The 72,089-nt window shown below is 39.6% G+C and overlaps 1 protein-coding gene and 1 pseudogene across 4 annotated transcripts; one reads left to right on the top strand and one right to left on the bottom strand.

The window, feature by feature from the left end:
- LOC138166486 (protein PRRC2A pseudogene) overlaps positions 1 to 6,355 on the bottom strand; it is a 7,575-nt pseudogene extending 1,220 nt beyond the window's left edge.
- Positions 6,356 to 40,718: 34,363 nt separating this feature from the next.
- DIPK1C (divergent protein kinase domain 1C) lies at positions 40,719 to 69,891 on the top strand. Of its 4 annotated transcripts, none has more exons than XM_069094954.1 (4): positions 40,719 to 42,157; positions 51,772 to 52,455; positions 59,543 to 59,665; positions 64,713 to 69,891. In XM_069094954.1, exons 1-4 carry the CDS (start codon positions 41,975 to 41,977, stop codon positions 64,932 to 64,934), a joined length of 1,212 nt encoding a protein of 403 aa, XP_068951055.1. In that variant the 5' UTR covers positions 40,719 to 41,974; the 3' UTR covers positions 64,935 to 69,891. The 4 variants fall into 4 exon arrangements, with proteins under 4 accessions (XP_068951055.1, XP_068951056.1, XP_068951057.1 ...); XM_069094956.1 differs by having other exon boundaries at positions 40,722 to 42,157; positions 59,501 to 59,665; positions 64,760 to 69,891; XM_069094953.1 differs by having other exon boundaries at positions 40,725 to 42,157; positions 59,501 to 59,665.
- The last annotated feature ends 2,198 nt before the right edge of the window (positions 69,892 to 72,089 follow it).

The following is a 72,089-nucleotide window of genomic DNA, read 5'->3' as shown; positions in this document are numbered from 1 at the left end:
GAGAGGGCCGAAGTGGACCAGGCTCTGGTCCTCGATCTACTCGCTGGGATCGTTCTGTGCCTATGGGGCCAGGGGGCAGGGGTGACTCCTTCTTGTCTCCATCACGGGAGGTAGGAGGACGTCTCCTTGGAGGGTCAGAGGGTTCAGAGCCAGATGGACCCTCACCAGGGGCAGTGCTCAGGGGTGAGGGGCCTCCAGGCCGCTTGGGTGCACCCTCCCCTGTCCCCTTTAGACCTCCATCAGGGGAACTTCGCTGGCTGCAGGGACCTGATGAAACCTGAGAGTCACCACTCAGATCTACCCCACTGTCAGACTGGCTCATCTCCGTGCCAGCCACATCTTCAAAAGGGCTGAGGGGCTCCATCCAGGGTTCCACGAAGCCAGGTCGGTAACTCTTTTGGCTGGCAGTAGTATGCAAACGATTCCAGATATGGGGAGCCAGGGCCTCTGTGCCTGCATCTCTGGGCCCTCCCCGTGGATTGGGTCCCTCTGGTTTAGGACCTAGGAATCCAGGGCTATGAGGAGGAGGCAAATTCTCCTCCTGTAGCAGCTCCGGCTTTCGAGGAGGCCGATCGCGTCGTTTGGGAGGGAAAGGAGTAACCCCAGTAGAGTCCCGGGAGGTCCCATTCACCCCCCTCACCAGTGGACCTGGCTCCGCAAAGTGGGGCTCGGTGCCACCTACACCGTTGCTGCTGGCCCTTGGGGGCTCGAATCGTGCTGGGGGCCGAGGAGAGGGGCCCTGAGGGGCTGGGGGAGCCCCTGGCTTGGGCCTTGGGGGGCCCCCTGGGGCAGGTGCACCCCCCCCCACCCCCCGTCGGCTGCTGAGTTGGGCCAAGGCCTGCTGGATACCTGCTGGGTCGCTGTGGATGACTCTGTCCAGGCGGAAGACGGCAGAGCTGCTGGGGGGGCGGGGGGGGAGGCAGGGGAAGTCCCGGGGGACGCTCCCCTGGGAGTCGGCTTCTTCTTGGGTGAGGGCCAGCCCTTTTGTCCCCTCGCTCAGGGCCAGCCCTTCCCCCAGGGACCCCGCTGCCTCCGCCACCACCTGTCTTTCCCCCTGGTCCTGGGCGCCGGTTCTGCTGTTCCATGCCAGGTCGCTGGCTGGAGAAACTCCGTTTGCTCAGGTCTTTGGCTCTCTGACTCAGCTCACCTCGGGGCATGGATGGGACCCCAGGACTTGCCCCAACCCCTCCACCTCCACTGCCAGGGGTTCCCACCACTTTGGGGGTTAGCAGGGTAGGTCCCGGGGCTTCTTTGTCTCCCCGACGATCACTGGCAAAATCACTGCTCTCTGATGCTGTCTCCCACTCCTCGTTGGCTTGGTCTGAGTTCTGGTTTGACAGGTCAGGTGATTTGGCAGCTGCCCTTCGTGGAGGTGGGGGTACCACTGCTGAAGGTTTTCATTTTTAAAATGAGATTAGATTAGGTGACAAAAGGTTACTTGTAAATCTAAAATTTCATGTATTATTACTTTATTCAGTGGGTGCAATTGTTTAATCAGATCTTTATTTTATTTCATAATGGTCAGTATTTGGTGATCTGTTTATATTTTTGACAAGTATCTTAGAACTTCAAGTTACATTTTGGAGAATCAATCAGTGCTGATGCACAGCTGATATCTGTAATCAAGGTACTATAGTCTTACTTAAGTTAACAAATGGCCATACTTGTCAAAACTGGAGAATTCTAATTATTAAATTATTTGATAGTTCCTCATATTGGACTGTACTGTTATGAACAAATAAATAATGTTTTCCTAAATTATTTCCATATCCAAATTATGTCCTAAAATATGTCCATCAAAATAACTAAAGATTATTTTCAGTAGTTTCTCTAATTTCATACTTCTTTAAGTCGAAGCCTGGTTTTTCCTAAATTATGTCAGTGATTATTCTCAAAGGGTCTAAGTCTCAACTTTAGTCTTTAAAATTTTGAAATTTTAGTCTTTGAAGTTTTCTGCAAAAAGAACCCCCACATGTTTTTCTCCAGTGTTCCCATGACCTTAAGGATCTTCTCAATCTTCATATTACCACTGTTCTCCAAGGTCAGATACTTTACTCTCACATAATTGCAGAAAAGTCAAGAAACAAAATATTTCTTTGCTTCTTTCTGAATGACAGATTCTCCAGTTACTTTTCCTTCTCTCATTTAGTCAACTGGGAAGGGAAAATGCATTTGGGGATTTTTTTTCTCTTCCTTTGATTGCTTTAGATTGATAGCTTTCACCCAGTTTAAATATGTGGGGGGAGGAAACAATCTAACCAAGTCAGAATATAAACAGTGTTAAAATACTTGAACAATAAAGGAGACAAAAGCTAGATGTTAGCTCACATGCACCTTTGAATTTGACAGAATAGTTTCAGAGTTTAGATGAAGTATAGAAAGAATCCTAGAGCCTAAAGTTCTATGGTCAGTCATCTCACAAGTAAATTTCAAGAATGAAATTCTGAAGACATAAAGAGAAATGATTTTAATGAGTAAAAAAAAGGGGGAGTTGTCTAAATAGAGTGATATTAATTCAAAGGAAATGTGTCAATCACTTAGATTTTACATATGCGAAAAGGATGGATTGGTTTCTCTGGAGGCCAGTCCTTAAAGCATATACATTCCTTGCCCGGTTTCAGTCCACGGGATCGTGTAGAAATTGTGGAGAACCAATTCCTGGTCATTCACAACTGAGGGGTTTGTACTATGTGAGAATCCAAAGTCTTCCTAGTGACTGTGTAGCCAGAAGTAATGACTCACAGGCTGCTGAGCCAGACTGAGTGAGAAAACAAAAGGGGTGGCCCTCCTATAATGATAATAATAATAAGAATTAAGATTTTTATAGTGCTTACTATGTGACAGGTTCTATGCTAAGCTCTTCACAATTATTATCTCATTTGATCCTTACAACAGCCTGGTGAGGTAGGTGCTATTATTATCCTTTTTTTTTTACAGAGGAGGAAACTGAGGCAAACAAGTTAAGTGACTGCCCAGGGTTACTTAGCCAGAAAATGTCTGAGGCTGAATTTGAACTCAGGTTTTCCTAACTCCAGTTCTGTTACTCTCTTCACCAGCTGCCCCCTTGAGACCATTCTCTTTTTCAATGTTGCTACAAGGGGGAAGCAATACTTAGAACTGGTCCCAAGAATCATGTGGAGAAAGAGTGGCAGACTAGTTTTAAGTCTCTGAGCACAGATGTGTAGCGTCTCTGAGCACAGATGTGTAGCATCTGTGAGCACATGGTCACCTCTGTCTCTTCAGGTGATTCTTTTTTGATCTATTTCTTTCCTGAACATTCTAAGATGAAAGTGTCTGTGTGACCTTATGAGTTTGGGAGATTCAGAGGTCCCATCAGAGGTCTCATTGGCAGTCAGTTGAATAGCAGCAGAAGTCGTAGCGACTGATAACAGTGGAAGTCGTTGAAGATGATTATGGGAAGACAGTCATCCAAGGTGGTGGTAGTCTATGGAAAGCAATGCTGACTATGGACTTTAAAAAGCCATTGATCCTTAAGGTAATCAGAGAGCTAAATCTAAGGGAAACTTCATGAGGACTCTGAAAGGAGAAAGTAACTTCTAGTAATCAAGAGGTATGCATTACCCCCTTTGCCACATGTGTTTTCTACACCTGTGATTCAATATTATTATACTTTTAAGTTTTTGCCCACTCTCTCTATGGATCCTGTGTTTGGGATGTGCATTAGTTTGTAGTAAAGGTTTGGTGCCCTATATTTTTATTGTACAAATGCAATAAATACCTTTGCTAAATGCTAAAAGTTAATTGAAGTCACTGGCTAACAATCAATGGGATTTGATCCTAGTGGAACCTCATGGGTAACTACTAAAAATCTAGTTCCTCAGAATTACCGCTAGTAACTACTACCTCTAATAATAGTCAGCCATCTTCTGGGGACCTCATCCACCAATACAAAGGGAAGTTGGGAAAGTGACCCTCTCAATATATGTATAAGATGCAAATAAGGGCAAATAACAGAGAATCAGTGGGATATAAGATAATATAAGAGAGGCATGGTCCTCTGATATTAAAAATGATGATAATAATAATAGCTAGCACTTATGTAGTGTCTTCTATGTGTCAGGTACTGTGCTAAGTGCTTTACAAATATTTTCTTCTTTGATGCTTACAATAGCCCTGTGAGGTAAGTGCAATTACTATTCTATTTTTACAATTAAGAATAATGTTAGGAGCAGTAAAGTTCAGAATGAACTGAAGCTGATAAGGAATGCCAAGGAAAACAAAAAGTTTAAGGTATATTTGGGTCAAAAGTAAGATCAGTGATGGGATGAGATTCCTGTTCAGGGTGGGTGGGACAATGATAATGAACTACCAAACTTTTATTTTGGTTCTAACTTACCTACTAAAGAGTGTCCTTTAAATTGGAAAGGAGAAAACAAAAATGGTCAACATAGAATTGAAAGCCAAGATAAGTGAAGAGATGGTAAGAGATCATCTGATTGTCCCCAGCAAATTCAAGTTACTAGGTCCAGATGATTTGTATGCCAGGCAACTAAGAAAAACTTGCAGATGTAACCATTGTTATCATTTGTGATCTTAGAAAAATCAGCAGGCAAAAGAAAGTTGCAGGAGGGGTGTGTGTGTGTTCAGAGAAGAGATGTAACCATATATGTGCATAAGAAATTTTTTTTTTGGCAGTAAAGTGAGGATTAGATTGGATTGGGGAGAAAGTGGAGGTAGGAAGATATGTTACTAGGTTTATGAGAACAGGCTAGGCAATTGTAATGAGGGCCTAGACTAGTATATTGGCAGTGGGAATAAAGTAGTGGGAAAAGACTCTTGGGATCACAGATTTAGAGCTGGAAAGGACCTTCACTTAATATCACATCCAACTCCTTTATTTTTTTTTAAAGCAATCGGGGTTAAGTAACTTGCTCAAGGTTACACAGCCAGTTATTTCTGGGTGTGGCACTAAGTATCTGAGCCCGGATTTGATCCCCAGGTCATCCCGACACTGGAGCCAGTGTTCTTACTCGCTGAGCACCTGGCCGCAATCCAGTGTTACACCCATCGAGTCATGATATAATGACACAAACTGTATATATGTTACCATTACTCTGCCAATGGTGGTTCAGAATCTTGGGCAGTCTACCACTGTCCCTCAAATATATAGACAATATTTTCACATGTATAGCATTCTGTATAGCATCAGTCTTATAGCATTTCTTCAATACTTCAAAAGATCTGAGGTTTCATTGATGTGAGTAATCTCTTCACTGAGAAAAATCAAAGCTCCTTCAATATTTTAAGAGATGATTTCATGAGATACTGTGGCTATATCATTTAATCAGCTTATTGTCAAACTTCTAATGATAAACCTCTCTGAACTTAGCAAGTTGGTTCTTGGACAACATACCTTTGCCAGTTCTATTACTAATGACCTTTTGAGTTTGGTAGCTTGTTTCTCCATTATAATGTTAGAAAACCCAAGTTGAACTCAAAGCTATGATAAGATGTCAGAGTGTTCATGTCCTATTCAACTGATCCTATAGAAAGAAGTCAGTGGGAACCTTGGAGAGAATGCTGTCCTCTTGTGAAGGGAAAGGATCCTGGAATGCTTTGTTAAAAGGGAATCAGGTTCAGATCACTAAATCCAGAGTGGAAGAGATGTGCACCATGAAGCATCCAATGGTAGCAAAGTCTTTATGGAAAATGTAGTGTTTATTTAAATTGGCTCTTGTCATCATCCTTGATTACAACTATGTCTTCATATCACCAAGCATACAGAGAAATATTGCAGAATTCAGTCAGTCATCCAGATTTTGCTTGCTTAATATCAAGTATGCTCAAATTTGGAAGAAATGGATGCCTGACTACATTTTTCAATATTTATTTAATATTTGTGACAATTTATTTCTCATTGTTCTTGATTAAAGCTATATCTTCATGTTACTAAGCATCCAGAGAAATACTATAGGATTTAGTCAATCATTCAGATATGTTTTCCACTTAATATCAAATATGTTTAAATTTAGAAGCATTTGGATGACTGACTACATTTTTCAACATTTATTTGGATATTTGGTGTCATAAAGCATTAGCTCATAAAATATCACACATCTAAATAATGAATGTAGGTCAAAGGGTATTCAGAATAAAAGCAAATGATCAACAGTATGTAAAAGATTGCTATAAATCACTCATGCAAATGAAAACAACTCTGGAGTCTCACCTCACAGCAATTAAATTGACTGTCAAATGTCATAAGGACTGCAGGAAGACAAGTACACTAATACACTATGAATGGGGTTGTAAATTGGTATGATTATTCTGGAAATCATTTGGAAATCACTAAATTGTTCATACCCTTTGCCACAGGATTTCCACTACTAGTCATCTATCCAAATAGTTCAGTGAGAAGAAACACACACAAACATATGTATGTTTATCTACATATACATATATACACACGTGTATATATACACACACATATAAAAATATAAAACAAAATGTTTGTTATTATTGTTGTTTGTCCTTCATCTTCAAAGAAGACCAATTTTATCTTGACTTGTACATGAATTGGATTTAAGTGAGGCAAAGTTGGGCAAAGTCTTCATTCTCTCTTCCAAAGTCATTAAAGTCCAGTTGCAGGACAAAAGTCAATGTCTATGGCATGACAGATGATAGCAAACCAGTCTCAGTATAAGAAAGACTTGTGTTTGAGTCCTTTTTCTGACACAAGCAAGTAACAACAAAATATTTATAGCAACACTTTTTGGTAAAAAAGTGAAAAAAACTAGAAACAAAATGGGTGTCCATTGAAGAGAATAACAAATTATAGTATATAAATGTAATGGAATTATAATCATATAAGAAATGGCCATATGAGGAATTTAGAGAAAAGTGGGAACAGTTGTAAGAAGCGATATAGAGTGAAGAATGCTATATATGGCGATGCACTGTAGCCAGCTCTAACATGCTTGTGAAAGAGTCAATTGTTACATTTTCAGTGTGAGAATTTATATCTCAGAAATCAACAATCCCTACAACTCAGAACTTGATTTGTTGTTTTGTTAATTGTCTACACTTAAGAAAATATTAATAATAAAGATTAAACTTAAAAGTGTGTTATGCTGTACATTCCCCCTTTCCTTCTCCCTTCTACCCCCCAGCCTGGTTGGTAAAACATTTACCAGCATACTCCTGTATTGCTCTAAAAACATTGCTTGAGTTCTATAGGATTGCAATGGAAGGTTAAAAAAATGAAGTCATTACCAGACCAGAAGCCTGGTGACTGAAGGATAATAATGATAACAATAATAATAAATGGTAATTCTAAAATGTTTTAAGGTTTACAGTGTTTTATAGCTATTGTCTCATTTGAGCTACACAACACTGCTGTGGCAAAACACACACCCCCATAGCCACATATAAATATATACCCACATACACACATATGCATATTTGTATGTATATATGTACACACATAAATACACAACTATACATATACACATATAAACACACACATGTAAACACACGTACACATATCTATCATAGGAAACTTCTGTGTTGGTTGGTTTTGCTAAATTGTTGTTACAAGAAAGGTTAAGAGAAAATAACTGTAGTATAAAAATATAATTGTAAAGCTTAAAAAATAAAGAATGTGTATAAGTTGAGGGTGCCCCTAGATCACAGTTAGGTCTTCAAGAGAATGGCTATCCTAGGTTCAATATAGTCTGTTGGAACAAACAATTGCCCCAGAAACTTGGGGCTCCCTCTCCCTAAAGACACAAAGGATCAGTGAGAAGAGTGGACACATACATAGTTTTCACCAAAGTGGCCACATAGTTTTAAACAAAAGATATCATTCAATAAGTCCTTAACTCAATCATTCTTAAGGAATAAGCCCCCTTAAGGGACACAAAGTGCAAAGGTCAAAGTTCTCCACCCCTAGGCCACATGATCTCAAAATCATGATCTTCTCAATCAGCATTAAGTACCCAAGGAGAGGTCTTTTCATCTTGACTTGAGGCTGGCTCCCAAATTCCATGGTTCCTCTTCCATGGGTCTAGCTTCTGCCTGAATCTACCCACCTGTCACCTGGATTCAAAGGCAGGCAGCTCTCAGCTCCTCGTCCAGTTCCCATTCCATATTGAAGCCCACAGTGTCCAGTCTACCTCAAGTCCTTCACAGTTTCTGTTTCTGGGAAGACAAAGCTTAACAGAGCCAAAACAACATTCAAGCACATTGCTGGCACCATCATCAATTCACTATCTGCTTGTGAAATCAACAGAGACCCACAAACAAGGTCTGAGAAGTAAACACAAATTACTAGCATAGAAATCAACAAAGACCCACAAACAAGGTCTGAGAGTCCAACACAAATCATAAGTAAAGTCCCAGGACCTCTGAATCCCTCCTGCAGGATTTCTATAAACAGATAACCAGAAAATCCTCTTTCAGGGCTTCTAGTAAGGTCCCAGGTCTTCTGTACAAAATATCACAAACAAAAATCAGCACATACAGAACAAACATAGAGTGCTGGGATACCACAAGTTTTCTCCTTCTCAACCCTGCCACCACAAGAGTTCTCTTCTCAGTTCTGCTCTCTCCCAGCTTGGGCTTCTTCTTATATATGGTCATTAAGCTCCTCCCTATTCCTCCCCTTCCTGTTGCATCAGCAATAGGGGTTCACAAGTTCTGGGGTACACAAAGTTTTGTTTCTTAACAAAAACTTGATGTAATCATGGACAAGGCTTAAAAGAAACTTGAAATAAAACAAGGTGCTAAATAATTAAATAGCTGAAACAGGGTGTTAAGTACTTTTTTGCTTGTCATTACATTGATGAACCTCAGTGGTGAGATTTGGGAGGTACTGAAACATTCTGTTGCCCAAAAATATTTCTCTTGTTGGCCTGTCATAGCCATTGAAATTCCTTTGGGTCAAAGTAATGAAGGCCTTTAAATTAAAATAATAATAATAATAAACATAATTTGTTAAATCTTTAACATCTTTATTTGCATTTATTTATTGGGTTGACAAGCAGAAATTAGGGGCCTGAGAAAAATGGCACATTGGCCAGGTAGGGGAAACAAGGAAGAGGGAATTTTCAGAACACTGGGCCCTGCCCATAGGAAATAAAAAGCACCAATTGGGGCCTATCACTTCTGGGGGCCTTTGGTAGTAAGGAGGCATCATGTGGTCACTGGAGAACTAGATACTTGGGAGTGGGTATCAAAAAAGAGAAAAAAGACTGCTTATATGGGTGGCTAGGTGGTGCAGTGAATAGAGCATGGGCCGTGGAGTCAGGAGGACCTGAGTTCAAATCCGGCCTCAGACACTTGACACACTTACTAGCCATGTGACTTTGGGGAAGTCACTTAACCCCAATTGCCATCCAAAAAGCAAAAAAAAAAAAAAAAGAATGCTTATAGCAAAGGTTTTAACTAGGGGTTCAATGACTCCCAAAGGGTCTGTGGATAAGTTTCAGGATATGTATGAACTTGGATGGGAAATATATGTGTATGTGTGTGTGTGTGTGTGTATATTTACTTTCACTAACCTCTAACTAAAATTGAGTATTTCCTTCAATTATGAATGTAGGTAACAAACCATTATTCTGAGAAGGGGTCCAAAGATTTTGTCAGATAGCCAAAGAGTTCATGATTGGCTTAAAGGATCATGGAAAGTACTTTAATAAAAAAAATAAAATAATTTTAAAAAGATCTACCTCATAGTATTGCCTGGAATTGTTTCTATTGGCAGGAAACAGCATAAAGATGCTAGAATTAGATGCTCTGACTATCCTTTAGCTACTCCCAGTGGATATAGAAATATAGAGAGTGGAGGTGAGAGGCCACATGGGAAGAACCTTTCAGCTTTCTATGCAAGCACTTATATATTAGTCTGGATATTGAAGAAGGGTCCTGTCACAACAATGGAAGAGAACTATTTCCACAACATGGTGGAATCAAAGATTTTGTCAGGCAGATGTGGTTAAGTTATTGAGAATGATCCTGGAAACTGTAAACAGTTTTATTTTTCTGCCAGACATTTGTTTCTCATTGTGTAGATCTAGGCAGGATGAATACAGTGATAAAATGTATTCCTGGCTGCATTTCATAGTCCATGTACAGTTGTTACTTTAGTTTGCATCCTTATTTGTTGCCATTCCAAGAAAAGTTATTGGAACTTAGTTTTATGGATGTAAGGAACTCATCTTTAAATTGGTCCATATTGAGATTTCAGCATAATGCTGAAAGTGTTCCAGTTTTCCCTTTGAGTCTGCATGATATTTATTGGGAGGATTAAATCCTATTTGCATTTTGCACCTGCATATAAAGAATATCATAGCTGCATATTATGTTCTGTGAAAAGAGAGTGTCAGGAGAATTCAAATTCCTTCAGTCAAATAAGCAATGTGTTATTTAAGACATATTCATGTGAGTGAATAAAATCAGAGAAGGTCTTGGAAAGAAAGACACAGAAGTTCACAGAAAATTTGTTTTGCAATTTCCCAAAGAACCACATGGAGGTCTGTTGTTCATATTCTGGCAAGGCTTTGCTCCAAGAACAAATCATTTGTTTCTTTTTTCATGGCTCACATTAACACGAAATATTTGAGCTTCAAAAGAAACAAATTTTCTCTGGAAAACTTCCTATAGAGCAGTTATCACAATAAGAAAAGGCTTTTCCTTCTCCTTATATTATTCCAAGCTAGTCACACAATATCTGTATCAATACATGCCAAGTGCGGTGGAAAATTGAAGCAGTGAATGTTACTACAAAAGATGGACAGCAGAGCTTCATGAACAGACATTTAAACCAAATAGACAATGAAACAGATGTGCTGATTAAAATACTTGCATTATGCAAATGTATAGGGGTTAGTACATTTTGATAGGGATAACCAATGAAAGTAGAAGCGTATACATTACGTGATAGAATAGAAAGAGCTTAAACTGGACTGAGAAGGTATTCCAAAGAAAGAGAGTGGCTCAAAAGAAAAAAGGTTACAGTAAGATTATGAGATGGTGTTGAATAAATATGCTTGGAATTTACCTTAAGTTAAAGATCAGCTTATGGTATTGCATGGGTCAAATAATTGCCAAGCTGAAGGATTTCACTAGTTGGTGTTTATGAGATTTCCTTCTTGAATAATTCCCTCTCTTGGCAACCAAATAAAGTAGGATGTTCACAGTATTATTGGGGTCTCAAAAGTTCTTAATGCTCAGTAGTTGCAAACCTAAAACAGCTTCCAGCAGTGTTGGAATGACATAGAGAGAGTCTCCATCAGTATATATTTTTTTTGTATCCAATATCAAGGCAGAGTCCCAAACAGAGAATCTTTGGCAGATCTTAGCTCTACATACTAATCAAAGGACAAATACCACCCATAAAAATGTTGCATCTTCACATTATTTGTCATCATTGATTTTGATATCTCCCCCAAATAAGGATGACTTTGTGACACTGAGTATAATTCTTTATAACTCACACAAGGAAGAGATGTCACCTTCCTCTCCCTTAGTTTCTGCTCAAGAACCAAACATAGACCAAATCACTGCTTTCAGTGGAGATGCTGGAGGGTAGCGAACACTGGGCTGGTGGGAAGCTTGAGGGTTAGCCTGGCTTGGCCCTTGAGGTAAATCACTAAACCTTCCTCCTAGTTGCTTTAATTTTGTCATCTCTAAAAGTCTGGACGACTAAGACAATCCTGAGAGTGATTTCCATCTCTAAAATTCTGTGATTCTAAGTCAATGATGTAGGATCAAACCTCCAGAATGGAAGCCTCCAATCTATGGAAAAGATCCAGTCCTTACTTCCCTTTCATATGGCCATCATAGTAAGGGGTGATATCCCTGCCTTTTTTGCTTGTGGTTGGAAGAGTACCATGCCTTCTAAAAATCTTTAGCCACAATACCTTTAAGGTTGGAAGCTAAGGATGATGCTTCATGAAAGTCTGTGCTTTTCCTTGCTTTGTTAGTTTTGTGCCTCTGTCTCTGAGGTTTTTGGTGGATAGAGTACTCTGCTTAGAGTCAGGAATAACAATAATAATAAACTTTTATATAGCATTACAGGCTAGGCACTACTGTATTAAGGGCTGTTATTATCTCATTTGATCCTCACAACAACACTACAATATTAGTGCTGTTATTCCCACTTTACAGATGAGGAAACTGAGGCAAACAGGTTAAATGACTTGCTGTCTGCGGCTGGATTTGAAGTTAGATCTTCCTGACTCCAGGTTCCACAATCTATCTGCTGGGCCACCTAGTTGACCAAAGAAGAAAGATTTAAATTCAAATGCTTCCTCAGTAACTAATTAGCTGTATGACCCCAGTCAAGTTACTTAATCTCTCTTAGCCTCAGTTTCCTCATCTATAAAACAGGAATAATACTAACACCTACCTCTTTCTAGGATTGTGAGAGTGAGATAATAGTGAAATACTTATTTCAAATAGAGATAGATTATATATGAATCATATCATATATATATATGATCATATATATATATATGAAATACTTATTTCAAATAGAAATAGAGAAATAGTGAAAAACCGTAAAACACTACATAATGCTGGTATGACAAAATAAAACCTTGGAAAGACAGAGTTTCTGGGTAATTAGCAATCAATTTATTAATGAGACCAGCCAGTAATCAATAAATTATTGGTCAGTTTTTTTTCTCTTGGTAACTAAAGATACTGAGGGAGAACCTGAAACACCTTATTAATTCCTCTGACAAGTGAAGATAAGCCCTGATTGGTGGACATTTAATGGGAAGGTAGACTAAAAGTCTTCAAGATTCATGAGACTCAGCAACCTCAAAGCATCTGCTTAGGCTGGGAAGCCATTTCCATACAGACTTCTCTGGCTAGTTTTCTCCTTCCTGAGATGAGTTGCCCTAAACTCTAAGGGAGGGGATTGAGGACGGGGGCTTCTTCTCCCAGGCAAAGGCTTTCCCAGACTTAAATTTGGAGAGAAATTAGGTCTTCCAGTTGGGTGGTGTTCTGACCAACCTAGGTAACAGCATGTGCCTGGAGGACTAAGAGCAATGACTCAGTCATGTCCTGCAGAGATTAATTGACTTTTTCAAAAGCTGTGTTTTAACAGAAATAGGAAGACAAGGGTAAATAACAAATTAATAATTAGTTATTAAAATAATAGGATAATATTAATTTCTCTTACTAGTTATTACTGTTATTATTTCTCTTAGCTTTCTCTTCTCTTCTTTAAAAAAAAGCTTTTTACTATTAATTTGCTAAATGATAGGGCCCTAATGATGGACCCTTACAAGGCTCTGAATAATCCATTTAACTTGCCCTTTCCTTTGAGGCTCTCTGGTCACTTAACTCCTTTCATTGTCTTGTACTGGGCTGCCATTCCTTAATCCTATCCAGATCTTCTCACAGTCTTTCTGTATATATTATCAATCTTGATCTTGCATCCATTAAATTGTACAGATTCTTAAAATGTGACCCACTTGTATTGACATCACAAATAGCGCAGAATCACTAGGAGTCTGGCCTGCTTCTATTGTTGTTGCAATAAATTTGATATTTGTCCTGAAATAAGGCTTGAGTGACCAAATTCTTTCGAGGCAGACACATGCCCAGTACCCTTGTACTTTTGGGTTTCCAGCAGCCCAAACTATTTCAGTAAATAGCAACAAACAAAATAAATAACAAAGAATGGAAAAGGAAGATTGTAAATGAAGCCGTGAATTTTTAGAGATATTTTGTTGTTGTTTTTCTAAATCTGTCTTAAATTTAACACAATAGTATCAGCAATGCCCTGTTGGTTTTTGACCTTTCTGAATTTCTTTTGCCTATCTCCCGTGTATTTTTTGGTGTTTTACTGACAATTTTTTTTCTTCCTATCTTGCATCACCATCACTACTTCCACATTCCTCCACTCTCTTCTCTTCATGTAAAAGTCTTTCCTTATAACAAATAAATATAGTCAAGCAAAAAAAAAAGTCACACATTGCCCTTGTCTGAAAACACATGTCTCAAGCTATATTTCGTCAATCTTCCAAGACGGGAAGGTGTAATGGGAGTCTTAAGATCTTGCCTGTCCCTTGGCCCCTTGATAAGCTTAAGGGAATCTGAGAACTTTCCCTGATTTGAAAATATACTCTGCCCCCTAATAGGCTGAATGAGGTCACATGGAGCCTGTGGCAGGAGGCTTGTTTTTCTGGAAAGCCCACCTCTAATTACTTTGTGATTGGGCAGTGGGTCAAGAGGGTTGTGACATTCTCTGACCCAGGGGACGGGTATATATACCCTGACGTGAGGTTTTGCTTTGGGGCTCACTTTGGGACGAGTTGTGTGATTTGGCCAGATGAGACTCTGGGCAGCCGTTGAGCCCCCCTAGCTTTGAAAACCCAGATATTGGTGCTTCTCTGTCTGGTAACTGACTAGGTATGGATGTAATGGTCAGACAGCTGGAAGCCCTGTCTGCTGATCTGTTTCTCTGTCTGTATTTTTTTTGTCTGCTTGTGACTTCTGTTTGTATTCTCTGAAGTTCAGGGTGCTGACTTTTTCCCCTAAACTAGGTAAATGATATATGTTTGACTGATTAAAGTAAGATTGTTAACCCATTTTGAGTTGCTTTCCTTTAGAAAAACAAATCTAAGAACCTGTGCTAGCAGTCATGTATGCTAGGGTGCTTGCTGCTACAGAAGGCAAGCTTCATTATTGGTTTATAGGAGTCATGATAGGTCATTCCATTGATCAGAGTTCTTAAGTCTTTCAAAGTTGCTTTCCTTTAAGTTATTGGCATAACTGTGTAAATTGGTCTCCTGGTTCTGTTCACTTTCCTGGTGAATGAGTTCATATAAGTGTTCCCAGATTTCTTGAACCTATCCCCAAGCAATCTGAGTTAATCCTACTGGGGGAAAAACTAGTCATAAGTATTCCTGATGAAGGACCAGAACTACATAGAAATTGAAGTATTGAACACAGAAGTCAAGAGAAATTTAAAAAGGTAAACATGAATAAATGATAATAAAGAAGTCAGAGGCAGGTAGATATAACAGTGGCTAGAGCACTGGGTCTGTAGTCAGAAGAACTTGATTTCAAATCCAACAGTCACTTATTGGCTATGTGACTGTGACTTAACCTTGTTTACCTTAGTTCCTCATCTGTAAAATGAATTGGACACAACTTAAAGGACTCAACAAGGAGGAAGTAAACAAAAATAAACTGTAAATTCTGCTATGGAGTGATATATCTGTCTCCTTTGAACCTGATTATCATTAGAAGTCATAGACGAAATACAATTAGATAGAAAGCATGGAGTTGGTTCTGATAAATTTTTGATCTTAAAAAAAAAGAAATGAAAAGTTAGGTGAAGAACAATGGACTATGTGGGGGAAAAAGGGAGAGGAAGGTTAGGGAAAATTATATCAGGTAATCATGGTATACAAATAAGAGTCTATACAAGCAATGTGGAAGGGGTAGTGCAAAGTGACTGACACTTTGACCTCACTCTCATCTGAACCGGTCAAAGGAGAAAAGAATAAAAACTCACACATACATAGTTGGGTACAGAAATCCATTTCATTTAACAGATAAATAGGAGGGAAAGGGGAGAAGGAAGGGAATTAGAGGGAGAGTAGATCACCAAGGAACAGAAGATCTGGCAGCTTCTACTAAAAATCAGGAGATTTTTGGAATTTTATTCTTGGAGTAAAATTTTAAAAGACAAAAGATAAAGAGATTTACATCCAAAGTAACTTACTCTGCAAAGTTGAGTATAAAACTATAGGAAAATCATGGGTCTTAAATCAAATAGAACATTTTTCAAGCACTCCTAATGGAAAGATCAGAACTCAATTCATTTGAGCCTATGGAAGGATCTGTAAGATAATCTGGTTTTTAATAAGGGAGAACAAATAAAATGAACCTTCAGAATTTTAAAGTCTTTAAAGGATATTGAGGTCTCCTGTCAGATTGGTGAGAGACTTAAAATGCTGAATGAGATAATACATTTTTTAACATGGCCAATGTAGGAATTTGTTTTGCTGGACTACGCATATTTGTTATCTATTCATTCATTCATTTGTCTTTTTTAAATGGGGTGGAGCAGGAGAGATGGACAAATACTTATAAAATAAATAAATAATAATAAAAAACAAAATATGTATCTTAGCACAAAGTGTAACACTCTATAAATAGTAGCTAATTAATAAGTAGTGGCTTAATTTGGGAGAATTGACTTGAAAGTCTCCTTACCCCCTACTAGAATGTAAAATTCTATGAGACCAGGACAAAGTCTTATTGCTTTTTATACAGTAGGTGCTCACTGATAAAGAATGCATGACCCTCACCCTTTTTCCCAAATGAATTTGGGTGCCTACTTCTTGAGGGGGGAGACAACAAGATTCCAATAGGCTAGTAGAAGAGAAGCCCATTATCTCAAGTACCAGTTAAAGCAACTTTAGGAGATAATGAGATTCTAGTAGGCTGATGTAGGAAATACGGAAACTAACTGGGGTCCCTCCAACCCAAGCAAATGGACTGAACAATGGATTAATGATATGCCCAGATATGTGGAAAAATTCTGAACTAGCACCACCCCCTTGCCTATGTGTCCCTGATTACCTCACCTTTCTGTCCCTGATTACCTCATCTGCCCGACCACAGCAGATTTTCCTCTGAAAGAATCCCTAGCTTCTCCTGGCTAGTGGGCATCTCCCTTCAGGAACCATCTCCCTTGGGAGGCCACCTCCCTTTGGGGGAAGAGGGTGGGGGTCTTCTTTTTTTTTTTTTTTTAATAAAGCAATTGGGGTTAAGTAACTTGCTCAAGGTTACACGGCCAGGTGTTTCTGGGTGGGTGCTAAGTGTCTGAGCCCAGATTCGATCCCAGGTCATCCTGACCCTGGGGCCGGTGCTCTTACCCACTGTGCCCCGGAGTCTGTCTCTCTTAAGAAGCCGCCAAGCTGGGGTGTCCCTTAAGGGGAAGCAACCTCCCTTAAGGAGGAGCCTGCTTGGGGGTTTCTCTGTAATAAATACCTTTACTTGATTTGGAGGCAGCCTGAGAAAATTCTTTCGAGATAGTCCTGCCACACACAAAAGTTGCACCTCATCATTTTGGGGTGCCTCTGAACCTCAACCCTCAGTAAATAAATTTGTTGTTTAAAAAATAAAAATAACAAAGGATATTGAGGACATTAAATAATAAAATCAGTGGTCCTAAGGATGGATTGGTTCTTTTCTGAGCATTTTAAGAAGGACAAGAGAAGGGAGAGTGAAAGAGGAATATACTAGTGTTGAAAAGAAGAAGATACAATTTCTTATTTCTCATAATTGGGGTGCAGAGAAAAAGATAGAAACATGAAGGAAGAGATGAAGGAGGTGGCATCACATTAACCTCAAGTGAAACAGACAAAAGAGGGTTGAACATACACAGTTTTGTGTTGAAATACATCAATCTTAATAAGGAAATAATGGGGATTTGGGTTTTGTTAATGGTGGGGTTTAGGTTCTAGAAACCCTTTGAATCTTCCCACTTGATGAGGCATTTGCCTGAGGCCATAAGCCTTTCCTTATCCTAGGCTCAAATCTGTTACTCTTAATCTAGTCTAGTCCTCCATTGTCCAGCTACTTCCCACCCTTGATCCTACCAAAATATCTATACCCAAATCTGTTACCCTTAAAGTAGGCCCTAGTCTAACTCTCCATTGTCATCTCCAGGTAGCCTTTGGCTATTCCCCACCCTTAATCCCATTCCTGGAGTCTGACCTCAGTTTTGGTCAAGATCCTCCTTAGACTCCTCCTCAAGACCCTCCCCTAAGCCCTCCTCTAGACCACCTCTAGATCTTTCCCCCAGTCTTTTTGTATAAAAGATTCATCTTGCCTCCAGGAAGGGGTTCAGATTCAATCTAGAGGAGATTCAGTTTGGCCCACTTGTGTTGACAAGCAGTCACAAATACTTAGGCTCCTTAAGAGTTTACTCATTATGGCGAATCTTTAATAAACTTGGCTTTACTTTGACTGAGAGAAGGGTTGAATCAAATTCATTCAGCAGACCTGGTGTGTTGGTATTTTGGGGTCTTGAGCAACCCTAAACCTCCAAATATTGACTGAAGATTTTTAGCAGGGAGGGGATAGTCTTAAGAAAAACAAACTTCCTGATATTAAAGGGATAATGAAAAGGGGAGAGAAAAAAGAAAAACATATAATTTGAGAGTACCTTAAATTTCCTCTGAGACAACAACTGAGGGTTGTTTGAATACATTTGAGTATGTGGAATTCAATAGAATATTATTGTACTGTAAGGTATGAAGAAATAGATGATTTCAAAGAGTACATGGTAGTGGGAATTGATGCAGAGTGAAATGAGCAGATCCAGGAAAACAATTTGTACACAGACAACAAACATTGTAAAGAGAGACAACTTTGAAAGACTTAAGAACTCTGACCAGCTGTAATGGTAATGGGAAATTAAAGATCTTCCCTGCCCCTTAATAGGCCAAATGTAATCCCAGGGAGCCTGTGGTGGGAGAAGCTTGCTGAAATGGTGAAGCAGAGCCCAGAGGAAGCTGGGAGTCAGAGCAGTTAGCACAATGGAGGAGAGAGAGGACCCAGGAAAGGAGATAGCTATTCTTGTGAGTGTTTGTTTGTGAGAAGGCTAAAAGTATGGTATTTCTCTCTGCTGTGTTATGGTGTATTAACTTCTTTGTTGTCATAATGGATTTGAATCTCTGGTGTTGGAATTTGACTTGCGGGTGTCCAAGAAAATGTTTTACTTCTGTCTTATATATGGAGAGTCTGTTATATTTTTCAATTCAGAACTATGTCTTATATATGGAGAGTCTGTTATTTTGCCATTCAGAACTATGCAGGCATATTCATAGTCGCTGTCGATGCTGTGAATATTGTGTTGATGCTACACCAATCATATCTATAGAGGACCAATGCTGAGACATGTTGCTTATCTCCTAACAGAGGTGATGGACAGAAGGTACAGAGACATAAATTTTGAGATATGGTCCCTGTGTGGATTTGCTCTACCTGACTATGCTTAGATTTGTTACAAGTTTTGTTTTGTTTTGTTTCTTTGTTATATGTTGAGGGCCAACTCTAAATTAGGCAGGTAGAAGCGGCCAGCTCCTTGCAGCTGCTCCCAGGCCAACAGGATGTTGGCTCACCACTCTCCATGATGTGCAAAGAACAGAGCACCCTGAGTTCTTGCTCATCCTGTATGGAACACTAGATAAAGAAAGCACATGATAGCTTCTAAGGTCTGCCTCACATTTTGTGAATATAATGACTGATAGTTACCTTCTTTGTCTCTATGCTCTATAAAAATCTTGTTTAGAGAATCAATAAATGTAGTTTTATCCTGAACTGCCCACCTGGCCTGGTTCATCTCACACCTCTGCTCAAATTTGATGCTAGCATGAAGTGGCCCCCATCAGTGATAAGCTTTTTTTGCCCTTTCTTTTGGTTAATGGGGAAAGATCATTGAAAGAGGAATTAGCAGTAGTGATGTAAAAAAAGGAGGTCTCTGAAATATTTTGAAAAGTACCTGGAAGATAATAGAAGGGCAGAAGAAAAGTCAGAGAAGGATAACTTTGAAAGTAATGTGAAGAATTTATTTTGGATTTTTTTTAAAAAAGCAAATAATATGAAATAGAGATTCATGATTCCATATAGCATTCTCATTTTAAGTTCTGCTGTTTACATAGAAATGCTCATTTTTTTCCCCTTTGGTATTTAATATAAGAATTTTTAAAAAATGAAAAAACTTCCAATGAATAGGAAAAGAATAAGCATCTCTATAGTGTCTACCAGTGCTAGATGTTACACTAAGTACTTCTACAAATATATCACTTGATTCTCATAAAAACCCTGCCAAGTAGATGATATTATTGTTCTCATTTTACACTTGGAGAAACTGAGACAGGGGGTGACTTGCACAGGGTTACACAGTTAGGAAGTGTCTGAGGTCACATTTGAACTCAGGTCTTCCTGATTCCAGACTCCTCATGCTCCATTTACTTCACCACCTCTTGCCTTTTTTCATCTCTTGCCTTTAAGTTCAAAGAAAAGCTCCTCTGTTTTCAACCTGTAAAGTCCTTTACAATCTGGCTCCAACTTACCTTTCCAATGTAATTACATTATTTTCCTTTCCATCTGCTATAATTCAATTAAACTGTCCTTCTTCATGTTCCTCACTCATGATAACCCATCTCCTGGTCTTATTGGCCTTTCTCCCATGTCTAGAACACACTTCCTTCTCAGTTCTATCTCTTAGAATCCCTTGTTATCTTCAAAAGTCCATTCAAAGGAAACCTTCTACAGGAAGTTCCCTTTCCCAGCTGCTTTTCTCCTCATACATGATTTACCTAGTATTTATTTTGTGTGAGATATAGCCCCATTTTCTCAAGGCTATGTACACCTTTCCTCAAAGTTCAAGGGTACCCTGGGGGGCTTGAGTTTCTTTTCTCTACTGCATGTCAAAACTATAAAGGCTGAGCTTTACTCATTTGTCAGGTAGACAGAGACTAGCATTCCCAGCACCATTTAACTGTATAATATCATATTAAGTTTTACAAGAGGATATTTACTTCAAAGATATAAGGATAATCATATGAACATTTCCCACTACACTTCTGAGATGTAATCTCCCTCTATTACCTCAGAGAGAGAGAGGAGTTGGAAATTCAGCTTGAAATTTAGCTAGTACCTTCATAGCAGTAGTCCCACCAAGTTCATGTCTACATGCAGCACAACTGCTAGATGAGAATATCTTAATCACTGAGGTCTAATGGGCTGGGGGCCTACAAGTCAGCCCCATAGGTCTCTCTCTGCTTCTTGGAGCTTTAACAGCTGTGAAGCCTGGCCTGAACCCTAACTCCCAGATTTCTGTCACTTGTTTACCTTACTTTTCAAATTTTTCAAAGTCAACATCGTCTCTCATCAAGTAGCCCTAAATTAAGTAGTAACTAAAATCTCCCAGAAGTGAATGAAAGGGACCATAGTTGAAGCCAATGTCTTTTTGAAAGTCTCTGGAATCAATCGAAAAGTCTCCTCTTCAGCTCATGGTAAACTGACTGTAGTCAGTAAAGAAATGTCTATGTTTGCTCCACAGTCTCCATCACAATTCTCTTGGAAGCAGCTCCCTAACATCCTCCATGGTGGAGGAACCATGTTAGCAAGCTGTAGCAGCAAGCACCCCAAGCGTTCTCAGGGTTTGCAGCCACCACAGGTTCTTGGATCTGCTTTGTTAAAGGAAAGCAACTCAAAATGGGTTAACAAGCTTACTTTAATCAGTCAGACATATATCGTTTACCTTGTTCAGGAGAAAAGGTCAGCACCCTGAACCTCAAAGTATACAGGCATAATTATCAAGACAGAAACATCAAGTAGACAGATTTCCAAACTGTCCAACCATTACATCCATACCCAGTCAACATCTGGGTTTCCACATTCTGGGTTTTTCAAAGCCGGGGGACTCTCAACAACGGCTTCCCAGAATTCAGATCAAATCACAGAACATTTCTCAAAGTGAGTCCCAAAACAAAGCTACACATCAGGGCTTATATAGCCTTCTCCTGGCTCAGAGAATGTAACAACCTTATTGACCCACTGGCCAATCAAAAAGTATCTACTGAAAAACAAGCCTCCCTCCCCAGGCTTCTGGTGCACTTTAGCCTAGGGGCAGGGAAGATCTTTAAAATTTACATTCGCATTACACAAGCTGATTGATAGGTTCTGCACACACACCAGATCTCCATAGCATGCTCTGTGTGTATATATGCATTTACACTTAGTATTGAAGCACATTAAAACCTTTTTCTAAGTTCAAATTAAAATATTTAGGAACATATATATCTTTCTCCTGTCTAAAGTCCTTTCCTTTCCAGACTAACCAGAAGGAAGGAAACTTTGTCAATGTTTAATCAAGCTTCTAGGGAAACAATGCCCTGCATTAAAATCCTTTTCCTGATTTCTGAGTCTAAAAGGTCAAGAATGAAAGCTAAATCCCATCCCTCCCCCATACCTCCCAGCTAGTTAAGATCATTGCCCTTCTTTTCCCCTGAAGGGATTAGAATAATGATCCACCTAGGAGCAGAACCTTTTTTAGACATTTCCTGAAGTGATTAGAGCATTGATCAGAGGGAGGAGGTCTCTTTAATTACTTCAGGTCTCCAGAGACCAGCTTAGGGTAGAAGCCCTGTTCTGTTAAGTAAATCGTTAATCCTGAGCTGTGTGACTGTTTTCTCTTTGTGAAATTTTCCTATATTTAAGAATACTATAAATGTGACTTTAAAATGTGGTGTTAGAGAGATACCCAAGGGTATGAGGGGACTATGCAAATTCGTCCTTTCTCTTTCTCTAAGGTAGAAATAGTTATATTTAGATTAATGTTGTCTTAATAAAATTGCTTCTGAGTTCTGCCTAAAATGCAGAGTTCAGCATTAATATTTTTCTTCAGTATTATGTAATGGGTGAGGGAGTGGGAATTTTTCTTAGCTCAGGAAACTTAGAATGTAATTACAGAAAATAAAAGACAGATAAGGAGAGGTTAAACACATCTTTCCCTATGTCCCCTTACGAAAGATGTGAAAAAGTTTCTCCTTGATTGAACTGGAAAGGGGAACACCACTGGCTGGACAACGAATGACTTTGCCCCTGAATGCCCTTAAAAGGCTGAGTTTACCAGCTCTGCAGTCTGATGAGGTATGGGCTCTGGGAGCCCCCTCGAGCTCTCCTTGAGTCCTTGAGGTACAGGCTCTTGAACTCTGATTAAATAGTCTCATTATGATGAGACATTTGCATGAGGCAATAAGCCTTACATTGTGGCTGAGCCCAAGCCTCTGTTACTAGACTTCCCACCCTTGAGCCTATCAAAATATCATACACCCTTGAACTGGCCTAGCCCACTATTGTCTGTAGTCTCCAGGTAGCTTCCCACCCTTAATCACTCATTGACCTCATTAACTCCTCATGAAGACCCTCCCCAAACTCCTCCCCTAGACCACCCCTAGATTCCTCCCACAACCTTCTGTATATAAGACCCCATCCTTTCTTCATGTTGGTGAGAGTGCCATAGGATGACCTAGCAGAGACTTACCCTGTGTCCAATACAAGTGAACTTTTAATAAACTTTACTTTTCTTTGGCTGAGAGAAGACTTGAGTAGAATTCATTGGGCAGGACCTGGTGTGTTGTTATTTTGGGGTCTCCAGAGCAACACTAACCCTCTTTATGGGTAACCTCTTCAAGTCACTCTAAATGGGAGCTAATAATTGAACAAGAATCTAGTCCTTTAGAGAATGTCAGTATTTATGTCTTATGTAGGTAAGAAGGGATTTCTCTCTTTTCCTTCCTTTCCTTCATAATGCTTATGTTAAGGTTTGGGGTTTAGGGGTGCTAGAGACCCCAAAATATCAAGATGCTGGGTCCTGCTAAATGAATTTGACTCAAGCCTTATCTCAGCCAAAGAAAAGCCAAGTTTATTAAAGGTTCACCATAATGGGCAGACTCTTAAGGAACCTAAGTATTTGTGACAAAGAACAATCTGACACAGACTGAGTCTGGGCTAGATTGAATCTTAGTCCCTTCATGGAGGCAAGATGGATCTCATATACAGAAAGACTGTGGGAGGGATCTAGGGGTGGTTTATAGGAGGGACTTGGACAGTCTTGAGGAGCAGTCTAAGAAGGACTGAGGTTAGACTCCAGGAGTGGGATAGGAGGGCTAGGCCAGTTTAAAAGTAACCAATTTGGGTATAGATATTTTGGTAGGATCAAGAGTGGGAAGTAGCTGGACAGTGGAGGACTAGGCTAAGAGCTCAATAGAGATTTGGGCCTAGTGATAATGAAAAGCTTATGGCCTCAGGCCAATGCCTCATCAAGTGGGAAGATTTAGGGAGAGTCTAAAGGGCTTCCCTAGAGCCTACACCCCAACCCGTCCAAGTGATTATCACCACTCTACTGATAGAAAACACCATTTCTCAGGGAGGAATGAAGCAGACTCCCTGGATAGATACAGGCACAGAGAGGCAGCGACTAACATCATGAAGTCTTCCTTATGCATGTGCCTTCCTGCCGTTTCCCACAGCCACTTCTGGGCATTTGTGGGAGGAGTGCATCAAAGCTTTATGGAGGGAATACTTTGCCTTTGTATTCAATCTGGTCATTGTGTATTCCATATAACATGAGATGAACTGTGAGGGGAGGAGGAGCTGCCAAACTCTATTTTTCTCAGAGTCACTACTCCCATCCCCTACTCTTGTGTGGATATTACTTATTCTTCTTGTTCATCTTGCATATGATTGCATTGTTGTTGTTCAGGTGTTCTTGATTCTTCATTGGGGTTTTCTTGGCAAAAATACTGGAATAGTTGGACATTTCCCTTCCAACTCGTTTTATGGATGAGGGGGGCAAAAAGGGTCAAATGACTTGCCCAGGGTCACAGCTAGTAAGTGTCTGAGGCTGGATTTGAAATCAGGAAAATAAGTCTTCCTGACCCCAGACTTAGCACTTTATCCACTATGCCATCTAACTGCCCCTAAGTATGATTATTGTTGATCTGTTCAACTAGAATCTTAGCCCTAGCTTTCACACACCAGGATATTTTACCTTTTCCCCTTGGTCCTGTGACTCAACAAACCATAATCACAATATAGCATTCCCCTTACAGGCTGTTTCCTCAATTCGAATTTGCATTACCCTCAGAAGGCAGAGAATACTACTTAATTATCATTAGTTATCAGGATAACTAACCTTCAGGGGCTAGAGTTTCTAGAACTTTTACTCATGAGCCCCTCTTTGTGTGCTCCCTGTTAACCATTAGACAGCAGACATCAATTAGCCTTTAGGACAGGGATTTACTGAAAATGTGTGGTGAGTACACTTGATAAAAAAATTCCTCCAAGTTTAGACTGCATAGTCCTCTGCTACACATAAGGTCCCTGGGACAGTGACCTCAGATTTAAAGAACTGTGGGGTACTAAGGCTTACATATAAAGAACATATGAGGCAAAAAGGTGCTAGTCTTTGAGGTCCCTTTATCCCTCTGTGGACTCTATATGAAATTTGCTGTGTATCTTGCTATCAGTGATAGATGAGTCTTTCTGATGGTGTACAGGCTCTGGGAATCCCCATGAATCTTCCCACTTGATCTGGCCTTTGCCTGAGGCTATAAGCCTTCCATTATCCCTTCTATTCCCAAATCTGTTACCCTTAACTTAATTTAGCCCTCCATTCGAAGAAGGTCATCATAAAATGATAAGGTTTATGCTAGGGGTTCACAAGACCCCAAAATACCACATGCCGAGTCCTGCCAAATGAATTTGACTCAAGCCTTCTCTCAGCCAAAGAAAAGCAAAGTTTATTAAAAGTTCACCATATTGGGTAGACTCTTAAGGAGCCTTGGTATCAGTAAGGCTTGTATTGGATAAGTAGGCCAGAATCATCTGACACAGAGCAAGTCTGTGCTAGAAAATTCTATGGTGCTCTCACAGCACATGGAGGAAAGATGGGGTCTTATTTACAGAAAGGTTGTGGGAGGAATCTAGGGATGGTCTAGGAGAAGAGTTTGGCAAATCAGGCAAATACCTCATCAAATGGGAAGATTCAATCAGAGTTCAAGGGGGTTCCCAGAGCCTGTACCTCATCAAAGGGAGATGTCAGTGTGGCATCTGAGAAGTCTGGAACAATGTAGCAGCAGATCCACCCTCCTACTAGAGATTCCATGCCCTGTGAGGAGCCAGCCCATGTGGAAATGTTGAAATTTAAGTTTAAGGGTTCTCAGGACCCCAAAATACCAACATGCCTGGTCCTGCCAAATTAATTGATTCAAGCCTTCTTTCAGCCAAAGTAAAACAAAGTTTATTAAAGATTAGCCATATTGTGTAGACTCCTAAGTAGCCTAAGGATTTATGATGCTTGTGTTGACAAGCATGGCCAGGTTGAACCTTGATTCTTTGTCAGGCTAGTTAGAATCTGAGCACCTTCATGGAGGCAAGAAGGATCTTAGATACAGAAAGACTGTGGGAGGGATCTAGGGGTGGCCTAGTAGTCTGGGGTGATGGAAGGAGGGGTCAAGGGAAGATATTGAGGAATAGTATAGGGAGGATCCTGATGGGACTTGGGTGACTGGAGGTCAAACTCCAGGAGCCAAGAGAATGGGATTAAGGGTGGGAGTATTTGAAGGCTACCTGGAGATAATAGACAATGTGATAGGGTACAGGCTCTGGGTACCCCCTTGAACTCTCCTTGAATCTTCCCATTTGATGAGGCATTTGCCTGAGCCCATAGGTCTTTCATTGTGGCTCTGCCCAAATCTCTATCCCTCCTTTGTCCAGCAACTTCCCACCCTTGATCCTCCCAAAATATCTATACCCAATCTGTTACACCCTTGAGCTGGCCTAGCCCACCATTGTCTGTAGTCTCCAGGTTGCCTCCAGCAACTTCCTACCTTTAATCACTCATTACTGGAGTCTGACCTCATTGACTTCTCCTGAAGACCCTCACCAAACTCCTCCTCTAGACCACCCCTAGATTCCTCCCACAACCTTTCTGTATATAAGACCCCATCTTGCCTCCATGAGAACGCCAGAGAATGATCTATCCCAGACTCACTCTGTGTCAGATTATTTTGGCCCACTTGTCCAGTACAAGAGTCACAGATACTGAGGCTCCTTAAGATTCTACCCATTGTGGCAAACTTTTAATAAACTTTGACAGAAGCCTTGAGCAACCAGTCTGAGTTGTAATCACTCTTGCTTTAACCTGCTTGGATCTGGATTGCAATGTAGGGTGGAGGTCCTGGGGTGTGTGACCAGCTTGTCAAAGCCTGTGGAGGTTTCAGAGAGGGCACCCAACTAATACCTTCAGCAGCTGAGAAAACCCCAGTGTTTGGTACAAAGCTCCCCTGTCTGGTGGCAGAGTCCTACTGTGGCAAAAAGCCCAGGGGTCAAGGGACTGAGGGGTGACATGAGCAGGCAAAGGAAGCAAAATAAACAGCACACCCCAACTTTATGCTCCTATTTTGGTGACAAAAAGGATCAGAGCATGGAAGACAGTGAAGTCAGAACTCCTGCACCAAAAGCTTCAAAGAAAAATATGAGCTGGTACATGCCATAAAGGACCTTAAGAAGTAAATAAGAGAAGTGGAGGAAAAATTGGGAAGAGAAATGAGAACTATGCAAGAAAATTATGAAATGAGAGTCAACAGCCTGACTGAGGAAAATAACACCTTAAAAAATACACTAACTCAAATGACAAAAGAGGGTCAAAAAGGTAATGAGAAGAATGCCTTAAAAAGCTGAATTTGCCAGATGGAAAAAAGAATCTCAAAAGCTCACTGAAGAGAATCATTCCTTCAGAATTAGATTGGAGCAAATGGAAGCTAGTGACTTTAGGAGAGATCAAGATGCTGTTAAACAGATCCAAACAAATGAAAGAATAGAAGGCAATGTGTAATATCTCATTGGAAAAACCACTGACCTAAAAAATAGATCCAGGAGAGATAATTTAAAAATTATTGAACTACCTGAAAGCCATGAACAAACAAAAAACCTAGAAATCATCCTCCAAGAAATTCTCAAGGAAAACTGCCCTGATGTTTTAGAACCAGAGGGCAAAATAGAGGTTGAAAGAATCCACCTATCACCTCCTGAAAAAGATCCCAAAAAGAAAACTTCCTAGGAATATTATAGCCAGATCAAGGAGAGAATATTACAAGCAGCCAGGAAGAAACAATTTGAATATTGTGGAAACACAATCAGGATAACACAGGATCTGCCAGCTTCTACACTGAGGGATCTAAGGGCTTGGAATATGATATTCCAGAGAGCAAAGGAGTTGGGATTAAAACCAAGAATCACCTACCCAGAAAAACTGAGTATCATGTTTTAGGGGAAAATATTGTAATTCAGTGGAATAGAGGACTTCCAAGCATTCTTGATGAAAAAACCAGAATAGAAAATTTGACATTTAGATACAAGAAGCAAGAGAAGTATGAGAAGGTAAACAGGGAAAAGAAATCATAAGAAACTTCTCAAAGTTGAACTATTTACATTCCTACATGGAAAAATGATAATTATAACTGATGAAACTTTTCTCAGTATGAAAATAGTTGAAAGGAATAGAAATATATATATATATGTATATGTATATATATGTCTATACAGGAGGGTATATGGGCATACAAATATATATGTGAATGTGTGTATATATGTTTACAAGTATACATAGATAGAGGGCACAGGACCAATTTAATAGGAAGGGATGATACTTAAAAGTTGAAATTAAGAGGTGAGAGAGGAATATAATGTGAGGAGATGGGGATAGACAGAATGGGGTAAACTATCTCATATAGAAGAGGCAAGGGAAAATAGTTAAAATGGAGGGGAAGAACAGGAAGGTAAAAAGGCAAAACCTTATTCTCATTGAATTTGTCTTGGGGAGGGAATGACATACACACTAAATAGGGTATCTCACCCTACTGGAGAATAGGCGGGAAGGGGATTAGAGGGGCTATGATGGAAGGGAGGGCAGACTGGGGGGGGGAGGGAAGTTGCAAGCACCCACTTTTGAAAAGGGACAGGATCAAAGTAGAGAATAGAATAAGGGGGAGGTGGGATAGGAAGGAGGGAAATATAGTCAGTCTTTTACAATATATCTACTATGGTAATGTTTTGCATAGCTACACAAGTACAACCTATTTTTTTAAATTGCTTATCTTCCCAATAAGGGTGGGTGACAAGGGAGGAAGGGAATGAATCTGGAATTCAAAGTTTTAAAACCAAATCTTTAAAATATACATATTTTAAACATTTGGTTTATATATATATATATATATAATATAAATATATATATACATATATATATACTATTATTAATACTGTTTTACATCTAATTGGGAAATAAGATATACAGGCACTGGGGCATAGAGATCCACCATGCCCTACTGGAAAAGTTGAAGGGGGTATGGGGGAAGATATGGGGAAGAGAAGATTGGAGATATCCACAGGATATCCTGTGGGACTGCTATTTTGGGGCATTGGATGGGGGAAAAACAGGGAAAAATTTGTAACTCAAAACTTGGCAGAAATGAATGATGTAAACCAGAAGTTAATAAAGCATTTGAAAAAAAAAAAAGAAAGAAGGCTTGAATTCATTCTCTTGAGCACCCCTAACCCTAGACCACAACATTTTATGGTTCCCTAACCTCATCTCACCTTGACCTTGCAATGCCTTTGCTACTGAGGAGTTTTCATCTCAAAGTTGCTTCTCAGTTGCCTCCTGATTTCTGTGGCTACTTTTATGGGCTCTGGTGGACTCTGGTTGTTTATGGGAACTCTGATGTCCAGATATCCTAAATTCACTGGATTGCCTGGTAGGGGAAGGAGAGACAAAGAAGCTCTCTTCTCCCAAAGTGATTTCCTTTCAGGGGCTTAACTGGAGCTTCTCTAGCGCTTGATTAGGGGTTACCAAACTACAATGAAAATTTATTTTAAGATGTAAAAAAACTAAATTTTAGCTAAATGGTAATATATTACGTATATAAAATATAACTAAAACTTATATAGTATTATGCTCTAGGCACTGTGCTAAGTTCTTTACAATTATCATTTGGTTTGATCCTCACAACAACCATGAGACATAGATGCTATTATTATCCTCATTTTACAGATGAGGAAATTGAGGCAAACAGAGATTTTTGCCCAGATTTTTTCAGTTGTTTGTGAACTCAAGTCTTCCTGACTCTGGGCAGCTAGATACAGTGGATAGAGTGCTGATAGAGCACAGTGGATAGAGTGCTGAGCCCAGAGTCAGAAAGAGTCCTTCCTGAGTTCAAATCTGGCCTCAGACACTTATTAAGCTTGACAAGTCACTTAACCATTTGCCTCAGTTTCCTCATCTGTCAAAATTAGCTAGAGAAGGAAATGTCAAACCACTCCAGTATCCTTGCTAAGAAAACCTCAAATGGGGTCATGAAGTCAGATATGATTGAAAAACAACTTCCTGACCCTAGGCCCAATGTTCTATCTACCACACAACCTAGCTATAAAAAAAACTTGACCAAACTTTCAGATACTGAACACTGACAGTAGATTGGTCTGCAAAACTTCAAACAGGCTTGCTGTTTTATACCTAGATCCAATCACAAGATATTTTCTATGTGAACACATATCTTTATCTAATGATCAAAGCACCTTAATGATTGATTCAGTCTTGTTGTCTGGGCCTTCTAGGATTACATTAATTAAAGTGGGTAGGTAAACCCTCACTTTTACAACAGGAACATAATAATATGTGCATCCCTGTGACCTATATACTGTGCTGTATATGGTAGATATGATTCTTGATTGACAGAGTAGTAACACTGTGTATCACATGTGGGGAGAAGGGACTTCTTTAAATTGTTGGAAGATTTCAAGATTGGTATTCAAGAGAGATGAGCTCAGACTTACAACGTTACAAGGAGCCCTCAGGGATACAGATTTGTGGAGAACTGGCTTTAACCATGTTCCATGATCTCCTGTGCTTGCTAATGATGGAGTGATGGGACCTGAACCCTGAATTTTCCCATACATTTCAGCAATTCATTCCTTGGATTTTCCCACACAACCCAGTCCCTAGAGTCTCACCCCAAGACATGTGGCCCAGCCCAGTCCACTTAGATATTCAATAGTCCTTTTAATATTCCTTTTGCTATGGCTCTCCCACCCACCCCAGACCACTTAATTCATTTCATTGTTGCATCTGAACCACCCCAAGTTATTTACCACTCCTTAATCCCATCAAAATCTTCTCACAGTATTTTGTGTGTGTGTGTGTGTGTGTGTGTGTGTGTGTGAAAGTATCATTCTCAACTTCATTGAACTGCAGATCCCCTAAAGATCTCACTAGTTCCTGTTGGTGTTACAATAAACCTTGATACTTTGACTGGAAGAAGGCTTGAGTGCTTGAATTCTTTCCAGGCAGATTTCCCTGTATCCTGACATTTTGGGGTTCCCAGTAATCCCAAACCGGATCACTACCGTACTACTAAAAAGCAGGTTCTCCAAGATCTGATCATCCCCTCTCTCCTTGGTGAGGTGTTGTATCTTTTAAAAAAAATTTTCTCAAACATATTTTCACATTAGTTATATTGTAAAGAAGAATTAGAACCAAAGGGAAAAAGCATGAGAAGGAAGAAATGGGAAAAAAAAGAGAGAAAATAGTATGCTTTGATCTGCATTCAAGCTCCACAGTTCTTTCTCTGGATGTGGATAACATTTTCCATCATGAGTCTTTTGGAATTACCTTAGACCCTTGTACTGTTCGGAAGAGTTAAGTCTATCAAAGTTGGTCATAGCACAATGTTGCTGGTTACTGTATACAATGTTCTTCTGGTTCTGCTCACTTCACTCAGCTTCAGTTCATCTAAGTCTTTGCAGATTTTTCTTGGGTCCACCTGCTCATCATTTCTTAATGAACAATAGTATTGCATTACATTCATATGAGGTGTTTTATCTTGCTCCCAGCTAAAGGGCTCCTTTACTCTTTTGTATTCTTTGGTCTGTGCTAATCTGTGTAATTTTCCAAATCTCTGATTATTTTGATAAAGAGACTTTGATAAAGGCTATTTGTGATGGTCTATCATGAAGTTAAGCTCTTACTAATAAGCTAAATATTCCCCTCCTTCCATGCCCCCTCAAAAAGGGATCAGGGAAGGTGAAAAGGAATGCATCCTGGATCCCAAATTTTAGATATTTAGAATTTTAGATAGTTAGATAGTTTATATAGTCACTTTAGGAAGCAGTTGGAGGGCAGAAGCAAAGGTTGGTATCTGCAACAAAACTGTGAGTGGACAAGTGGTGACGTCTAGAGATGACCCTGGCTCCCAGGTCCTCCTTCAAAATGGAAATCGATAGTACTACCCTCTAGGTGAGTAAAATCACACTGAGGGAAAGACTGCTCACTCCTCCTGGGAATGAAGATGGAAGACATGGGTTTAGGCATCTGATCTCTTATCTTTTTTTATATACCTATAGACTACATAAAGATAATTTGGGGTTTGAGATAAACATATGGACTACATAAATACTACCCTAGGTCTAGAAGGAGTTATACATATACATGGGTATCTAGGTGGCATGGTGGATAAAGTGCCTGGACTCAGGAAGACTTATCTTCCTGAGTTTAAATCTGGCCTAAGACATTTATCAGCTGTGTGACCCTGGACAAGTCATTTAACCTTGTCGGCCTCAGTTTCCTCATGTGTAAAATGAGTTGGAGAAGGAAATGGCAAACCACTCTAGTACTTTGCCAAGAAAACCCTAATGGGTCACAAAGAGTCAGACAGAACTGAACAATAGGACATAAACTTGCACAGGAATTAAAAAAAATGTATGTATTTAGTTTTATTCCTTTTGCTACATGTAAAATATATGAGACTGTGGTAGTTGTCTAAGGATAAAGATAGCTCAGTTGTCTATGGAATCAAGAGATATCCTATCTCCAAGATAGCCTGTGTTCTCTGTAGGGGAGCAGGAAGTGGGTTGTAGCTCCCTTCTTCACTCTTCTCCAAAAGGAATATTGGGCTTACATATAATTATTTATATATAATATAACGAGATATCAATATGACACATGCTTAGCACTGTGCATGGCACGTAGTAAGCAATATATAAATGTTTATTCCTTTTCCCCTTCTTTTTTTTCCTTGAAAACCCAACATCTGTGTTCTTTGTTGCCACATTTCCATCAGTCCTGCACAATTTGGACACTCAATCCCTTGTTCTGCTTGTATACATGGTCATGACTATTTACTCAGGTACTGGGGAGGAAGACCAGCAGAAAAGAACTACAACATGTGCAAAGATCAGTAAATGTGAAATAAATTGAGGAGGGAGAGAGCATCAATAATTATGGAGGTATCAAGAAAGACTTTGCTACAAGGCCAATGGAAACCCTGAAGAATGATCAGGATCTAGAGAAGCAGAGGTGAGAAGGGAGTATGTTCTAGGTCTATGCAATAGGCAGGGCAAAAACATCAAGAGGAAAAATGGAGTGGTATGTGTGAGGAACAGAGAGAAGTCCAGTTTGGTTGGACCATAGAGTTAAGAAAGGGAGCAACATATAATGAAGTTGAAAAGAAAGGAAGGGGACAGTGGGCTTTAAAAGTTAAACAGAAGCATTTATATTTTATTTGAGGGGCAACAGGAAGGCACTGGAGCATACTGAATAGGTAGTGACATGGCCAGAACTACACTTGATGAAAATCACTTTGGCAGCTGTGTGGAAGGTGGATAGTAGAGTCACAAGGCAAGGAGACCTATCAGGAGGCTATGGTCTAAGTGAGAGTTGACAAGGCTTTGAACTAAGGTGGTAGCTCCTGAGTAGTTGAGAAGTCAGATGTTAGAGATGTCATATAGAAACAACAAATTTTCCTCCTTGATTGCCTATGTTGAGCAAGAGAGAATGAGAAGTTGAGGATAATGCTGAAGTTACAAACTTGAGAAACTGGGAAGAGTGGTGGTACCTTTGAAGGACATAAAGAAAGCAGTCAGTCATTATACATTTATGAATTGCCTACTGTGTGCCAGGCACTGTACTAAGAAAGGCAAAAAAAAAGTTCCTGCTCTTAAGGAACTTACAGTCTAGTGGAAAAGACAACATGCAAACAACTATGTACAAATAAGCTATATAAAAAGTAAATTGAAGATAATATTAAAGGGAAGGTGCCAGAATTAAAGGAGATAAAAAAAGACTTTTTACAGAAGGTACACTTGTGGCTGGAACTTCAAAGGAGCCAGGAGATGGAAATGATAAAGGAAAGAGTTATAGGTACAAGAGACAGCCAAGAAAATGCCCAGAGTTGAGAGATGGAAGTATCTTGTGCAAGGTGTAGCAAGGAGGCATTTTGGATCACTGGGTAGGGACTAAGGTATAAGAAAACTGAAAAAGTAGAAAGGGGCTAGATTATGAAGGAAGATTTAAATGCCAAACATAAGATTTCACATTTAATCCGGAAGGCAAGAGAGGTCACTGGAATTTTTGAATAGGGGTGTGGCATGGTTAGACTTGTATTTTTGGCTAAAAGGATGAATTAGAATAGGGAGGGACTAGAAAGAGGATGACCCACCAGAAGACTATTGCAGTAATATAGGAAGGAGTTGACGAGGGCCTGCACTTAAGTGGTGGCAGCATCAGAGGAGAGAAGGAAGCCCATGTAAGAGATATTGCAAAGCTAAAATCTACACATTTTGGAAACAGACTGACTAGAGGAAGTGAGAGACAGCAAGTAATAGAGGACATCTGGGTATTGAGCTAAAACTGGGGGGATCACTGTGCCCTAGACAGTAAAAGGAAAGTTAGAAAGAAGGAAGAATGTGGGAGGAAAGATAATGAGTTCAGTTCTGGATATGTTGAGTTAAAGACATTTGAGATGACCAATAATCAGTTGTAAATGCAAGTCTGGAGGTTACTTACAGGGAAGTTAAAGCTAGATAAGCAGATCTGCCTAGACATGATAGTTGAATCTAGGGGAGCTGATGAAATCACCAAGTGAAATAGTATAGAGGAAGAAGAAGACCCAGAATAGACTTTTGGGGGTTACCCACAGTTAACTGGGTGTAACCTGGAAGGAGATCCAGCAAAGGAGACTGAAAAGGAGTTGTCAGACAGGTAAGAAGAGGACCGTGAGAGAGGAGTGTCATGAAATCATAGAGGGAAGAGAGTATGAAGAAGACAGTGATTAACAGTATCAAAAGCTGTAGAGGGGTCAAGTTTAGAATAGGGGAAAGTTTAGGAGAGATTCATTATCTTTCTGTCTTAGACATGTTGAATTTGAGATGTTGCCTCTATATACAGTTTGAAATGTACCATAGGCAGTCAGCCATGTGGAACTGAAGCTCAGAGGAGAGAATGAGTCATTTGCAAAGAGATGATAATGAAACCCATGGAAGCTGATGAGACCACCAAGTGAGAAAGTACATAGAGAGTAGAGAACTGGGCTCAGGACAGTCTTGGGGAACACACACATTTAGGGGTGAGTGATATGAATGATATTCCTAGGAGACTAGGGAACATAATAGACTGTGGGTCATTGTCAGACCCTGATTAACTGGAATGAATTTCTCAATCAACTTGATAGGATTAGAGGGCATTAAAGGGCATCAGCTGTTGGATAGTACATAGAGAACTTCTAGTTTTGGCTAAGAAAATCAGCCTTATCCACTTGTAGCAGCAAGCACCCTAGCATACATAGAATGGCTGCTAGCACAGGTTCTTTGATCTACTTTTCTAAAGGAAAGCAACTCAGAAAGGGTTAACAATCTTACTTTAATCAAACATATATTATTTACCTAGTTCAGGGGGAAAAGTCAGCACTCTTCAGAGAAAATACAAACAGAAGTTAAAAGCAGACCAAAAAATACAGACATAGAAAATAACACAATTCAACAAACCAACAGACAGGGCTTCTAGCTGTCTGACCATCACATGCCTACATAGTTACCAGAGAGAGAAACACCAACATCTGGATTTTCCAAGTTGGGGGGGAGGGGGGCTCAATGACTACCCACAGTCTTAGCTGGCCAAATCACACAACTCTTCCCATAAGTGAGCCCCAAAGCAAAATCTCACCCTAGGGATATATATGTATACACACACACACACACACACACACACACACACACACATATCCTTTCTCCCCTAAGCAAGCTTCTCTTGTTGGGTGGCAAGTAAGACCCATTAAGGGGCAGGGCATATCTTCAAATTCCTTTACCATTATACCACCCACTTCCCCAATCTACTCCCCAACTTGGTCTAGATAAAAAGCAAGCTAGGCTCATCTTCTCTGATAGTCAGGGAAAGAGGATCAAGCTCTAAAGAATACTCTTCTTTGAGGGTAGCTCTGCCTTGAGGTTTGCAGGTTTTGGGTTTCCCAGACCTTGCTATCTTCTGGGAGACATAGGTTGTCAAATGAGTGGCTGTGGACCTTGGATGATATCCAATGGGAAGCATGATCCAGGAGCTGTCCAAGAAGGTAAACAAACCTCTGCTGGACATGAAGGCAGCAGCCTTCATCTCCTTCATGAAACATGTAGCACCCAAATAGGAGAGCCTATTTCTGATTAAAGTGTAAACAGAACTTTATCTAGGTAAGTTCTGGCCCTAAAAAATATTAGGCTCATGCCCTTGACCTGATGAGAAGTCTCCTGGGTGAAGACAGATTCTTTTGTCTCAGATCAAGTTAAGTTCTCAGTGGGAGGAATGGAAGACTTTTGGCCCACCTCCTCATTAATATGTATGTATACACACACACACACACACACACACACACACACACACCTGCATTGATGGTTCACCAATCAGGATTGATCTCTTCCTGTCAGGGATAGATATGTTTTCCAAAAATTTTAAGCATTTGGTGCTCTCCATAATCTTTTGTCTTTGGTTACCCAGAGACACCACTGACCATCAATTAATTTGCTAATTTAATTAACAACTTGATTATTAATTACCCTGAAACTCTGATTCTTGGGCTTTTTCAATCTTAGTACTGTTTGTGGAAGAAACTCTTGCAGGTGTCCAGTAGGTAATTTTTCTCTTATAAAAAAGAGAAATGACTTTCATTCTTTTAGCTTTGAAAGGGAAGACTGTTAATTTTATCTTCCTGACCATCTTACCCTTTTCAGATCCCTGGCCTGGATCTGGATCTCATTGGATTTCATTAGGTTGGGTGCTCCTTGACATTAGATTGTAAGCTCCTTGAGGGAAGGAGATTTTTCCTCTTTTGTATCTCCACTGTGCCAGCACAGTGTCTGGCACATAGTCAGTGTTTATGTTTATCGACTGAATAGGGTAGTCCCTCAGAACAGTGACTGTTGGGAACAATCACTGTCACTCCTTTCCATTGCTGAGTCCCCAAGAGTAGCTGAAGTTTTTTTTTCTTTCTTTTTTTTTTAAAGCAATCGGGGTTAAGTAACTTGCTCAAGGTTACACGGCCAGTTATTTCTGGGTGTGGTGCTGAGTATCTGAGCCCGGATTTGATCCAGGTCATCCCGATACTGGAGCCGGTGCTCTTACTCACTGAGCCACCTGGCCGCCCCTAAGCAATTGGGGTTAAGTAACTTGCTCAAGGTTACACGGCCAGGTGTTTCTGGGTGGGTGGGAAGTGTCTGAACCTGGGATTCGATCTCCAGGTCTTCTCAACACTGGAGCCAGCGCTCTTACTTGCTGTGCTACCTGGCCGCCCCGAGTAGCTGAAGTTTTGAAGAAATGCCTAATCTCTAGAAACCTCAGGCTAATAGATGTGCCCTGAACATAGTTTTCTACTTTACATTGTTCCTCTGGCCCCTTCCCACATCTCTTCTCATTCTCCTTCTCATCTTCTTTCTTCCAGCCAAATCTTCCTCAGTCTTTGAGGCAGCTTCAAAAAGCCCTTCTCTAAGGTATTTTGACATCTGTTTATCAGCCCATCCCATGGGTATGCTCATTGGCTTGGTAGGACCTCCTGAAAGATCAAGAGAGGTCTGTCAAGGTCTGCTCATTAGCCCATTTGTCAACCAATGGGACTCTGTATTTTGTGAAGACCCTCCTGGTGGGTCAAGGGCAAGGTCTATTAACCAATGAAATTCTGTATTTTTAGTTTGCTTCGTCTGTATTATCTGGGTATCAAACACTATAGACACTATAAACACTACAAACACTTCCCTGGAGAGAAAGGGGTATCTCTGATTGTGAAGATCTGAGGTCCACTTCATTAGAGGGGACCATGGGCCCTTTAATAAAGTACCATTGGCTCAGATCTCTGCCTTGGTTTTTTAAATTATAAGTTGGGCAATTATGGACAGCACACAGAGGGGAAGTGTTTTAGAATTACTGTTCTTGCTATGCCATTTGAGTTAATGAAAATTGAATCTATTGGCTTATTGTTAATAAGAAATGCACCAATAGGGTTCATGAGTCAGAATAGTAGGAAGAAATGCACAACTCAACAGAGTTAGTACTAGAATCCCAAAGGTGTGTTAAAGTTATAAGGAACTCCTAGATGAGGGAACTCCTTTTGCCACATCAGCACACTCTTTCCACTAATAGCTTTTGGAGAGTTGCTTGAGACGCTGAGAGGTTAAGTTACTTGACCAGGGTCTTGCACTCAGTATGTATCAGAGTCTTCTAGACTTCCAGATCAATACTCTAGCTATACTACTCCACATTGACTCTCATTTCTTCATCTTTAAGAAGGGTTAATGATACTTGTCCAACCTACTTCATTACGTTCTGAAAGCAGTTCAAAAAGTATAAAGCTTGTTCAAATGTAAGCTGTATTTATTACTTAAATACTTTTAAGACAAATTGTGCTTTGTCAGAATGTTATTTTAAGAAAAAAGCAGTTGGACAGAACATTTGATTAAGAATACCTTTCAAATATTGTAGCAGTCAGAAAAAAAAATACAGAATCATATTTCCCTCCTGTAATGTCACATAAGCAAGATATTCAGCTTCTTAGTAATGAGTTTAGAACCCCAAAGATATGTTCAAACATATTCCAAATCTTATGATATGTTTGAATTGCTCAACTTAGCCTCAGAAAATCATGAAGATATATTTATGTGTTAAGTGTACTTTCTAAAGCTAAATTCCTGAGGGTGCTGAAAGTTTCCTAGTCTTTCCATAGAAAAACTTATATTCATTTTCCTTTGTGGGTGGTTCAGTTGTTTCATTTAAAAAACAAAAACAAAACACCACAACAGTGTGCCTGATTGTCTTCTATTTTGAAAGATGTAAGCTCAACGGCATGTAATAAGTCATTGGAAACTAGAACGTAGTAGTGACTTGCAACTCTTCTGCTCCATGAAATATAGAGCTGAATTTACATTTTCTCCAAAAGAGAGGAGACTCACCCTTTCAAAGGCAGGTCTTAAAATTTCTATGAATGAAATTGGACATTATGGATGTAAAGATCAATGTATTCAGCCTTACTTAATCATGTCTTCAGTTTTCATTAGTTTCAGGTAAGAGAATAAAAGAAAGTGGTTTTAATTTCTGAAGAAATTATTCCTGAATGGAGAGCTAATAGTATTAACTCCATCTAAGGGGCAGGCACTGGGCCAAAATCCCTCCTGCATCTCTGCCAATACACTTAATCCTGACCTGGAGCAGCTTTCTCTGCCAGGTCCAAAGAGAGGGTGCCAATCACTCTGAATTATGCCAAACCATGCACTGGATTGACTGATAAGCAATGAGCAGAGTTTAACTGAAGATAAGACCAAATTCATTTTCCATGATTATTTAAGCCAAAAATTCAGACGTATGTATTTTTTTTAATTTCAAAGAGAGATTAGGTGTTAATTTTATTCTAGGAATTTGAAGAGTCTTTATGATGTAGCTTGTAAAACATTCTGACATATTCTAAAACAATACTGGAAGAATTGTGATTTTAAAGTATAAAAAACTTTACAAAAATATAATTTATCATGGGTATGTGAAATAACGTTGTCAAGCTCTGTTATTTATGTAAGAGTATCGAAACCTGTGCCTGAAAGCTCTTAAAGAACATTGTCTACTCAGGCTGAATCTTCTACCACTTCAATTTTTCTTGGTTAGAAGGCACTGTGGGAAGTCAAATAAATCAATGAGTGCAGGAATTTTTAAAGTAGTGTTCCATGAAACAGTGTACTGTGATGGTCTCCTTGGCTGCATGGCAAACATTTTGGAACAATGAAATTTGGAATAATGAAAGTTCTTCAGTTGCCCATTTTAACATATCACCTAAGAAAAAAAAATTCACAGAAGATTAATGTGTGGGAGTGAGGAGAAGAGAGTTAGCCACTGGGCATGAAATTCTCCAGTTGGAGAGGTTTAATCAAGGTTTTCAACCCAGTTCATTTGTATAAGTAGCCATGCTTCACTATTAGGAGGAGAGTTAGTAATAGATACATTGCATGTTTCTTTTGCTTTTATTTAATGGTTTCTCCCTAGAGGCCCTCACCTTGTTTAGAAATTACTCATTTTAATTCAATAAATAAATTTTTGAAGAGTCACAACTGTGACTTAAAGGTAAAATAAAATTACACTAGTGATTCTGGTAGATAAAGGAAATATAGACAAGCACTAAACTCTAAGGAGTGTCTTGGCAGTGAAAGTGACATCTCAATCATTGGAAATTTTACAGGTGTCTTATTGCTTATGCCAAAGGAGTGTCTATACAAAGATCTTTGATTTCAGTGTAGGTACTCTGGCATAGCTTTTGAGATCTCCAGATCAAAATGAAGCTCTTCAGGCATTATTGAAATATTTCCAAATATCATTATTCCATTATCATTCTAAATATTTCCACGAAGGAAATACTTCAAGACCGGGCTTTCTCAATTCTGCAGAATAGCCAAAGGACTTTGTCTCCCCTGGATATAACTTTGCAATTCTACAGAAGCTGATGTTGCTGGCAGACCTTTGTGGACCAAAAGGCTAAATATGGTACAGTACAGGCAGTCTGGTGATGAATACTTTAGCTTTGAGGCCCCTTCTGAAGGAAACTGTTTTCTTCACTTCCCTAGTTCCAGGCTTTTTTGGTAACTTTTTCCATCTCTCTGTTATTATTCACCAGTACCACTCAGGGCGGATTGCCCCTTTAAACCCAATCACATTACTTTAGGAAGAGATATTTAGGGAGAGGGAGGGCACATTGGTTAAGGAGAGGCTGGGTCATTTCTAATACTGAGTATTGCGTCTTAGTTTGGGTCAATTCTCCGTCACTGAGGTGCCTGCCTTACAACTGTTGGGATTTTAAAGGGAAAGCACGAGTTTCTATAACAGAGGTGAATATAATTTTAAATAAATGCTACCCCGCCTGTCCCCTGGTAGGCTAAGTGTAATAAATATTACAGCATATACAGCCTCTTAGTTTCAGAAAAATAACCCATAGTGATGCTAGCGCGAGAATGATTACAATATTCTTTTCCGACAGCCCTGGTCCTTCTCCCCACGCAGACTCCCATCCCTGCTCAAAGCGGAGAATCATTCCATTCCTAAAGAACTCTGTTTTCTCCTAGAAGCTCGGAAAGCCTGAGATCACATTTCTCCATATTGGTCAGGGCTGCTACCTCTCGAGAGATACAGCAAGGTTAAAGCAGAGAGATGAGTCCAGGACCCAGAAGTTCCTGCTTTTCTCCTATTCTCCATTGGATCTTAGTGAAAAGTCATGACAGGAAGAGGAGGTAGACGGCATAGGGATGGCGGAGAGTGCGCAGGACTATGAAAAGAAAAACTTGTCTCGTAACTACTGTAGAAGACGTCCCTAATGAAAGCTGTAGTCAAAAGAAAAAACGATGTGGCTTCAATTCCAAAGGAGATTGCGGTCTTTTGGAGGATTGGGGGAAGGGAGGGATGGAAAGAGGAGAGGGAAAGCGTGTATATTGGGAGGAAGGAAGGGGGGAAAAAAGGAGGAATAGGAAAAGAAGGAGAAAGAAAAGAGAGGGAAGGAGAGAGAAGGAATAGAAGAAAGGAAAGATGTAAGAGAGAGAGAGATGGGGAGAGTTTAAAAGAGGGAGGAAAAAGACGGAGAAGGAAAGGGAGGAAGAGAGGGAAAGAGGAAGACAGAAATGGAAGAAGAAAGAGGGGGGGAGAGAGAGAGAGAGAGAATCCTTGTACAAGGGCGGGAGAGTTGGCTGGAAAGTGCAAAGCCGCAGGACTCTCCCTATACCCTGGAGGCTCCAAGGAAGAACAGCATCCAGCCCCAGCCTGCGGAGATGCTACTGCTGCCTCCACTTCTACGGCAGCCGGGTCTCCAAGTGCACCGTGGGTACCCCCAGTCACTTCCTATAGACCAGGCCAATCAGGCACCTCAGGGGCTTGCATTTTGGCAGATGCACCCAACTCTCGCTCCCCTCCTGCTGAGCCCTGGGGCTGCAGCTGGGAAATCGCTGAGCGGGGGCTAGTATCCCTGGCTCCTAATGGCTCTCCCGGAATCTTTGGCCCCCTGGGCACGGTGCCTGGAGACCCGCTAAAGTGGGAAGGAGTGAAAGAGAAGAGGGGAGGCACCGACGGTGCATAATGAAGGTCCCGATGGGCATCCGGAGACTGAGGTGGAAGCTTGGTAGACGCTGCATCCTCTTCTTCGTTCTCTTCTGGACCGTTTGCTGGGTGTTAGTGGCCACACTTTTTCTCCAAGTCCACAGGAGCGTCTTTTCTGAGCGGTGCACAGACGAAAAGAGCCGGAGGATCCTGGCTGGGCTGGTATGTCCTGTCCTGACCCTGTCCTGTCCCTATCTTCCACCTCTCTTCCCCTCTGCACCCATTCACTTTGCCCACTACCTGCCTCCCTCTCCAGGGAGCGCGAGTGCTTTCGGGATGAAATAATTGGGAGAAAGGGCTAGCCACCAGGTGGGGATCTACTGAACGTGAGACCTGGGGAATGAGGGCTTTGGCTTTTTGACTTTGGACTCAGTTCTATCCCTTTCATCTCCAGGAGCGCCTATATCTCACTTTACTCTGACCCATCAAGGGGGAGGAAATAGGATACCACACTCCTCAAAGAGGGCTCTTGTTTCTGATTTTCATAGAGTATATAAGGAACACACATCCCATTCACACATACACATATTGGAAAGCACGTGTGGACACAACTGTCTTTATTTGAATACAGACATAATGTGTACTTGTGTGTGACAAAGGGAGGTTACAAATTCCTCTTTTTCTTTAAGCTTGCCTGCCATCATTTTAAACCTGGATCTGATAAGCCTATTCAAAAGAATTTCCTATCTCTAGTAATTGGCAGTTCCCCCTAATAATTAAGACGCATATTTCAATAATCTTTAAAGTTTGCATATTGCTTTTCATAAAAAATATGAGTTAGCACCCATTTTATAGATAAGGAAACTGAGGTGCATTGAATTGGCCATAGTCACCCATCTAGTAAATGCCAAAGATTTGTGCCCAAGTCTCATGAAAACTTCATTAGTATGCAAGCCAAAATAAGGTGGAGTGCCTAGTCACTTACAATAGTATAGAACAGGCAAAGAAGTTCATAACTTTGAAGTGATATATTTGTAATGAATCTTTTTCCTTCTTGCTTGCTTTCTTTTTCTTTTTAGAAATTCAACCATATTCAGCCTCCATCCACCATTTGTCCTCCCTTCCAACTGCTATTTTTCTCCCACAATCCATTAAATTTGACCTTCAGATGATTTCTCCAGCCAAGTAAGGGGCACACGAAGTACTTCAGACCAATCATCACTATTGGAGGCTTTGTGAGTTTCAGAGAACAAGGGCTAAGAGTCTGATTGCTTTGTAACAAGGCAAAAAGGCTAGAGTAGAATAAAGGGAATGGCCCCGGAAAGCTCTTCCTTCCCAAACCCCTTTTGTTTCCTTTTCTCTTTTTATACAGCAGTTACTGTCAATTAAATAAGATAGAGAGCTTAAGTGCTTAGACTAAACAATTAAAGCATCTTCTAATGGATTAAAAAGATATAGTAGAAAAGGTGACACAATTAGTTAAAACTGGCATCTTCTGGCAGCACAGAAATCCGTAGTTGCCATAAAACAAGATTTCATCTTTGGCTGATCCAAAATGTTAGAACTTTCTTATTCCTTCCATTTTATTCAGAATATTAAGCAAATAAAAGGACAATGAAATGAAGGAATAGACCCTTTAAAAAGAAAGGTAGAGGAGATAGTGACATCTATTGTCTAAGTATTTGTTGAGTGAATATTCGCTTCAGAAAAGTGAATGTGTAAGCATTGACCTTATGAACTATCACTTTTTTCCTTTTTCTGCCCCATAAACTTTAAGAAATAAATTGAAATTTCAGCCCACGAGTGCAATTTTGTTTTCTTCCTCACCAAAATATGGAAACAATTCTTTGGGGATAAAATATTCATAAGAATGTATACATACATACAATTAATGGGGGGAAATGAAGGAAACAAATTATGTATGAAAATGCTCAGATTAAACAAATAACATTCCCAAATTGAGTTAGACCTGATGAACCAGTCATATGTTGATGAAATGCTCATTATTGTTTACATAGTTCTTCCCTTTTGATTTGTAAATTTCTTTGTGCTGAGGTCCTAAGAGTTTCCCCAAACTTTATCCACACTCATTTTCTTATTCCATTCACAATTTTCTCTTCACTTTTACAGACTTTTTTTTTTTTACAGACATTTTTTTTACAGACATTTTTTTCATTCCTTCATTCTTAGCTTTCCTCCCTAGTCAGTTTCTTTACACCACTAAACAAAAAGACTCTGTCTGAAACTGCTTTTGAAAAATAAAAATAAAAAAGTTTGAGATTTTTTTAAGTGTGTGGCTGAGTGGAATGAAGCCTAATGGACATTAAATAATCCATTATGAAAGCAAGTAATTGATAATCATTAATTTTCCAGACTTCCATGTAATAAATGAAGACTAATTATGCTCAGGAGCTCTATCAATTTATCTTAAATGGCAGCCCTATTGGATTTTTTTTTTTAGCTCTGGTCTGACATAGAGCTGAAAAGGTCAGTTCTCTGCCTTCTGAGGTGCTACATATTCCCCACTGCCAATAGGCAGTTCTAAAATACCAGTGTTACCTTCCCCAGAATTTATTTGACACAGATTCAAAGAAGACAGACAGACTTCCTCTCCCCTGAACAGACTTTTAAACCCAAGTTAGTTGGGCAGTACTGTTTGTATTAGTTGGTTCTCATAAGGTATCATTTATTCCTATTACATCCTATTCCACTCTCTCATGCTGTTTTTGCTCATGGGAATACTACACATGTCTTTAGTCAAGATACACATAGATTAGAGTTTCTTTTAAATGGTTTTCAGTTACTGTAAGATGTGATATCCTCCCCTCCGATCATCCAAAAACCCAGAAGAGTTAGGTAGTTATAGCTTCTGTGGACCCCATAGATTGAATCTCTCAGTTTCTTGGCTCCCCAAGCAGTTTTCAATTCAGCTCAGCTTAGCTCTTCCACTTCATAATAAAAGTGGTTGTTATTTTTCTGACTGGCCTCCAGATTCTCATTAGCTTTCCCTCTGAACACAACAGCGCATAAGCAACAGCCCTACTGACTGAGCCCAAAAGAATTATGATAAACGTCTCTTAGTGGGAAATCTCTCCTTGTATGCTGACTGTAACAAGCGCTGCAGGTGCTATTTCTTAGAGGAGCTTGTGGAGGAGAATATGACTGTAGGATTACTAAGCATGGTAGTAGGATAAACAGAGGCCTGTAGGTGTGCCTTAATAGGCAAAAAGAAAAATTAGAGAGTAAATGAAATGGACTAGGGAAGCTCCTTCCCACCCATTATTTAATTCTATTCAGCAAATATTAATTAGCTAGCATAGACAAAGCACACAGGAAATCAGCAAGGTCTTCAGTGAAGAGAGCACTGGATTTGGGGTCAAAGGTCTGGGTTTTGAGTTCAAGCTCTGATCTTGTTTATGTGACCATGAGCAAGTCACCTAATCTCTTACAGCTTCCACTTCCTCATTTGTTAAATAGGAATTATAATGCTTATAGGGCGACTAGGTATAGTGGATAGAGTCCTGGCCCTGGAGTCAGGAAGACTCATCTTCATGAGTTCAAATCTGGCCTCAGACATTTCCTAGCTCTGTGACCCTGGGCAAGTCATATCACCCTGTTTGCATCAGTTTCCTCATCTGTAAAATGAGCTAGAGAAGGAAATGGCAAACCACTCTAGTATCTTTTTCAAGAAAACCCCAAATGGAACCATGAAAAGTCAGATGTGACTGAGCAACAACAACAATGCTTGGGTTAAATGAAATAACACAACAGGCTTTGTGGACCTAAAAGTGATATATATTGTAAGATATGACTAAGGGGACATGAAGATGATTAAGAAACGTTTATGATAACAAAAATAGCTGACATTAATGGAATGCCTTTGGGTTTAAAAAGAGCTTTAAATACATGATCTCATTTGATTTTCACAACAATCCTGTGAGGTAGAAAATTTTTATTTGGAGTTTTAGTCTTGTATGGAACTTAATGTCAAGTGAGACAATACTTCCATGCTGGGGCTAAACAAATCCTGAAGAACAGAGCAACAGTTAGAAGCACTAAGTTTACAGCTTTAAATCCTGGCTCTGCCCTTATTATCTGAGTGACTTTGGGTGAGTTACTGGACCAGTGTCTTTGTCTATAAAATGAGGGGGTTGGACTAGATGAATTCTTTTGTCCCTTCCAGTTGATAATTCAGGGGAATGTAAGTTCTTAGAGGACAGCAATCAGCAATCATTTCATTTTGTCTTTGTGTCTCCACACACAGTGTTTTGCACGTTTGTTTCTGTTGGTCTTTGTGACCTCATTTTGAGGCATTTCTTGGCAAAGATACTGGAGTGGTTTGCCATTTCCTTCTACAGCTCATTTTATAAATGAGGAAACTGAAGCAAACAGGGTTATATGACTTGCCCAGGGTCACACAGCTAGGAAGTGTCTGAGGCCAGATTTGAACTCTGGTCTTCCTGACGCCCTAGCCATTGTGCCACTTAGCTGTTGGTACACTTAATCAATGCTTGTTGTTATTTTTATAAATCTAGAACCCCTGTATAGCTATAAATCAGAATTCCTATTTTTATAAATCTAGAACTTAGTCCCAGCTCTTCTACAAACTCTCTGATGTAACTGGATAAGTCCCTCAACCTCCCTGAGCTTCAGTTTTCTCACTTGTAAAACAACCAAGTTTTCACTAAGTGAGCTCTAAGGTTTCTTCCAGTTCTCAGATTCTAGGCTGTAATTTAGGAACAATTGGAATTGTTCCAAAAGAGAGTGGTCCTCTTTTTTGGGGCTTGTGCTTTTCCAAGTTTCAGTACATCACTCCTTTCTCTTCTGCTTTTCAGTCCACACCCTAACAGCAGGGAATATGTTAGATTCTCCTCCCTTTATCTATAAGGTTTCCAGGACCCTGCTTTTTCTGTCAACTGTGGCTGGAGGCAAAGGTAGGCTAACAAATGTTATGCCATGGTTGATAATTTATAATGCTGGCAGATGCTGGGCCATGGTAATAAGCAAAGCTTAAGAAGAAAAAAGAAAGAAAAAATCCCAGCAAGAATAGCTTTGCTACTGGATTTCTGGTCCTTTTAATAATGAAAACCCCAGCTAATAATGGAGAATATTTCATCCTGCCATTTCATCTGGCATTTTAAAAATTACTTTTTAAAAAATGCTTTCTTTTATACTGTCTACAGAATTAGGAAAACCTAACTTCCCTTTTGCATGGCTGGCTTTTTCTTCAGTCCAGTATAGTCATCTATGTTAGAAATTCATTTTTAATAATGTAGCCTAAACCAATGTTCACTTTTCTTGGGTTCTACTTGCTGGAATAGAGGTACAACAGGTGCTGGGCAATGCATTTCAGGCCTGGGGATTTTGATTGGCATAGAGATGGAATGCTAATCAGGACAGAGCTGCTAGTCCAGATTGACTGGAACTAAGAATGAGTGACAGGAGGTAATATGAAGCAAACCAAGAAAGGTCCATGGAAGCCAGTTCATGGAATACTTCAGATACCAAGCTGAGGAGTCTGTAATTTGCCCTGGAGACAACATTGTACCACTGAAGCTTTTCAAGCAGGGAAATTATGTGGTCGTTCCTATTTTAGGAATATCAGTTTGGCAGCTGTGTGTTAGACTGATTGGAGAGAGGAAAGACTATAAACAGGGAAGCCAATTATGAGTCTATTACCATGGTCTAGGGAATACATAGTAAGCTCTAGAACTAGAGTAGTGGCTATGTGAGTTGGAAGAAGGGCATGAACAAGAGAAATGCAAAAACTGTTGGTGAGACCTGGCAACTACTTGTATAAACAAGGTGAAGGAGAAGTAAGAATCATGCAGCCCAGTAGATAGAGTGCTGGGCCTGGATTCGGGAAGACCTGAGTTCAAATGTGGCTTCAGACACTTAACTGTGTGAACCTGGGCAAGCCACTTAACCTGATTGCCTCAGTTTCCTTAATTGTAAAATGGGAATAATAATATCAGCTACACTCACCCTCCCGGTTGTTGTGAGGATCAAATGAAATAGTACTTGTAAAGTACTTAGCATAATCCTAGAATACAGTAGGTGCTTCATAAATGGTAACTCTTATTATTACTATATTATCTGAAGTTAGATGAGAACTGAGGAAAGACACTTGATTTAGGAGATAAGGGGTTGTTGGTAACTTTTGAAGAGAGCAGTTTCCACAGAAAATAAATTTGGAAGCCAGATTGCAAGGGATTAAGAGGTGAACAGACATTGAGGAAATGGAGGCAATAAGTGTAGATAACTTTTTTTAGGGGTTCGCTATGAAAAGAGAAGAGATATAGGATCATAGTTTTAGGGAGTAAATAGAATTTGAGTTCTCAGGCCCCGGAAGATCTAAACACTCAGGTGGTTATTGACCTAGGAACCCAAACACCTCTCTTCTTCCCTGATGTGTGACAGCTACCTACATTATCACATTACTTGGAGACCCCTCGACACATGATATTTCCCCATCCTATGGTTAATAAACTACCATTTTTTTTCCTCTCCTTATTGCTGTCATTCAGTCGCTGTCGAGATGAAAATTCCTTTCTTGCTCCCATTCCTTGCTCTGATGATGTCTTGTCCCCATTCACCTCAATAGCACTTCTACATTCTTTTTATACTGACTTCTCTGCTCCCTGGAACACCATTCTATTATTATTTAAAAAAAAAACCCAAACCCTTTTGCCTTACGCCACTTTTTCCCCCACTATCCCACTCTCCATGGTGGTTTATCTAAACCTCTCATAGTTCTTAAGAGCTCTCTCTTCTCTCTTTTCTTTGTTATACAATACATAGACATCTTCTGCCACTAGCTCTTCCTTCTCCCTGTCTCCTATGAAGAGGGGATCCTTCTTGCCAATAAAAATTCCTCTATATGCATATGCTGGGGTCATCTGGGTTTCACTCTTGGCCCCTCTTCTCTTCTCATTCTGTATTATTTTGCTTGGTGATCTTAACAGCTCTTATGGATTCAATTATCATCTCTATGCAAATGATTCTCAGAGCTATTTGTCCAGCCCTAACTTCTCTCATCCTCTAATCTTATGTCTCTAATTGCCTATTGGACATCTTGATCTGGACATCTTGTAGACCTCTTAAGCTCAGCATTTTCAAAACTGAACTGATTGTCTTTTCCCTCGGGTCCTTATCCAGCTTTTCAGACCTCCCTATTACTTGTGGAGGGCACCACCATTTCCCCAATTCTCCAGACTTACAGGATAGGTGTGATACTTGACTCCTCACTTTCTCTCTTGATGCTCCTCCCCCCATATTCAGTCTGTTGCTAAGTCCTATTGATTTTACCCTTGTAACATCTTGTATGCATTCCCTTTTCTCTTCTATCACTACCACTACCATGGTTCAGACCTTCATCACACCATGACTGGACTACTGTGATAGCCTGATGGTTGATCTCCCTGACTCATTGTATCAGCAATGCCATATTCACAATGCCTATAGAGATTACAAATATGCTGATATAATTATCCATCACGAAATACGTCAGGTTTGCCATTTGGGGAAATAAACTAGAAAATTTATTAAGATACCAAAAGACTGAGTCCCAAAACCAGAAAGTGAAAGCCATCAGAGTAGTTATGATATTGGCACAGGTAGATAAAGTAGAAAGCACCCACATTTTCAAGCCTTTAAAACAGAACAGGCTACCTCAGGCAAAGGTCCTCCTCTCCCCACTCACAGCAACCACCCAGCGTCCTGGAAGAGCGCTCCCAGCAGCTCCGGCCCCTGGCAGTGCTCAGCCGGAGTCCTAACTCAAAAAAAAAAAAAAAGGCAACTGCCAACCGCAGGACCGTTAGCTCGGCTTTTCACTTTCTCTTGCTCTGCTATGTCAGCACGTCCATGGGGCATGGGAGATCTTTAAATCCCATAACCCTTACACTCATCTTTTCCCACTCTGGTCTATCTGCCACTCAGCTGTTAATTTTATCTTCCTGACCATCTTACCCCTTTCAGATCTCTGATTGGATCTGGATCTCATTAGCTTGGGAACTCCTTGATATTAGATCGTAAGCTCCTTGAGGGCAGAGACTCTTCTCTTTCTTTAGCACAGTGTCTGGAACATAATCAGTGCTTATGTTTATTGACTCACTGAATAGGGTAGTCCTTCAGACCAGTGACTGTTTGGGGATGATCACAATCACTCCTTTTCATTGGTGACTCCCCAAGGGTACCTGGAGTTTTGAAGAAACGCCTGATGTCTAGAATCCTCAGACTAATAGGTGTGCCCTGAACACACAGTGTTCTACCTTACATTGTTGTTCTGGCCCCTTCCCATATCTCTCATTATCCTCTTTCTCACACTCTTTCTTCCAACCAGATCTTTCCCCATCTTTGAGACAGCTTCAAAAAGCTCTTCTCTATGATTAAACCAGCTCACTTTGTTGCTCTTCTTGTCTGAACTCCTACAGTCTCCTTACAGACTATGCACACAATTCTCAGGATGGGCTCAGGATGATAGATTTTCATAGAATCTAAAAGTTAGATGATACCTTAGTTCTAAAAGTCTATAAAGACCATATTTATGCCCATTGGGACTTTAGAACTAAACAGAACCTAGCAACTCCCCTTATTTTATTTTATTTTTTTTTGGAGGGAGGAAGGCAAGGCAATTGGGATTAAGTGACTTGCCCAAGGTCACATGGTTAGTGTGTCAGTTGTCTGAAGATGAATTTGAACTCACGTCCTCCTGATTCCAGGGTGGGTGCTCTATTCACTGTGCCACCTAGCTGCCCCCCTTATTTTATAAATAAAGAAATTGAGGACCATAGAATTTAAGTGATTTGTTCATGGTGTGTCAGGTATGGGGGTAGGTACGGGGACCCCAAAAATCCCCTGCCCAGAAAAATTAAAAGTCAGAGGTATCTTGAGGAAGGAACAGGAAGTTTATTCAGTTCTCATGAGAAGAGGGCGTCCTTTCCACCACTATGAACCAGCAGAATGAGGTGTATTACAAAAGACAGAACAAGAATTTATACCCTAACACAGTCAAGCCCCTCTCCCCATCCATTGTCCCTTCTCCCATTCGCTAGGAGGTGAGCTCTTAGTTTAGGTGCAAAATCTAACACAATGGTGGATAACAAAAGAGCCTGCCACTATCTCCTGTTGGCTGGGAGGCAGGACAGGGAGCCAAGGTATTGTTCATGTTCTTATTTGGTAGCCGCTAAAGCAAGGGAGGGAAAAAAGTCACAAGAAAAAGTGGCGGTCAAAAACTCCTGAAGGGGCCTAATGCTGATAAAACAAGGGTGGAGGTCAAAAGACCCTTGAAGGAAGCCTAATGTTGATGTGGTAGTAGTAAAGAGGGGGGGAAGGGTGAAACCAAAATTCTGGCTTGCTCCCACAAAACTTATGGGCTGAGAAGTTTTCATCTTTCTCATTCAATGATTATACAACTAGCTAGTTGTAAAGTTCCACCTAGAATACCAGCTTTTTTCATTCCCATGGATATAGTTCTTTATTAAAGAACAAGATAAATATGAAAAGGTAAGTCTTCCTTTCATCTCATTACCTGGATTATATATTGTCCCATATTGCCTGTTGTCTTATATGTGTTAGTTTTCTCTCCTCCACTAGATGGGGAGTTCTTCAAGGAACTTAAGTCCCTTGAGGACAGGGACCATCTCTTACTCTCCTTCAGTACCTCCCATAGCACTAGCATAGTACTGAGCACATAGTAAATGTTCGGTAAATGTAGGTTAGCAGATTAATGCTTTAAAAAAATATCTAGGGGGAGAATAGGTAATTGAAGTTCAGAGCAGAACAGGTTTTCCAGAATCATCTTTATTGTGACTAACTTTCCCATTCCTTCACTTCAGTGTCATGACTACCAAGGGGGCATGCTGATGGGAGACCTTTGTGAAGACCTGTGTGTGGCTGGCAAGCTGGTGTACCAGCGTTGCCTTTACTATGAGAGGGGCAAGAAGGTTCTTCAGGCCACTTGGCGTGGCCAGCCTGTTGTCTTAAAATCGAAGAAAGAGACCTTCTCCAGCTTCCAACCTCTTGACTTGTTGGATAAGGAAGTGGAAGGTAGCAAAGACTTCCCTGAGGAAGAGCTCCTCCTAATGGTAGCCATAGAGGTCAAGAGTGCCCTGGGTCTAGAAATCTCCAATAGCACCATGGGGCCTTTGTGGTCAGGGAGAAGGGGGCCTCGCTGGAAGGTCCAGGTGGCCAGCATGTGGTCACTGCTTCAGCAGGAAGAGTATATCTACTTCAGCCTTCTACAAGACTTCAGCCGCCATGTCCTGCAGGTGCTGGGCTCCTGTGGCCACTTCTATGCAGTAGAATACCTTGCTGCTGGACATCCCCGACACAGAACACTTTTTCCCCTGGAGGAGGCCTCTGGCATCCCCCTTGTGAGCGACCAGGGTCAGGCAAAGGCCATTAACAACATTGCGCTCAGCTTCCTGGACATGGTAAAGCATTTTGATAATGACTTCTCCCATCGCCTTCACCTCTGTGATATCAAGCCAGAAAACTTTGCCATAAGGAGTGACTTCACAGTAAGTGCTTCCAGGGAGGGATGAATAAATAAAGCAGAAGAAACCATGGGCTCTAATGACTGATTGTTTGAGTTCTAGAGTTCTGGGTTTAGTAAAAGCCCCATGAATACCTCCCTCCCACTTGATCTGGTAAGAGTTCCATCCTAGAATCTCCTATAGAATCATAACCATCACCCCCATCCTCCACCCCCTCAGTTTTCTATTTTCCAGAATGAATGTTCTTCTGTGACCTCATGACATGATCTCAAGGCCCTGCAACATCTTGGTTGTCCTCTGAACACTCTCCATTTATACAGAATCACAGAGGAAAAGATTCAGGGGGGACATGATAACTGTGTTCTAGTAATTTAATGGCTGTTTCGTGGAAGAAAGATTAGACTTGCTATGTTTGGACTGAGGTGACAAAACCAAGAGCTATGGGTAGAAGTTGCAGAGAGGCAGATTTAGGCTTTCTGTCAGGAAAAACATCCTGACAGATGCCAAAATGGAATGAACTGCCTCAGAAGGCAGTGGGTTCTCTCTCACTGGAGGGAGGACCATTTGTCAGGTTGGACTGCATGACTGCTGAGGTCTCTTCCAAATCTGAATTTCTGTGTTTCTGAGTCTACTAAACAACTTCAGCTGTAGGGCAGTGTCAGCCTAGGAGTGTTTCCATCTCATCTATTACCCAGAGATTTGGGTATTGTGGTGGTGGTGGTTGTCCTTCATTCTGGAAGAGGACCAAAATGTTAGAAGAGGACCACTGTTAGAGGCAAGTTACAGTGTCTGACTGTGACTGATCAGACCAATACAAGCTCAGTACCACAGTACCACTACCACAGGTCAAGCACAAATAGTCCACGTGAACATTTGGGATGGATTCTCTAAATTTGCTCATCTCGTGTTTCTTCTGAGTTAAGATTGTTGGTAGAAAAGGGCTTTCAAACAGGGGAACAGAGAACCCCAAACATCAAGAAGGTCTATATTTCCTAATGGCTAATAAGATTAATTTCTCAAAAAGAGTGAAGACATTTCTGCCATTAATTTAAAATTGCCCTGGGGAGGGGGAGGGTATCTATTTAACTTCTGACCTGAGGCAACTATCTTCAAGAAATGGGGTATTACCAAGAGGATGAGGATAGAATGACCTGAGAGAGGAGGGGTGTCTTATGTGTGTTCCTGCTTGGAGATCCTGCTTCCCTTTCCTCCTCCACATTAATTTAAATCTGCTTCTTCCTATGGTTTCATTCAGGAGCTGTTCTGGTTAGCTTTCATTCTGTGTTCATCACTGCCAGGGAGACAAGCGGTATTTTAGTGTTTGTAGCAAGTGAAAAGCATGCCTTGGGTGAGAATGACTGCCACTGAGACTTACTTTGTTAGAAAACAGATGGATGTGTATTCCCTCCTCTGCTGCAACCTGACCTTAAAGGAGGAGGATGTTATTGAAAAAGGAGACAACAGTCAAAAACCAGTTAGGTATCTCATTGTGAGATGGACCTCTTTATTCCCCACCCAGTCTGAGGACCGGGGGCTGTGGAATTAATCCAGTAATTGTGAGTCCCAATTCAGACTTCAAGCCCCAAAGAAAGCCTGGACTATCCTTATTCTAAACCTAGGTCTTTATCTGCTAAATTACGTTGCTTTTCACTACATTAAAGAGTTATGCAACAAAACAAATTACTTTATGAGATCCAGGGTTCTCGGTCATTACTTATAGTCACAGTGTCTTTGGCCAGTCAACGAATAGGTGCGATGTGTGGTGGGAGTGTTTTATATCTGCATTTTTCTCTCTCCTGTCTCACAGCCCTGTTAAAGTCTCTTAACTAGTGAATTTAAAATCTGACCTAACACCTCCAACATCTAGAACCTTGTGGGAATCTGTTAAAATTTGAAGAACAACTGTATTAACAACAATTATAAATGTAATCTATCAAAAGGATGGTGATATTATTGCTACCTTTTGCTTAATTATGGAAGTAGGGAGCAGGGATTAAATTATTTATGGAACAAACATTTGTGAAATGCTTGCTGAATACAGAGTACTCTACTGGTGCCAAGGAGATACAAAGTTTAGTTAATTGGTGATCCTTGCTTTCAGGGAGCTTATAGTCTAGTATGGGGACAAAATACCAACACAGATGTCTATAATACAGATTGTTACATGAGTACTTTTTTTGTCTGCATCTGTGATTTCATTAATGTAAGGGACTTTGGGTTATGAAACTCCCTCTACCAAAGCAGATCAACAACTGCCCTGCCACTTAGGGTCTTCCAGAACTGTCTGGGGGCACTGAAAGGTTGGGACTTGCCCAGGGTCACAGAGACAGTATGCTTGGCAGGTGGAACTTAGGATCAGAAGGTCATAGATTAATAGCAGGGAAGGACCTCAGAGGTCCAACTCTAATCCAACTCTCTCATTGTACAGATCAGGAAACTGAAGTTCAGAGACTCTGACTGGTCCAGAGTCACACAGAAATGCTTGAATCACACTTAGTCATGTTCTCTGACTCCAAATTTCGTGCTCTTTCTATTGTATCATATTTCCTCTCACCCAGATTGTCCTGACTCCAAGGCTAGTTCTCCATCCATTACGTCAGATTGTCTCTTACTACATGAGAGAGTTAAAAACAAACTGCTCTCTGAAGTCTAATGGGGAAACATATTCTAAACTGGGGGGATCATAGAAGGCTTCATGGAGTTTTTGGAATACTGGGACTTTTAAAAAGGCTCTCCCTTTAGTTTTCTGATTTTAATTTTTATCTGTGTTAAACTTTTAAGGATGGGTAGGAATTCAACAGAAGAGGAGGGAGGCTATTCTAGGCAAATGATACAGTTTGAACAAAAGCATGGAGACATACTACTAAGAATTCATGGAGGGGAATAAGAATAAGATAAGGTTAGAAATAACTATAGGCAATAGGAAACTATTGAATGTTTTTGAGCAGAGAAGTAACAACCAAATCTATGCAGAAGAAATATAATTCTAGCAGAAGAATAAAGGATGGATAGAGGAAGAGCTGGAGCAGAAGCTGGAAGACCTGGAAGGGAGTTATTGCAATTGTAAGTCGATAAAGTGTTGGGAAATAAATAGAACTGGGTAAAAGAAGTGAAAGAGAAAGAAGAAAAAAAATGCCCTAAGATTACATGGGAGACCAGGTGAATGCTGGTATCACAGCAGAAAGAAGAAGAAAAAAGAGCATAGAACAGAACTTTAGGGAAGACCTACTACAACCTGCAGAAAAAGAGGAGAGGTCATGTGAAGAGAACCAGGAAAATATGGATGTAGATGTAGCCAAGGGGATGTGAAAGTACATAGTAGGCAGATCATCAGCATCAAGAGATTCAGAGAAGTCAAGGAAGATAACAAAAGGCTATTGCAAAAGGCTATTGGATTTGATGAGTAGGAGGTTATTGGTAACCTTTGAAGAGCAGTTTCAGTAGAGCAATATCAGAATCCCAAGGGCAAGGAATAGGGTAGATAATAAGGAAATCAAGGCATAGACCATGGATAACATTTTCAAGAAATCTAGCAGTGAAGGAGAAAGAAGACAGGATAATAGCTGAATATGGTAAAAGGACCAAGGGCTTTTGGAGGATTGCCTGTATGTTTGTGGACAGATACAGAGGAGCCAGTAGAGATGGACAGATTGCAGATCTATAAAAAAGAAGAGATGACTGATGGATCAATTCTTGTAGGAGGAAGGAGGAAGTATGGTCAAGATCCCAGGGAGAAGTATTAGTCATGGTGAGAAATAGACCTTACTCTTCTGAGACCAGATGGAAAGAGAATAAAGAAGGTAATGATGCTGAGAAGTTTTGGGGAATGGAGGAGAGTCTCTAAGGGAACTCATGTCCACTGCCTTCTTTTCACTGGTTGCATTCTGAAAGCATGTGGGAGGGAGTTAAGGGTGACATGAGTGAAAGAAAACATTTATAATCACAGTGAGAAATGAGATGGGGAATTGTCTGGATAGTTTAAAATCACCTGAAAAATTCAGGGAAGATAGGAGATAGTGGTAGTGCAATGGCAGGTTTCTGAGGGCGATATGTTTGGGATTGGTGGCACCCTTCAGATCAGATTATATAATTCAGTGCATGCCCTGAAGTGCCTTGTAGTGATAGAAGAGAAGGTGGGGTTGTCGGAATCATAAGGACTTTGTTTTTATTTATACTGCCACACTGTGATCACTTCATTCACAGTTTGGGGAGTAGAGAAAGATGGGAAGGGAGGAAAGGAGAAGAGAAAAGAGAAGAAAAAGAAAAAGAGAAGAGAGATATGGGAGAAGAGGGGAGGAAAACATAGGAGAAAAGGAGAGGAAAGGATCAGAGCAGCAGAAGAAAAGGTGAGGAGGAGAGAGGGGACAGAAAGGAGGAAAAAAGAAAAGGAGAGATGAAAAGAGAGAATGTGAGGAAAATATAAGAGGAAGAGGGTTAGAAGATGGCTAGAGGAGAAACAAAGGAAAGGAGCTCTGTAACCCTTTGTTCCCTGACCCTCAGCCATTGCTTGACTGTGAACCTGACTATTCTGAGGAAACGAGAGGAATGATCCAGCAAGTGGTGTTCCCCTCTGAGCCACCTCTCAAATAGTGACCTGCAAAGAGTTGGTCTTCTAGGTGAGAAAAGGACTGGGTTTTAGCAATTACCAGTTATCCAGTGTCCTAGAAGCCTGCAGCAGCAGCAGCCTTCTAGCCAGGAACCAGTTTAGCAATTCGTAATACTTTCCAATATTGAGTCAGTGGCTTGAAGTCACACTTAGAAACTTTTTCATCACTTTCTGGTCCAAACTGCTATTCGATGAATGCCAACGGTCACTTTCAAACAGATAGTACATTTTTCTGCTCTGAAGGCATATGAGACTATATTTCAGGGAAGATAAAATTATCATCAGATGTCTTTCTGTTCTGATGCCAGTACATTACGGTTTGTAGGAAATTATGTGGGTTAGATAATTTTATGCATAAAAGAGTTTGTGACCATTTCAAAAATTAAGAAATACTGGGTATATAAATATTTTTGTTTTTACTTCATAAGTATCAGGTTATGTTTGCCATAGATGTGAGCTGTTCTCTATCATTATATTATAAGAGGGAAAAAGAAAAAAAAACAATTCTTGGTCTCTTGGGGAAAGCAGAAAGACACAGTTACAAGTAGAGGAAAGAGTCATATATGATAGATAAGGTAAAAATAGGTACATAGTAGAAGAAACTCCAGTTTCTTGTAGAAGCTTGGAAAGGCTGCCAGAAACCCTGGAAAGAAGAGAAGGGGCACTGGGCCACAGTCAAAATGTTCTCTACAGAGAACAGCTTTCATTAGTAACCTCAATCATGTTCACTTTTAATGTACCACTGGGGTAAATTGTGAAATTACATATTTGGCTTGGCTTCACAATGAGATAGAAAAGATTTATTTAAATGGCAGGCTGGCTCTGTTTGTTATGACTGGATGTATAATTAAGCAAAGCCTTGAAATGCCTGAAAAAATTTTCCTATGTTTTTCATTTTCATTATTCCCCACATGCCTCTAAGCAAATCATGCTATGCTGGACAATCTCAGGAAAATTGCCTGGACTGCTGACACCCACTCCTTTTCCCCTTCACCCCACCTCCCACCCTCTATCCCATTAAAAAAAAAAAGAAGTTAGCATCTGAAGTTATGTCACAGGATCAGAATGTATTTAATACAGGATGGGAGTGGGTAAAATGAAGACTTTTTCGAACATTTTTTGAGGCATTACCAGGGGGACAGAGAAAGGCAAATATTTCTGATATGGCCTGCAAAGGCTTGTGGATCACTCTGGGCTGCATCAGATTCATCAAGCTTTCTAATAACTTTCTAAAACAAACTTATAAGCTGCTGTACTTGGGTTGACTCCAGGATTTCCCAGGTTTGAGCTCATCTTCTGTTATTTAATCCAGGTAGTGGGAGAAAAATCTGCATAATTTAGAAGTTATCCTTTTCTGGTTTTGAAGTCCTTTTGATTTGTAGCTAGAAACATAAATCTGAAATTCCAGGGGGCCATCAAGCTGTCATTCAAACAATGGATTTTGTCTTTGTTACTGTGAGAGCATGTTAGTTCCTAACTGTCCCATCCACAACAATTCTGGAACAAGTCATTTTTGCTTTGGCCCTTTCCCTAACATTTCTGTTTGTGCCAGTTTTGTCCAGTGTTTCACAGATAACAAACAGGAGGCACTGGAGGTTTAGGTAATGCACTTTTAGTAGTATGCCTTCTCATCCCTCATTTGCACCATTACACTCACAGTCCTGCCCAAGGAGAAGCCTTTTTATCTGGTGTCCTTATAAGGATAAACTACTGGTACCTTGTCCCAATTTAAAATCCCAGACATTGAAGAGCAGAGGCCCAGAAGTCTGATGTATCACTTGATCAACTAGAACCTTCTTTTTTTTTAATGGGGGGAAAATTATTTGTAAGGCATTTCAGTGTCTTCACTTTCAAAATTGTGTTCTTTGTTGTTGGTTTTTTCATCAGGATAAAAATTGATATCTACAGCAATGCTTCCTAAGCCTAGTCATGAGCAACTTTCCTTTGCAAATGTTTTTTTTTTATTTTTTAAATGACAAACGACGTGAAACTTTATCTATGATACAGTGTTAAGCATAAAAAAGTAAAATTTAAAACTTTGTTCTCTCTCCCCCCCCCCACTCCATATATTTTTGGACCAGTTTATGCCTTAGTGAATAGAAGGAAGGATTTTCTTTAGACTCTTAATTCAGTGACCACTTACAACTTGGCTGACAAGTGTAGTACATTGGAGAGAACACTTGATTTGGAGTTAGAGGACCTAGGTTCAAGTTCCACCTCTGACACTTAGCTTTCTTCATGACCTTAGTCACCAAAATTCTCTAGACCTTAGTTTTCTTATTTGTAAAATAGGTGGGGTTGGACTAGATGCCTTCTGAGGTCACTTCTAGCTCTATATCTATGCTCCTAGGAACTGTGGAGCTTATAGGCAGGTAGTAATAGGAAAATAACTTCAGTGATTTTACTCTCTATTGGCTACATATATGTTATTTTTTGGGGGGGTATGTCTTGTTTTGATTATAGGTGGTGGCTATTGATGTGGACATGGCCTTTTTTGAACCTAAGATGAGGGATATCCTGGAACAAAACTGCACAGGAGATGAAGACTGCAACTTCTTTGACTGTTTTTCAAAGTGTGATCTCAGACTCAACAAATGTGGGGCCCAGCGAGTCAATAACAACCTGCAGGTAAGTAGCCAGCAGTCCTTGCGTGGAAGGTGTGTGGTCCATTGGTTTGGGTGCTGGTCTGGGAATTGAGAAATCAGTATTTTCCCTGGACACGTCTTCCTCTTATTCACCATTTCCAGATATACAAGTTCAAGGGCATTCCCATACTAAATAAAAATAGAAACAAAGGTAGACACGGGTGTTCAACCATCCTTTGTTACCTGTCTCAGAATGTCGAAGCTCGGTGTGATGTGATGAATAGAATATTGGACAGTGAGCTGGAATTGGATTCTAATTGTAGATCAACCACTGACTGTTTATCTAGTTGGCATGAACAAGTCAGATTACTTTTCTGTGCCTCATTTTCCCCAGCAGATAAATGATGGACAGCTAGCAAAATGAATGTAGGTCATGTAAATGACAGTAGTCACCTTGGTATGATTACTACCACCACTGCCACTTACTCACATTTTTGTAGCATTTTACTTTTTACAAAAAGCTTTCCATACAACAGCACTGAGAGAGATGGCACAATATTATTGTCCTCATTTTGTGGATGAGAAAATTGAAGTTTGTTCTACTAGTAGGTCAGGGGAACACTACTGATAATTTTTTAAAAGCTATCACTAAAGCATTAGACAGTCTTTTGTTATTATTGTAGAAGAGATGGAGAGATGTAGGCTTGACAGTAGTGCAGTTAGTTTCAGAGCTGTTTGAAAGCCTAGAATAGACTTGGAAGGCACTCAAGTGAAAGACCATGGGGATCTGTGCTTGGCTTTGTACTATTAAACATTTTTATGACTAACTTAGAGAAAAGCATAGATGATACCCTTATAAATTGGCAGAAGACAGATATCTGGGAAGCATAGCTTCCAATGGTGTTGGAATCAGAATCCAGAAAGATCTTAGCAGGCTAGAACTTTGGGCCAAATCTATTAAGATGAAACACAATAGGAATAAAAACACTTGGATTAAAAAAAATCAATTTCACAGATACCATATGGGATGGGGTGGGGGAGAGATGGTTAGATAGCAGTTTATCTGAGAAAAATCTGAGGTTTCAGTAAAGTTTAAACTCAGCATGAGTTAGCAGAGTTATATGGTAGCCAACAATGCTAATGTAGTTTTATGCCACATTAAGAAAGGACTTGGAAGGTCTTACTATCCTTACCCTTACCCCGAGGCAGACCATATCTGGAGGAGTCTGTACAATTCTGGGTACCACATTTTAGGAAGGATGTTGCCAAGAAGGAGGATAACCAGAATGAGTGAAGGGCCTCATGATCATACCATATGAATATCAGTTGAAGGAATCAGAGATGTTTAGATGTTTAAATTACATTGGAGAAGAGAAAATTTGGAGAGAGGGCATGATAGCTGTCCTTGAAAGGACATTTTTTGAAAGGACATGTTTGAAAGGCTATCAGAAGAGAAATTAGCTTTAGTCTGCCTGTCCCTAAAGAGCATAAGTAGGAGTAACAGGTAGAGGTGACAAAATGGAAAATTTAATAAGAGTAAAAGCTTATTAAAGTAGAATTGCATGCATTAGGAGGTAGTGTGTTTCTCATTGGAGGGCTTCAAGGAAAGGCTAGATAACCTCATAAAGGAGGTTGGGTATGCTAGCTAATCTCCCTGCTGCCTTCTTTCTTACAGATTCTGTGATTCTCTGAGATTCAGAATGATGAAGTGCTATGCCCAGGGCCCCAGAACTAGTGCTATTTTCTTTGGAACTCACCCAGGTTTTCTGTCTCTAAGTCCAACAATCCTTTCCCTACCCCATTTTCTTATGTGGCAATAGGACAAAGCAGTCCAGGAGATCTATAACCTGAAGTTTAAATAAACCATAGAATTCTAATGAATATTATAGGTCTTGGCAGGTAAAGAGGTTAAGGCCATACAACCAGTTAATACTGGGAAGAATGAGAATAACTGACATATATGTAAGAAGATAGTATTTAGAGTTTAGCAAAGGGAAAGAAGTCTATGCTGATACTATGAAAAAGAAGGAACAAAAAGGTCAGCAACAGTAGTATTAATGAGTGAAAGTTGTGACCTCTAATCTCACAGGAGACACTTTTTGCTTTTTGCCCCATTTCTTTGCTTCTTACATAAGGTGGTTTCTGGAAGCTCTGGGTATTGGTTGTGGTCAGAAAGATGTTGGAGGTCTGCAGGTACATCTTACTCATGGATAAAATAAAAAACCTGGAGAATTATTATACAATAACAATAACTCTGTAATGACAAAGTAATTTTTAAAAACTTAAGAATTCTGGTCAGTGCAATGACCAACCATGATTGCAGGGGACTGATGATGCTACATACTGCTCACCTCCTGATAGAAGTGATGGCTCCAGATGCAAAATAAGCCAGATGTTTTTGGACATGGCCAATATGAAAATTTGTTTTGCTTGACTATGCATACTTGTTATAAGGGTTTTGTTTCTCTTTTTTTTTTGCAATGAAGGGAGGGGTGGGAGAGAGAGTGGGGAGGAAGGGAGAGAGAATAATGTTTGTTAATCGAAAAAGAAAAAAAACAAAAGTAATGCTAGAGCAAATGGCATTGCTATCATCCACTCCTTTCAACCCTTCCTTACTCCAAACCTTCCATCAATCCCTTAGAAGCTAATGTTACTCAGACTCAGTCCTGGTGATAAAGGTGGCGTAGGATGGAGGATTAGCTTGACACTGAAGGATCCTCTATCTGGAACTATCCTAGAGTTTCTCAGTAGAGTGTAAGACCTTTGAGGGCAGAGATTATCATGTTTTAAAAATCTTCATGTCTCCATTGTATAGCACAATGCTTTGCAAATAGTAGATGCTTAACAAATATTTGCTGAACTTGAAACTAATCTTACTGTTCTGTGGGGTGATGCTAGAGGGGACCTTGAGACTCCTGAACCTGCCCTAGAATATATACAATATATAATACAAATATATACAGGGAACCTTAAGTGGCTGACTTTGGATCTCCTGAAGATACTATGGGCTGACCTCATTGGTCTAGAGTCAAACGGGGCTGGAACAGAGTTTGGGGACTAAGATGATACTTTCCTGAGCATTTGTCAACTTGTAATTTTATTCTGGAAAAAATGAGACAACAGAAGTGAAAGTTCTTTGTGTTTTGTGGAGTAAAGGTGTCCTAGAAATCCAAGGCATTACTATCACATAATGTAATACCCTTTGTAAAATGCTTGGCAAACCTTGAAAGAGCAGTGATCTATGAATAGAAGGAAAGACTGGTCATTTATTAGGTTTTATAATTCCTCATCTAGTTTTCCCAAAAAGGGAAGAATTAAGAAAAGCATAATCCAACATGGAGCCAGGCACATACAAATATAAGCATTTGATTAACCTATGGAAAACTGGAGAAAGGACTAATAATTTAATAAATATGTAAATATAAATAAATATATGGCTAACAATATGGTGGGAAACAAATTTAAATCTACTTCTCTTACCACAATTAATCCCATCTGGGTCATAGTTAAACTTTCAAAAAAATCAATGATAAAAATACGGAAGAAAGTAGAATGATATAGTTATCTCAGTTGTGGAGAAAAGATGACTTTTTATCTGTTAAAGAAATAGAAGAAAAAAAAGAAATAGAAGAAATTATCTAAGGAAAAGAAAAATGTGTTTCCATAAAAATAAAAGAAAAACTTCTTGCAATGAAAAACAGCATAACAAAAGAAAAACAACAACAAAAAAACTAAACCCCAGTTTTGGAAGATATTTAAGCAGATATAACAGATAAAAATTTAACATCTAATATTTATAAGAATATTTTTAAAATATTCAAAAGCATTGCCAAGGCCCTTTTAGGTAAATGGTAAAAAATATGAATAGTTTATAAAAATGGACATGTGTATTTTAAATGATAAGGTGCTTTGCAAATTGTAAGCATTTAATAAATGTGTAGTTGAATTGGATCTATTTGAAAAATGTTCAACCATATTGATAATGGAAGAAATTAAAACAACCTTCAAATTTTCAAAAATAGCAAAAAATCAATGAAATTTAATGTTGGCGAGATAATAGGGAAATAGTTACACCTATTTATTGCTTTTGGATTTACAAATTGGTGGAGTCTTTTTGGAAAGCAATCTGATAACACAAACAGATATTACATAAAGGAACATATTCTTTTATCCAAATTTTACAATTGAGAACATACCATGAGAAAACTACTTTAAAATTCTGTTTTTCTAAAAAAATATATTTTTCAAAGATCTATATTAACATTATTTGTAATTTCAAAAAATTGGAAATAATTTAAATATTCAACAACAGAGGAATGGCTAAATAAATTGTGCATTAATACAATGAAATCCCATCTTGCAATAAAGACTAATGAGGGATATGGAATATGAAAGAAGTATATGGAATTTGCAAAATCAAGTAAGTAGGATCTGATTAGATAAAAGAAAAAGTGAATCAAAATGAATGGAAAGAAGGAAGTGATGGAAACTCAGAGACAGAAATAGACATTTTGTAACGGATGAGCTCTATGTTGAAATTAATTTGTTCACTGTCAAAGTGTCATGAAGAAAGTTAAATTGATTTTACTGGTATTTAATAATAATAAGTTTATAATAAATCATAAAAAGAAAAGCATGGGCCATTTTTCGAACTGATAATTTAATATTCCATGCATCAGTGAAGACTCAGACCACTGTGTGGTAGTGTCATCAATTATATTTCTGGCACCTCCCCTAACTACCTTTCCCATCTGGTCCTACCTTCTTTCATGGGCTCTCTAAGCTACTTAGGTACATAGCTGTGCCTATGCAATGAGGACCTTTTTTGTTCCTTTCTCTCCTTTATGAAATGCATGAATGAGTAAATTTCCATTTACTCATCCATAAGGAAGGGGGGTCTGAATTTCCTACTTCACGCATATGGAACTGTCTCTGAAGCATGGCATATTCTATTGTGTTTAGAGTTATTTAAGTTGCAAACAGGAAGACCCTCATTAAGATCTCAGGATTCTTATAGATAAATTAGAAAGGGGCTACAAAAATCATATACTACCCTTCAGCCCATGAAGTTAACTTCTCTTTTTCCTTAGGTGATCTGTGACAAAATATTCCGACACTGGTTTCCTTCTAATTTCAGAAGCTCTGCCATCACTTTACAACTCCAGGAGCAGTTACAGAAGGCTGTGCATGAATGTGCAGATCCTGGAATTCCAGAAACGCTCCACCACCAGAGAACATCTCCCAACTTTTTCTCTGAACTATACCGATTGCTACAAGCTACTCAAAGAGAACTTCAGAAATTGGAGAATTAACTTTTTCCAATGACTCTGTGCTGTTTCCACAGCATTTATTTGTTACAAGTTATATATTGGTGTTTTTTTGCTTTTCGTTTGGGTTTTTGTTTTCTACTATGCAAATGAAACATCCAGGAAGATGCTATGGATATTATCATGGCTCTTTGAAGTGTGAAATTGCCTTATGTTATTCAGTCCCAGCTCTGGGCTTTTTGATTTGTACTTCCCTCCATTCTGTCTCTTGCCTGGTTTGATTTACCTAAGCTGTTTGAAGGACAGGGTGATAGATATAAACAATGGCTCTGGGGTCAAAAAGGAAGTATGGAAGAGTGGGCACAAAGATAATTTTGGTTTGGGGGGCACTCAATTGGTAAAGAGCCAAACTCTGTCTCTGAAGAGAATGATAGAAGCCCTTCGGTTTTCTCGGATACCACACAAGAAGGAGCTTTAACTCTGGGCTGTCATTTATAGTAAAAAGTAATAGCACTAAAAATGGTGCAGTGTTTGCCCTCCCTACTCATTCCTCATTGCTCAATGATCAACTAAGTCAGCAAAGCACACAGCCCTGGTTTTTCCTTAATCTTCCTCTTGCTTCCAGCATTTTCTTTTTTTTGGGAAACCTTATTGTTATCATTAGCTTTCATCACTAATGTGGGCTTACTTGTGGTTTTATCATTCCTGACTCTTCCTTTGCAACCATAATACTCTTTTTATCCTTGCAAGGGCAGTTACTTGCCTTTCCTTCTGTCTTCATCCATCCATCCAACAACATTCAAGAGACATTCAACAGACACGCCCTCACTATGTGTCAGACATTGTGCCAGGTGGTAGGGATATTTAAAACATGAAATAACTCCTGACCTTAAAGAGCATACATTTAAAAAATCAGAAATATTTGAAGTTCCTTATGCCATCATCTCAGCCTTGCCTCTTATACCACTCATCAAATCTATTCTTGTGTCTTTAGAATTTCTCTCATGAGAACTTCCTCTTGGGCAAACTTCCCCTGTAAAATATTAGGTCATTGGATCCTAAGTATGCTTTCTCTGAATTTTATGAAATCTGCTATTTCCAAGCCCAGGGCACAGGCTTTTCTCTCCTTTTTCAAACATTCTATAATGGAATGTACACTTGCTCCTACATTTCCTATTGTTTCTTTCCACATTGTTTCCATAACCGGTATCTCCTCGTTGATCAGAATTGGGTTTAAAACAGCATTTCTTCCTGTTCCTTCCTCAGCATTTTGAAGGATGAAATAATTATTAAAGTAAATCACAAACATATCAGCTGCTTTGCTTTTGGCATAAGAGGTGGTGTTGTTGCATAGTGGATAGAGAATTGACCTCAAAGTCAAGAAAACCTGGGTTCATGAGCTACCATTGATGCATACTGACTATGACACTTCTCTCACTGAGCTAAACAAACTTCTAAGACTGTAAGTTGCAGAGAAGGGGCCAACTTGCATGAGCAGAGGCAATCACCTTACCTAGGACTTAGCTATACTAGTAAAATCACAGATCTAGTACCTAGTCTTTTTGGGCAAAGAACGAGTTCCAGCAGAAACTTAGAGAATTGAAATTTTTCATCACAGTAATACTATGCTTTGCTGCCAACTCCTCCCCTAATTCTTCCTTCTCTCCTAATTGTCTACAGTAGATTATCATGCCAGTATTTCTTCTGCTTCTTTCTGCATTACTGCAATGACATATAATTCCCCCCCCGTAGTTCCCAGATTTATTCACCTATATATCGTTTTAACATGTAACATGATACAACATTCTTTTTATCTATACTGCTCGTTTTCAGTAAGATACACCCTTCTATTTTCCAGTGATAAATCCTATGGCTCTTTGTATTAAAATCTTTGTTCATGCTATTTGTTACCCTTACATCGTTCATTTTTACATAGATACCTGAGACCATGGGTTTTATTGGTAGCTCTCTTCTTGTACATTGTTTCTTACAAATTACTGGTCCTCACTTATATTTTTCTTATATGTTCTATGTGCTACTTTATGTGGTAAGAGGCTTGGACAAACAATTTAGGCTTTTTTTTTTTCTCCTTCCCTTTCCTCTGTGTGTGCATACATTTTAACCCTTAATCCCTTGTTAGGTATATTGCATTCCTGGCCAAGAGACTATCATTCTTAAATTTTAAGTGGTCATCCTGAAATCCAAATTCTATCCTCAAATAATATCTTTTTAGCAAAGATGTTCATTTCCAAAATCCATCATTGTTCTTTGAATGTTTTACCTTCAAGCAGTAATAGTGTGCATAGTAAACACATGCCAGAAGTCTTCAGTGTGTTTTTTTTATTTCTTTTTAAACCTATGACTGTGTAATACTTTTTAGGTTCCTTCTGGTTGTATCATTTGACTCCACATCAATCATCATAAATTGGTAGTAATCATTCATAATTTGGACAGCTCTTATCTATTACATTCTGGCCACACACTTGTGGAAGACAATAGACTTGTCTGTTATTTATATTAGATTGAGTAATAGCTATTTCAGAACCTCTTGGAAGGGAGTTACCATAACCTGCTTGTCTCTTTTTTTCTCCGAACTGGATTATAAGATACTTGTTAGGACCTATGAAGCTATATAATCATTTGTAAGAGACAGACAGAGAGAGAGAGAGAGAGAGAGGAAAAAAAAAGTTGTTTTTTGTTTTTTTCCAGAGATGTTCCTGTTTCCTGCCTATGGAACACCCTCATTTCTATTCCTTAATTCCAAATGATCGACAGTCTTTGCTGTTTTCTTTCTCACACATGACATTTTTCTACCTGAGCATTTTCCTTTTGCATGTTCATATTCTTTCTCTTCTTTATTTCCTCCTTGAAATACTTCTTCCTTTCTTTTAAGAAGTACTTCATTTGCCTGGCTAATCTAGAGAGGAGAAATCTGTCCCACCAGGCCTTTAATTTTCTCCTAAAGGACACAAACTAATATGTGCTTTCAACATACACATGCTACTTGGTATTGGCAGAAACAGAAACATAGCACATTCTCTGCAAGTCACTGCAAAAGTCTCTCCATATATATTTGAAAGCAAGATCCACAGATCTTTGTTTTCTTCTTGGTTCCTCCTCTGGTCAATCCTTGTGCCTCCATTTGCTGGGGTAAATTGCTATTTGAGCTGTTTATTGCTCTCAGGACTTAGGGGATGGGGAACTCCTAAACAAGCGTGAATTGATTTAAGATGGGATTCTTGGCTTTTTTAGCGGGGGAGGGGTGTGGAGGGTAATTGGACAATTCAGTCTTCTCAGCTTTCTTTAATTGGTAGTTAGCACATTCTAGCCATGCCCCAATGCAATCAAAAGCCAAATGTCTAATTAGATCAGTTTGTCTTGTTCCACCTTGCCTCTGATTTCTGGGTATCTCCTTGTGTAGTTTCTATGTCCCTGTGTGTGCTTGTCAGGGTGAGGAGAGAAGCAACATAACTAAATATATTTAGTATGTGAAAACACACAAGTAAAAAACACAGGATTACGCTACAAGATAATTATAAATTAAGAACCTCAGTTCAAAAGTAAGTTATAGGTACACAAAACAGGTTAGCATTCATTCATGGCCCTTTGTCCAATTCTTTATATATATGTATGTATTTATACATACATAAATGTATACATGAATATATATAATATATATGTGTATATTTTTATAAGTCTCTTGCTTATGTGAGATGAACCAACAGGTAATGACAAACATGTTCATACCTATACATTTTCTAGCTGGCAATGTCATTTGAATATTTTCACAAAGGAAATCTAGCACTTAGAGTTTTAAAAAAATCCTAAATAGCAAACATATCCTCATATTCCTTATAGAAGGAATCATCATACCTTCAAACCACATGTGAAATCAATTGAAATAGTTGTAATTTAGCTGACCCTACCACATTTCCTCTACTTCTCTGATTAATCCTCATACTATTGTATTGAATTTTCTCACCATTCTGATCAGTCTGATCACGACATGTTTTAGCTTGTCAATGTCCTTCCTTAAAATGTTGTGCATAGAACTGAACACAATACTTAAGATGTGTTCTAGCCAGGGCAATGGGAAATTATTTTTTGTGCTTTTTTTGGGAGAGCAATTGGGGTTAAGTGACTTGCCCAAGGTCACATAGCTAGTAAGTGTTAAGTGTCTGAGGTCGGATTTGAACTTGGGTCCTCCAGAGCCCATGCTCTATTCACTATGCCACCTAGCTGCCCTGGTGGGAAAATATTTGACTGAAGATGAAAGAGATCTCAGTTCAAAACCAGATGCTTCCCTTAAGTCCAGAAGAAGAAATATAGCATAATGGAAAGAGCACTGGATTTGGAGAGAATTTGGGCTCGGATCCTGATTCTTGTGGTTTGGTCATTCACTTCTCTGGTCTCGGTTTCCTTACGCTTTAAAATGAAGGAAGTGAATGAGAGATCTCTTAGATATCTTCTACCCATAAATCAATGTTACTGTGACTTTCACCTCCCTGGCTTTGGACATATTTCATTAATGTAGCTCAAGATCACAAGAGCTCCTTTGGTTGCTGTATCACACTGCTAGTTCATACTGAATCTACAGATCAATAAAATCCCTAGCTAGTCTCTTCAAGAACTAGAAAGGCCACCTCACAACTGTGTGCTTGAATTTTTAATCACAAGTATTATCTACTTCACTGAAATAGATCTAATAGATCTGGTCGGTTTGATGTTCTTTCTAACAATGCAGATCACAGCCCATCCAAGTCCTTACAACTCAGTGATTCTTGAACATTTTCTCTCATACGTTAAGAGCTTTTAGTTCCTCGAGGACAGGAATTTTGTTTTTATTTATATGTTTATCTCCAGCATTTAGCACAGTACCTGGGACATAAAAGGTACTTAATAAATGCTTATTGACTCACTGACTGACATACCGTGTTTCCCCGATAATAAGACCTATCCCGAAAATAAGTCCCTCCCCTTACTGTGCAAGATTCCTCCAAAATAAGCCCTCCCCTGAAAATAAGCCCTATTGAGATTGCTACTGTAGTGAAGGTGATCCCCTGCACTACATGCTACATTACGGTACGCTCTGTATGCACCGTCCCCCCCCCCCCCGTGAAACGCACGCTATGCTCCGAGCTGCAAACAATCAGAGCTGCAGCAGTGAGCTCGTCATCCTGTTCTTCCCCAGTGATTTGCTTGCTGGCGCCATTGAGTGCAGAGCCGTGGAGGAGAGCTGAGGCAGGACAACATAAACCCTCCCCTGAAAATAAGCCCTCTGGTGTTTTTCTTTCAAAAAAAAATAATAAGACAATGTCTTATTATCGGGGAAACACGGTATACCACATATGGTTCACTCAAGGTGCCAGAGGCCTTCTTTACCTTCTCCTGACATTGAGAGGATACCAGTGGAACATCCAAGCTATCCATCTCCCATCCCCTGATCTTGCCACCTGACCAACCCATCTTCTTTTTCTATCTCACATTTCACTGATAATATAATTTACTTGACCTTCTTTGAAGTTTCTCATTTGCCAGCTCACATTCACCATACATCTTTCCATTGTCCTCTGTGTCATGTTCACTGTCAGTTCTCTAGAGACTGTTGCATTTCATGTTTTAGAGCTATATATCACAATAATTAAAGAGTATTGACATTAAAAGGATGGATCTTTGTTTCTGGGAGAACTTTGAGGTCATTAAAAGAGCTTCAAAACTTCCTAAAGGCAGCCCAGTCCTCTCTTTATATCCTGTTTAATTCTGTGCCCAACTAGTCCATTTTTTCTGTCTACTATATAGATACTATATATGACTATGTATATGTTGGTGTCCATATGTATACACACACTGATATATATATTCATATGTATCTCTATATAGAGATACATACACACGCACACACACACACACACACACTGACAGATAAATTCTATGGATTATTCATCTAACTGCTTGTCATGATCTAGGCAAGCATTCACTAAGTTTTTTCTTTGTGAACAGTCAGTCAAACCTGCTTTGAGTAAGTAAAAATCTCTTTTAGGACATCATGCATTATTTCAGGACTTGACTAAATCAGCATGATGTCTTCTGAAAACAGGTACATTTGGACAACTTCACCATGCATAGAAAAGGCCTTTTCAACTTGGACTCTGTACTGGATCTCCTCCAAAAGGGGTAAACATCTTTTTGAACAATGTCTCCATGTTTTATGTCACACATGATGTTTATGATCATAATGTCATCGAACAAGTGCATTTGTTATATATTTCAGGGGATACTGAGTGGTTTTAATGAATTGATGGGAGACACCTTATTAGGATAAACCTTTAAGGTGAGGGTTTGAATAGAAAGCTTTTGTATAATCAACAAGCAATAAGCACATAGGATCTTGTATTTTCCACATCTTCCAGCCAACTGTATGATGGTAAAGAAGAAGTTCAGTGTGCAATATCCCTGGTGAAAGCCTGCCTTTTCCCTATTAATACCTGAAAAAGGATGTCTCTGATGTACATGGAGATGATTCTGATAAAACTTTTATATAGTTGGGAAAGTAGGTCAGCCTTTGTCAATATTCTCTCAGTTACCATTTTTGAGTGTGCTAATACAGACAAATTTTTTTCCATGCCTTTGGTATTTTCTCTTCCCTCAAAGCTGTTTCACATCAGTTATTCAGTTTTGCAAATTACATTCTGCCCAGATCTCCTTTACATATATATAATTTACAAGCTTTTCCTGCCTTTTTTTTAAGTGGTATTTCTATTTTCTCTACAAGCCCATCTGAAACTGGGCTATTAGAGTTCAAGCACTATGGCCTTAATTGTCCTTGATGGTTAAAAAAAATTCTGCATAAAAATTTATTATTGACTTCAGGCAGTCAGAAACAAGTATTTATTAAATACCAACTATGTGGCAGGCACTTTGCTAAGCACTGGGGATATAAAAAAGAACAGTTCTTGATCTCAAGGAGCTCATAATCTAATGGGGGAGACAATGAAAACAACTATGTATAGGCAAGATTAAACAGGATAAATTGAAGATAACCAACAATCTGGGAAGGAAATCAAGGAATCTAGGAGGTGGAGTTGAGAAAGGGGAGAGTTCCAAGCATGGAGGGTAGCTACTGAAAATGCTCAGAGCCTGGAAATGGAGTAACATATGCAAGGAGGTCGGTATCACTGGATCACAGAGTATGTGGGGAGA

Source organism: Petaurus breviceps, unplaced genomic scaffold (assembly GCF_028583685.1).
Source record: "Petaurus breviceps papuanus isolate PSGF00001 unplaced genomic scaffold, PetGlider_PUasm1.0 224, whole genome shotgun sequence".
Taxonomy (NCBI): domain Eukaryota; kingdom Metazoa; phylum Chordata; class Mammalia; order Diprotodontia; family Petauridae; genus Petaurus; species Petaurus breviceps.
This window is presented reverse-complemented; position numbering and strand designations above follow the sequence as displayed.

Coding starts and splice junctions, on each gene's coding strand:
- DIPK1C (XM_069094953.1), top strand. CDS start 41,975: ATGAAGGTCCCGATGGGCATCCGGAGACTGAGGTGGAAGCTTGGTAGA. Junction 42,158..51,771: donor GGAGGATCCTGGCTGGGCTG/GTATGTCCTGTC, acceptor CCTTCACTTCAG/TGTCATGACTACCAAGGGGG. Junction 52,456..59,500: donor CCATAAGGAGTGACTTCACA/GTAAGTGCTTCC, acceptor TTTTGATTATAG/GTGGTGGCTATTGATGTGGA.